General features: G+C 37.0%; 3 protein-coding genes across 3 annotated transcripts; 2 read left to right on the plus strand and 1 right to left on the minus strand.

Moving 5' to 3' along the window:
* The first annotated feature begins 9,984 nt into the window (after positions 1-9,984).
* Positions 9,985-11,280, plus strand: LOC138872167 (uncharacterized). Its single transcript, XM_070150277.1, has 2 exons — positions 9,985-10,370; positions 10,963-11,280. Exons 1-2 carry the CDS (start codon positions 10,043-10,045, stop codon positions 11,037-11,039), a joined length of 405 nt encoding a protein of 134 aa, XP_070006378.1. The 5' UTR covers positions 9,985-10,042; the 3' UTR covers positions 11,040-11,280.
* A 22,841-nt stretch (positions 11,281-34,121) lies between these two features.
* On the plus strand, positions 34,122-40,051 carry LOC104221002 (agamous-like MADS-box protein AGL11). Its single transcript, XM_070150278.1, has 9 exons — positions 34,122-34,270; positions 36,011-36,192; positions 38,041-38,122; positions 38,237-38,298; positions 38,394-38,493; positions 38,852-38,893; positions 39,004-39,045; positions 39,137-39,341; positions 39,756-40,051. Exons 2-8 carry the CDS (start codon positions 36,011-36,013, stop codon positions 39,311-39,313), a joined length of 687 nt encoding a protein of 228 aa, XP_070006379.1. The 5' UTR covers positions 34,122-34,270; the 3' UTR covers positions 39,314-39,341; positions 39,756-40,051.
* Positions 40,052-45,994: 5,943 nt separating this feature from the next.
* Positions 45,995-53,481, minus strand: LOC104246414 (immune-associated nucleotide-binding protein 9-like). The gene is made up of 6 exons (XM_070150279.1): positions 53,245-53,481; positions 52,712-52,983; positions 52,262-52,426; positions 52,015-52,146; positions 51,696-51,840; positions 45,995-46,076 (listed from the first exon to the last, which is right to left on the minus strand). The coding sequence occupies exons 1-6, from the start codon at positions 53,468-53,470 to the stop codon at positions 46,069-46,071; spliced, it is 948 nt and encodes a 315-aa protein (XP_070006380.1). The 5' UTR covers positions 53,471-53,481; the 3' UTR covers positions 45,995-46,068.
* Positions 53,482-72,089: the final 18,608 nt, after the last annotated feature.

Raw genomic sequence — 72,089 nt, forward strand, 5'->3', positions numbered from 1 at the left:
GTAGAAACCTTAGTCAGAATCATGTTCAAAAAAACGTCCAGCCCTTATATCCATATATATAGCTGCGTTTTTTAGGTCAAAACCGTTTTCAAAACCTGTTAGGTTTCCTTCTCCCACTAAGGGGCGGTTTCCACGTTTTCTTTCTCACCAAGTAACAGTTTCCACTATTTTCTATTATTTAGGCACAGTAGGGGCCACAGAATTTAATTAACAAGGCTTCCTATTATGATATTAATTTCGAAATTCTGAAACTAATTTCCATCATAATAAATTATGAATTATTTCACTAAAAATTCGTAATTGCACTCCTTAGTTCAATTTCGAAATTCTTCCATAAAACCTTATTTAACTCCCCATGTTAAGATTCAGATACTAATCAATCAAATTAAATTACTGACTATTTAATTTATTGATTACTTCCTTTAGACTTACACTTAACTTATTTCATGTGTCGGATACAAAATCCACCGGCCGGGTTTACACATGAAAACTTATAAGCTTTCATAAAGGAGTATCATCAATCTCAAAATCGAGACATGGATTCCATCAACTAATTATTACTTCGCCAATGTATATCATTGTTATCCAATTTACCAGGCTTATTGACTCGCGAAAGAATCTCGCCTTTTAATAAATCAAAACAACAAGTGACATACACAACTAATAATAATTATATCAGGATTAAGAGTATAAGTACATTAAATGGATTAGAGAAATTATTTTATAAAGTCAGTATAAAATACTCATCTCTACTTGATCCGTTCAATACATACAAAATGTACTAGCATATGAAGTTGGAATTAAACCATTCCCATAATCAAGATAAATTATATTTAATCTTGTGCTACAATCATTCCGATGATTTGTCCAATTCCATCATTAGATTGTGAACATTAACTTTTATGTCTTACAAGAACCGATGATTTAATCTTCCGTGTATAAGCTAAACTCTATACACTAAATCATCTACTATGTAAGCAATGGACGCACAAACCAACACATGATCTATTTAAAATGAAACTTTATTGAATTTAAACAAGTAAATAAATAATTATTCATAAAGAATACTATAACAATACGCATGACTTATAGTATATTCTAACACTTTACACATGATTGGGGTCCCCTTTATCCAGGAGGGGAAAACTCTAATATGGTACATTTACTATTATGGTAAAGAATTCTATTGGTACAACTGTATAACAACCTAGTACGGACTCGTACTATTTCGTACAAATCTTATACCATAATTTATGCCCTGATCCACGTATTCTTGAGAAATTTCTGCCCTTTCTTGAGTGTCATCAAAATTGTACTTCCCTCGAGGGAGATCATGACGAGTCTCCAATTTGCTTCTCAAGGTGCGCACATCTCGGTCAGGCTCGATTCTTAATTCGAGCTTCTTGAACTCGAGCTCGGGGTATGATCAAGTCTTTGATATCGAGCTCTCCAATTTCGACCGTATACAAATTTCAGAAAATCATTTCTGAATTTGTTGTTTTTTCCTCCTGGTTTTCAGTAAAATGTTACCAAATCATATAGTAGGAGTATCAATAATTTCATCATCAGATTGAATATATGCTTTAGAGTACCCAAAATACACTTTGAACCTGGTGTTTGCTAATCTATTACCACCACACGTACACACACATGTAGTTCTTTGTACACATAATTCTCTGAGGGACATTCGGGACATTCGTTACAATTAAAGATGCGTAGAAATTAGATTGGTACTTGAGCAAGAAATTAAAGACACATCGTATATACCTACTCTTAGGATGTTTATATCATACTGACTTCTTATTTTTAAATGCCGAGACACAATATTAAGGTTGTGTTTGGTATAAAGGAAAATATTTTTCAAAAAAATATTTTCTCGGAAAACAAGTAGTAATCTTGTTTATTTTCCGGTGTTTGGTACGCAAATTAAGGAAAATAACTTCCAAACACATAAACCTCCGAACTCATAACTTTTGAACTTGTAAAATTTCGAACCTGTAAATCGACAGATGAAAAAACTAAAATTGAAAATATATAAAAAAATATTTTTTTCCCGGGGAAGGGGAGGGGGAGTGATGGGGTTTGGCGGGGTGGGGTGGGTGGTGCAGAAAATTTAAAAAAATAGCAATTTGAAATTACAAAAAAAAAGTAAAAAAGAAATAATTTTCTTGCCTGGGGAAGGGGTAGCAGGGTGGGTGGTGACGGAAAAAACATTGAAATTTGAAAAAAAAAAAAAAACCTTTTTGGAGAGAGGGATGGGGTGGAAAGGCGTGGGATAGGGGGTGTGAGGTGGGTTGGTGAAAAAAACCTCTTTCATTCCAGTATTTTTGTGACGTAGAAAAATATTGTTTTTCATTTTAACAAAATGAGTATTTTCTTTTCACGATATAAAAAAAATATTTTCTTTCATTTCTTTTATGATGTAAAACAAGTATTTTCTTTTATTTCGCAAAAATTTTAACATTATTTTTGTGTAAAAAAAAAAGTAAAGAAGCATGTTAGTTTATTAAAGAATAATTAAATTCTTCGAGAAAATAAAATTCTGAAAATATTGGACATTTGGGTGGGGATGAGGGAGCACAGAAAACATGAAAACTTGAAACAAAAGGTGAGGAGAATAACATTAAAAATTATTTTTCTAAAATATATTTTCTACTCTATAATCAAATACTAAAAAATATTTGGAAAACATCAAAAATATTTTTCATCGTACCAAACACCCAAAGAAACGAGAAGAATGGGAAAAGAACAAAGAAAGCAAGAAAGGAAAATTTAAGTGGATCCCATTTACCTCTTTTTCTCCTCCATTTTTCATATTTTAGTATTTCTTTAAAACTGTTTTTCCTTCTTTAAGCAATAGAATGTTGCCATTTCATCCCTTCTATAATATTTAATTACCGCGAGGCCGCGACCTAATAAATAATAAAGCTGTCGGTGAAGACATAACTTTACATGGTATGACCATTTCAAAGAAACATGGTTTGTTGAAATTAAATTCCGTTGTTTTCTAGTAATAGTTATAACATTAAACTTATATTCCATCCACGAACAGGCATCTGGCTTAAGCTCTTTGGCGTTTGAAGCAGTTGGAGAACAGCCTTGAACGTGACATTACTAGAATTAAGTCAAAAAAGGTAAACGTGTTATAAAATAAAAGCAATGCAGTAAAATGTAAATAAGAAGAGATACAGAGAATGTAGAAGTGTTTTCTTCTTTCACTTTGGTGTAATTTTTCGTTGCAATTACATGGCCTTTTATAGGTATAAAAAGTAAAGATGATGGACATAAAATAGGAAATTTAATCTTTAAGTTATTCACAACATGGACATCCAATGTAGCATCCAATGTAGTATCCAAAGTAGTATCCAATGTACAAACTATTCATAACACTCCCCCTTGGATGTCCATGTAAGATAATGTGTCTCATTAAAAACTTACAAAAAAAATATTGGGATGTACATAGTTATTTATAATATGCATTGCTTGCTGCCTCATTAAAAACCTTACCAGGAAAACCCAGTGGGACAAAACCTTGGTTAAGGAAAAGAGTGCAGCGTGTAGTTACTCCCCCTGATGAAAAATCACTTAATGTCTCGAAGACGACGCATTCCAATCTTATATATCAGCTTTTCAAATATTGAGGTTGGTAATGCCTTAGTGAACAGATCAGCCAAATTATCACTTGAACGAACTTGTTGTACATCTATTTCACCATTCTTCTGAAGATCATGAGTGAAAAAGAATTTCGGTGAAATGTGTTTTGTTCTATCTCCTTTGATATATCCTCCTTTCAATTGAGCTATGCATGCAGCATTGTCTTCATACAATATTGTTGGAATATTCTCTTTCGAAGAAAGACCACATGTTTGCTGAATGTGTTGAGTTATAGATCTTAACCAAACGCATTCTCGACTTGCTTCGTGAATGGCTATTATCTCTGCATGATTTGAAGAAGTAGCAACCATAGTTTGTTTTGTCGAACGCCATGATATGGTTGTACCTCCACTTGTAAATAAATAGCCTGTCTGAGATCGACCTTTGTGTGGATCAGACAAATATCCTGCATCTGCATAACCAATCAATGATGGCTTGGATTCATTTGAATAAAATAAACCCATATCAATGGTCCCTTGGAGGTATCTGAATATATGTTTAATACCATTCCAGTGTCTTTGTGTTGGCGAAGTACTAAATCTTGCCAATAAGCTTACTGAGAAAGCTATATCTGGTCGGAAATTATTGGCAAGATACATTAATGCCCCAATTGCACTAAGATATGGTACTTCGGCACCAAGAAGCTCTTCATCATTTTCATGAGGTCGGAATGGATCTTTCTTTATATCAAGTGATCTCACAACCATCGGGGTACTCAATGGATGTGCTTTATCCATATAGAATCGCTTTAAAATCTTTTCGGTGTATGTCGATTGATGGACAAATATTCCATCTTTCATATACTCAATTTGTAGACCAAGACAAAATTTTGTCTTTCCAAGATCTTTCATTTCAAATTCTTTCTTCAAACAGTCTACTGTTTTTGGAAGCTCCCCAGGAGTTCCAATGATATTTAAATCATCAACATACACGGCGATTATAACAAATTCAGATCCAGACCTTTTTATAAAGACACAAGGACAAATTGGATCATTCTTGTACCCTTCTTTCAACAGGTATTCACTCAGGCGATTGTACCACATACGACCTGATTGTTTCAATCCGTATAAAGATTTCTGAAGCTTTATTGAACAAGTTTCTCGAAAACTTTTATATGCTTCTGGCACTTTAAATCCCTCAGGTACTTTCATAAAAATTTCGTTGTCTAATGATCCATACAAATAGGCTGTAACAACATCCATTAGATGCATATCAAGTTTTTCTTGTACTACCATATTTATGAGATACCTAAAGGTGATAGCATCCACTACAGGAGAATATGTCTCCATATAATCAATTCCAGGCCTTTGGGAAAACCCTTGTGCCACAAGTCGTGCTTTATATCTAACGACTTCATTTTTATCATTTCGTTTTCGCACAAAAACCCATTTATACCCTACTGGCTTTATGCCTTCAGGTGTTCGAACTATGGGTCCGAAGACTTCACGTTTTCCAAGTGAAGTTAACTCTGCCTGGATAACGTCTTTCCATTTTGGCCAATCATTTCTCTGTCTACATTCATTGACAGATTTTGGTTCAAGATCCTCATCTTGTTGCATTATTTCAACAGCAACATTATAAGCAAAAATGTTATCGATAACAATATTATTTCGGTTCCATCTTTTCCCGGTTGAGACGTAACTTATTGATATCTCTTCATTTTCATTATTTTTAGGTACCTGGACCTCCCCTAAGGTCTTATCATTTGTTACGTCTTGGGGCTCTTCTTGAGCCACTACCTCTGTGTTATGTTCACTTTGATCACTTGCTCCTTTTCTTCTTCGAGGATTTTTATCTTTAGAACCGATTGGTCTACCACGTTTCAAGCATGGCTTAGAGTCAATTGCTTTAATTAATTGTTCTGTCGGGATATCAACTCGAATTGGAGCATTAGCAGCTGGAATACATGACTTAGTCACCCTTGGTAGGTTAGTGAGTACATCTGGCAATTGATTTGCAATATTTTGTAAATGAATAATCTTTTGAACCTCTTGTTCACATTGATTTGTTCGAGGATCTAAATGAGACAGTGATAATGCATTCCAATATATCTTCTTTTTCAGCTACTTATTTTCTCCCCCTAATGTTGGATATACTGATTCATTAAAATGGCAATCAGAAAATCTTGCCGTAAATAAATCTCCAATCATCGACTCTAGATATTTTATAATAGAAGGAGATTCATATCCAACATATATCCCCAACCTTCTTTGAGGACCCATCTTTGTGCGTTGTGGTGGAGCAATTGGAACATATATCGCACAACCAAAGATCCTAAGATGGGAAATATTTGGCTCCTGACCAAAAGCCAATTGCAATGGGGAGACTTTATGATAACTTGTGGGCCTTATCCGCACAAGTGCTGCTGCGTGCAAAATAGCATGACCCCATACTGAAATGGGAAGTTTTGTTCTCATAAGCATTGGTCTAGCAATTAATTGGAGGCGTTTGATCAATGATTCTGCTAGACCATTTTGTGTATGAACATGAGCAACCGGATGCTCAATTGTTATCCCAGTTGAAATACAATAATCATTAAAGGCTTGGGATGTAAACTCACCGGCATTATCAAGACGAATTGTCTTAATTGCATAATCTGGAAATTGTGCTCTTAGCTTTATTATTTGAGCCAACAATCTCGCAAATGCCATATTGCGAGTTGATAGTAAGCACACATGTGACCATCTTGTAGATGCATCTACCAAAACCATATAATATTTGAATGGTCCACATGGAGGGTGAATGGGCCCACATATATCACCCTGTATACGTTATAGAAATGCAGAGGATTCCATCCTAACTTTAATAGTTGATGGTCTAATAATTAATTTTCCTTGAGAACACGCAGCATAAGAGAATTCCTTAAATTGAAGAATCTTCTGATTCTTCATTGCATGTCCATGTGAATTCTCAATTATTTTACGCATCATATTAGAACCAGGATGGCCCAACCGGTCATGCCAAATAATAAAATTATCTTGATTAGTAAACTTCTCGTTTACTACGGCATGTGTTTCAATCCTGCTAATACTTGTGTAGTATAAGCCGGAGGAAAGAGCAGGTAACATTTCAAGCACATATTTCTTACCGGACATTATTGTAGTAATATAAAGATATTCAATCTTTTCATCATTTGTAGTCTCAATATGATAGCCATTTTGGCGAATATCTTTGAAACTTAATAAGTTTCTTTGAGATTTACTACAATATAGTGCTTCATCAATAGCCAAATTTGTTCCTCCTGGTAGTAATAAATTGGCTCTTCCAGAACCTTCAATTAATCTTGTACTACCGGATATTGTATTAACATTCGCTTCTTTCATTACCAAATAAGAGAAATATCTCTTATCTTGTTGTACATCTATTTCACCATTCTTCTGAAGATCATGAGTGAAAAAGAATTTCGGTGAAATGTGTTTTGTTCTATCTCCTTTGATATATCCTCCTTTCAATTGAGCTATGCATGCAGCATTGTCTTCATACAATATTGTTGGAATATTCTCTTTCGAAGAAAGACCACATGTTTGCTGAATGTGTTGAGTTATAGATCTTAACCAAACGCATTCTCGACTTGCTTTGTGAATGGCTATTATCTCTGCATGATTTGAAGAAGTAGCAACCATAGTTTGTTTTATCGAACGCCATGATATGGTTATACCTCCACTTGTAAATAAATAGCCTGTCTGAGATCGACCTTTGTGTGGATCAGACAAATATCCTGCATCTGCATAACCAATCAATGATGCTTGGATTCATTTGAATAAAATAAACCCATATCAATGGTCCCTTAGAGGTATCTGAATATATGTTTAATACCATCCATTGGAGGTATCCATTAAGAAATACATTAGAAATGTAGAAACTAGCAACACATGATGCATTAGGAAAATACACTCAAGAAAAATAAACTAGTTGCAAACATAAACATAACAACTTTTATAGCTTCATTCCCCAGTAAGATGATTAGTTCTTCAGTCAATATCCTCAAAGAAGTCCCCAACTTCTAAATGAGTAATATTTGTTAGGCCTTCAAAATCATCATCTTTATATGCAAGATGTGCCTTAGAATCATATTTATTTGAGGGACCTGCTTCATCATCATTATTTTGAAAGGTCAAGTGTGCCTCCACATTATTTTCTTTTTTCTTGAGGGAGGCTTGATAAAGTTTGACAAAATGTTCTGGCGTACGACAAATGCGTGCCCAATGACCTCTCATACCACATCGGTGACACATACTAGCTTTACCTTTTGAATGATTAATTTGAGAACCCTTATTGTTCTCCAATTTATTTCCACCATAATGACGATAATTGTTTCGCCCCCTGCCACATCCACGTTTACGACCATGTCCACGACCACGGTTAATATTTTGTTTTCTTTCAAACTTATCATATGTTGCTACAACATTCACTTCCGGAAATGGAGCTGACCCAGTGGGACGGGCTTCATGATTTTTCATTAATAGAGTATTATTCTGCTCAGCCACAAGTAGGCATGTGATTAACTCAGAATATTTCTTAAAACCTTTTTCACGGTATTGTTGTTGTAGCACCACATTTGAAGCGTGAAAAGTAGAAAATATTTTTTCCAATAAGTCCTCATCTGTGATAGTGTCTCCACATAATTTTAATAGAGAACTTACTTTAAAGATAGGCAGAATTATACTCACTTACGATTTTAAAGTCTTGCAACCTTAAATGTATCCACTCATACCGAGCTTTCGGTAATACCGTAAGTTTTAGGTGGTCATATCGATCCTTCAAATTAATCCATAATTCAAGTGGATCTTTTACGATTAAATATTTAGTTTTTAACCCTTCATGTAGATGATGACGAAGGAAAATCATGGCCTTCGCTTTATCCTGATTTGATGCTTCATTTCCTTGTATAATAGTATTTCCAAGACCTTTAGCGTCAAGGTGAATTTCAGCATCAAGAACCCATGATAAATAGTTCCTCCCGGTGATGTCAAGTGCCACAAATTCAAGTTTTGATAAATTTGACATAGTGAAAACTATCATAAAAGATGAATAAGTTAGAGAAATAATTATAATAATAAACAATTAATGAAAACAAAACGATTAAGGTAAAAGAAATGAAAATAGAGCTATATCATGTTAACAATCTACTATTTCATTTTATTCTTGCCATAAAGTAGAAATTACATACTTGTTTCATTTCACTTTATATTATTGATATATATGTGTTAATAGAACTGAACGTGACTAACATTATTTATATGTTCCAATAAATATAAAGTAATTAAACTATAAAATTATTGCTTGTCAATTTATTTCTCACAGTTCTTCAAAATGCCTTAAAGATATGTTTTGATCTAGGGAGTCCATGAATATTATAAGTATGACATTAGTGCATAGCTAGTTTGATGACTTTGAGGTCCTCTAAGAGTTGAGCACGGAAGGAAATAGTTATTTTATCACTGCAATGTACTTAAACTATTTAAGATGCCCAAGCGCACAAGTAATCTGCAAACAATGAGCATATGATATATACTGCCATAAATAAAATGATTATAATGATACATACCTTAATAAAATATGGCTCAACTTAGCGGGAGTTAAGAATAAAATTAGAGCTTCGTGCTGATAACGTGTTATAAAATAAAAGCAATGCAGTAAAATGTAAACAAGAAGAGATAGAGAGAATGGAGAAGTGTTTTCTTCTTTCACTTTGGTGTAATTTTTCATTGCAATTACATGGCCTTTTATAGGCATAAAAAGTAAAGATGATGGACATAAAATAGGAAATTTAATCTTTAAGTTATTCACAACATGGGCATCCAATGTAGCATCCAATGTAGTATCCAATGTAGTATCCAAAGTAGTATCCAATGTACAAACTATTCATAACACTCCCCCTTGGATGTCCATGTAAGATAATGTGCCTCATTTTTATTGTTCATAATATATAACCTCTTAATAAATGACTTTGAGATTTCTTATGTGGTTGAACAGCATGAGATGATACTAGCTGAACCTAAGAATTTAATAACCGCGACCTAATATTTCTTAGTGGAGAAGAGATGAAGGCACGTGATGGGGAGAAATGTGCGAAAGGGGTGCCTGTTTGAAAGAAAACGAAATTATATCCAAGATTTATATATAGTCTGCTATAATATGTCATAATTGAAGTTTACGTGATCTTAAATTTGTTGGCATGAGGTCATGATTGCTTACGTGGTGTTTCATGACGTTTGCAAATAGCTAGTGCAGAAGGGATGGAGGCACGTGATGGGGAGAAATGTGTGACTTCCCCTTTCTTATGCTAAGAGGTCCACTATAAATAGCTCCTAAGAGGTCCTCGTTTTTGCATCAACAAATAAGAAAACACAATATAACTAATTAAAACCTTGAGATAAGCATATCAATGGCAGGGAAGGTTGAGAAAGTGCTTGCAGTAGTGATGCTTGCAATGCTTCTGTTTTCGGAGCATTTAATGGCTGCTAATCATGAAATTAAAACAACTGAAGATAACTCTACTATTAGCCCTTTCTGCTTAGTAAAATGTTTATTTGGATGTAGGGGGTTGCCACCTGTACAAGCATCCATTTGTGCTGCTCAATGTTATTTAAAGTGCCGTGACCAAGATGCGGCCAATATTGCTGAAACTAAGGGCATAATTGGTGAGACTGCATACAACCAGTATGATGTTGGATGTGCCCTTGGCTACTGCTCTGAGTTCCTGTTGAATTATGGTATATATATATCTCTCTCTCTCTCCCTCTCATAAATTGTGTTACCAATCATGTTTATAACACTTTAAACTGTTATAGAAATCAATTATTTAATTGTGTCTTTAGCTTGCTTCCTCATGTGCGTGTCTTATTCCTTTTCATGGGTCAAACACAGATCATGGATGGCAGTGAACTCGAGCCTAGCTAGTTTATATATGTCTTTGGTATCATATTGAAGTATTGCCTTACCATCTCATTTAAAAGATTAATATAATTAAGGTGTTAGAAAGAATACAGTTTTATGTTGGGCTAAAACGGCCCGCGAATACTATTAACATGATGTTATATTGTCTGCTTTGGATCAAGCCTGCACGATATTTTGCAAAAGGTCCCACATCATTAAAAGATCCATCTCTCAATCTTTTCAGCTACCGATGTGAGATTTTGTTCGCACACCCAACATTTTACTTAATTTTGTTCTCACCAGGTTCTCTGTAGAATTTTATAGGCTTTATATCTTTGTTATTCAATATTAATAGTAGCATAAAAGGTCAAATGATCTTTCTCTAATATGCCTCTCTTCACCTGTTTTATTTATCTGTTGATGATGCAGATGAGAAGAGGTTCAAGTGCTGCATGGAATACTGCCGCGAGGACAAAATGATTTGTCCTGTTGAGGCTGCAGCTTGAAGAAATGGTTGCCCTAAAATTATGTAAAAACTATCGCCTCCTCAAATGGAAGTACACTACTGTTTCTACTTCCAGTATTGTTTAGTAGTAGTAGTAAATAAGTGAGGCATGTTATGTACTCTTATGTTTTGTAATCTTTATGCTTTTTAATAATGTAATCTGTTTGTGTGCTGTGTGCATGCATGCATACGAAGCTAGCTACCACTTTTTATGTACTAAAAGTGAAGAGTAACTTATTTTCTGATCGCTGAATACTTATATGCTCGATCGGGAAGCCATCTTTCTCAAGCTAGAAAATTAGTTCGGGTGGGCAATATATAGGGATGGCAAATGGGCGGGTTGGGCTGAATTTGGGCGGGTCAAGATGAGTTAGGTCAATAAATGGGTCATTGCCCAACCCAGCCCAAAGTGGACTTGGGCTAAGATGGGTTGGGTCAAGATGTGCTAAACAATGGGTCATAACTCAACCCGCTCAACTTGACCCATGTTTTAAGGGAGAGGGTGGGTGGTGCAAAAAAAAAAACAGAAAATTGAAAATACAAAAAAAAAAGTTAAATTTTTTTTGAGGGGGGGGGGGGAGGTGGGGGTGGATGGTGCAGAAAAACAAAATAACATAAAATTAAAAATACAAAAAAAAGTAAAATTGGGGCAGCTAAATAAATTTATATATAAGTTGGGTTGAGATATCTTTTGTCTTGGGTGAGTTTCATGAGTTGTATTTGGGCTGCTTAATGGGTCAGAATGGGCTATAAGATATAATGGATTAACTTAGACTCAACCCAAATTGACGCATGAGCTAAAATGTTTGTAACCCAACCTATTAATCTTTGGACGAGTTGGGCTGGTTAGATGAGTTTGGGCTCAAATTGCCACCCCTAGCAATATATGTATCCTTAATATCTAATTTGTTCTATATATTTAGCCTCATTTCTATAAATTCTCGAACTTTAAAAGTTCTCTGCACATTTTATCTGTTGACATTATAAATTTGCCGCCAATATTAATATGATCATTTCTAGCAAATTTTGGACGACTGTGAACGTAACTAATTAACATAACTGTTATAAATATATTATATTATGGATGTTCATTTAGTACTCCGTTGTAAATAAGCTTCCTGAAGAAGCTTATCCATATGGGATTCCACCGTAAATATGTTTATCTATTTAGTACTATATTGGAAATAAGCTTCCTGAAGAAGCTTATCACTTCGGTACCCGGTTATGGATAAACATTACCCACAGTAGAAGTTTATCCATACCGGGTATAATAAGCTTATCTTTTCAGTACCCAGTTATGGATAAACATTACCCCCCGTAGAAGATTATCCATACCGGGTATAATAAGCTTATCTTTTCAGTACTCCGTTATGGATAAATATTGCTCTCAGTAGAAGATTATCCATATCTGGTACAGCAGTAGCTTACACAGCAGCTTGTAGTAGCAGCTTACACTGCAGCTTGTTGTAGCAGCTTACACAACAGCTTATAGTAGCAGCTTACAGAGCAGCTTCCTTTCTTCTATAAATAGAAGAGATTTTAGTTCATTATGTACATCAGTTTGAGTTCGAATAATATATCAGTTTCTCTCTATACTTGTCTTTACTTTACAGTCTTTGTTTTATAACACGTTATCAGCACGAAGCTCTACCATCTCGAGCAAATATTTTGAAAGTATCTAAGGTAAGAACTTTCTTTTCCTAAATAATGTCAAATCTTTCTAAACTTGAATTTGTAGCCCTGGATATATCAGGCAAAAGCTACATGTCTTGGGTGTTTGATGCTGAAATTCATCTTGATGCGATGGGTCTGGCAGACACCATCATGGATAATAATCAGGCATCGAACCAAGACCGTGCCAAAGCAATGATATTCCTACGCCATCACCTTGATGAGGGCCTGAAAATGGAATATCTCACTATTAAAGATCCAGTCATATTGTGGAATAATTTGAAAGATAGATATGACCACCTGAAGATGGTCGTTCTTCCACAGGCACGTTATGATTGGACTCATCTAAGGCTACAAGATTTTAAATCTATCAGTGAGTATAATTCTGCTATGTTCAGAATTATTTCCCAATTAAAATTATGTGGTGATAATATTACTGATCATGATATGTTGGAGAAAACTTTCACCACTTTTCATGCCTCGAATATGCTCCTGCAGCAGCAATATCGAGAGATGGGATTTAAAAAGTATTCTGAACTTATCTCACATCTTCTTATAGCAGAGCAACATAATGGGCTATTAATGAAAAATCATGAAAGCCGACCTATTGGTTCTTGTCCATTCCCTGAAGTGAATGAGACGAACTTCCACCAAGCTAAACGTGGAAGAGGTCGTGGCCCCAGTAGTGGTCATGGCCGTGGTCGGGGAAGGAACCCCAATCATGGTAATAATAATGCACCAAAGGAGCCTCCTCACCACCAGCAGTGGAAAAGGAAGGAACAAAAGCATGAAGCGGTGCAAGCGCCAAATGTAGAAAATGCATGCTATAGATGTGGAGGAAAAGGGCACTGGTCACATACTTGTCGTACGCCAAAGCACCTGGTTGAGCTTTATCAAGCCTCCCTGAAGAAGACAGAGAAAAATGCTGAAGCAAATTTTATTTCTGAAGATAATTTAGACTTCATGCATTTGGATGTAGCTGATTACTTTGCACTCCCAGAAGGAGAAATAAGTCATGTAATCGGTAGTGAATCTGTAGAAATGTAAATATTTTAATTTTTGTTGTTTGTAATAGATAGTATGGTTATGTAATTGTTGTACATAAATAAAAGTTATGCTTTGATAATGATGTTTACTATAATATATTTTATTTATGTTATTTTGAAGAATATGGATAACCCTCAAATTATGTTTGGATCAAAGACAAATCATGAAGATATGTGTGTTATTGATAGTGGAACAACTCATGCCATATTCAACGATCAGAAATACTTTTCTTATTTGCATAAGGAAAAAGCAAATGTTTCAACAATTTCTGGTAATATAAGTTTGATTGAAGGCTCCGGAAGAGCCATAATATTTCTGTCTAAGGGAACAAAACTTATTATAGACAATGCATTGTTCTCCTCCAAGTCCCGAAGAAACTTGTTGAGTTTTATAGATATCCGCCGAAATGGGTATCATGTAGAGACAATAGATGAAATGAACAGGGAATATCTTTGTATTACAAAGAATATTTCTGGCCAGAAATGCATTGTAGAAAAGTTACCAACTTTATCTTCTGGCTTATACTATTCAAAAATTAGTACAATTGAAGCACACTCTATCGTAAACCAGAAGTTTACGGATTCAAATACTTTTGTGCTTTGGCATGGCCGTTTGGGCCATCCCGGATCAATAATGATGAGACGAATTACTGAAAATTCGAGTGGGCATCCATTAAAGAACTTGAAGATTCTTACAAATGACGAATTTTCTTGTGATGCTTGTTATCAAGGAAAAATGATCACTAGACCATCACCGATGAAGGTTGGTATTGAATCCCCTGCCTTTTTAGAGCGTATACATGGGGATATATGTGGACCTATTCACCCACCAAGTGGGTTGTTTAGATATTTTATGGTCCTAATAGATGCATCTTCAAGATGGTCTCATGTGTGCCTACTATCATCTCGCAACCTGGCGTTTGCAAAGCTATTAGCCCAAATAATTCGATTAAGGGCACAATTCTCAGATTATCCTATAAAGGCCATTCGCCTTGATAATGCTGGAGAATTCTCATCTCAAGCTTTTGATGATTATTGTCTATCAGTTGGGATAAAAGTTGAACATCCTGTAGCTTATGTTCATACTCAAAATGGCCTTGCAGAGTCATTTATTAAACGCCTGCAATTGATAGCAAGACCACTACTTATGAAAACAAAATTGCCCACTACTGTTTGGGGCCATGCTATCTTGCATGCAACATCACTTATCCGTCTCAGACCGACACATTATAATAAATATTCTCCGTCACAATTAGTTTTTGGTCATGAACCAAATATTTCCCATCTACGAATTTTCGGATGTGCTGTATATGTGCCAGTAGCACCATCACAACGTAGTAAGATGGGACCACAGAGAAGGATAGGAATATATGTTGGGTTTGAATCACCCTCTATTATTCGCTATCTTGAACCATTGACAGGAGATTTATTTACTGCTCGATTTGCAGATTGTCGGTTTGATGAAACAAATTTCCCACAATTAGGGGGAGAGAAAAAGGAAATCAAAAGAGAAATTGTGTGGAAAGTTTCATCATTATCTCACTTTGATCCCCGTACCCCTATATGTAATCAGGAGGTCCAGAAGATCATCCATTTACAGAATATAGCAAATCAAATGCCAGACGCATTTACTGATTTGAAAAGGATAACTAAGTCACATATCCCAGCAGAGAATGTGCCTATCCGAATTGATGTCCCAATGGGACCATCTACTAGCATGAGAGCTAGTGAACCTAAAGCACGCCTGAAGCGTGGTAGGCCTTTGGGTTCTAAGGATCGAAATCCGTTAAAAAGAAAATCGACAAATGATCAAAACGATACTATGAAGGGATCCCCTGAAGAGACCCAAAATCTGATTAGTTCTGAGATTCCTGAAGAAATCAATGAACCTGAAGCTCATGTGAGTGAGGAACTTTTAATAAGTTCGAACGGTGATGGGATTAATTTAAATCGATTTGAAATAGTGGTGGATAATATTTTTGCATATAATGTTGCACTTAATATTATGCAAGATAGTGAGGATCTTGAACCTCGATCTGTCGAAGAATGTCGACAAAGATCTGATTGGCCAAAATGGCAAGAGGCAATTCAATCGGAATTGAAGTCACTTGCTAAAAGAGAGGTCTTTGGACCAGTAGTCCAAACACCTGCTGGTATAAAACCAGTTGGTCATAAATGGGTTTTTGTGCGAAAAAGGAATGATAAAAATGAAGTTGAAAGATACAAAGCTCGCCTTGTTGCACAAGGATTCTCACAACGACCTGGAGTCGATTTTGATGAAACATATTCACCTGTTATGGATGCCATAACATTTCGATATCTCATCAGTTTAGCACTACATGAAAAGCTTGAAATACATCTAATGGATGTAGTTACAGCTTATCTGTACGGTTCACTTGATAATGAAATTTATATGAAAATTCCTGAAGGATTTAAAATGCCTGAAGCAAAATCTCAGGAAATGTATTCAATCAGATTACAAAGATCTTTGTACGGTTTAAAGCAATCTGGGCGCATGTGGTATAATCGCCTTAGTGAATATTTGCTGAAAGAAGGTTACATAAATGATGTTATTTGTCCATGTATTTTTATAAAGAAAATGGCATCAGAATTTGTTATACTTGCTGTTTATGTTGATGACATAAATCTTGTTGGAACTCCAGAAGAGCTCCAAAAGGCAATTGAATATCTTAAGAAAGAATTTGAGATGAAAGATCTTGGAAAGACAAAACTTTGTCTTGGTCTGCAAATTGAACATTTAGCAGACGAGATCTTTATCCATCAATCTGCCTATACAGAAAGGGTCTTAAAACGCTTTTACATGGACAAAGCGCACCCATTGAGTACACCAATGGTTGTTCGATCACTTGAAGTGAATAAGGATTTGTTTCGACCTCCAGAAGAGGACGAGGAACTCCTTGGTCCCGAAGTACCCTATCTCAGTGCAATTGGTGCACTAATGTATCTTGCTAATGCTACAAGGCCTGACATAGCATTTTCTGTTAATTTACTAGCAAGATATAGTTCTTCTCCTACACGGAGACATTGGAACGGGATTAAGCATATATTGCGATATTTAAAGGGAACTCTTGATATGGGTTTGTTTTATGCTAACAAAGATAGTGCAGACCTTGTTGGTTATGCAGATGCAGGTTATTTATCTGATCCCCATAAAGCTCGATCTCAAACCGGCTACGTATTTACATATGGAGGTACTATCATATCATGGCGCTCCACAAAGCAATCTATTGTTGCTACTTCTTCAAATCACGCTGAGATAATAGCTATTCATGAAGAAAGTAGAGAATGCGTATGGTTGAGATCAATAATTCATTTTATTCGAGAAAAATGTGGTTTGGAATGTGAGAAAAGACCTACAATTTTATACGAAGACAATGCTGCATGCATAGCTCAATTGAAGGGAGGATTTATAAAAGGAGATAGAACGAAGCACATTTCACCAAAATTATTCTACACACACGATCTTCAGAAAAGTGGTGACATTGATGTGCAACAAATCCGTTCAAGTAATAATCCAGCAGATTTATTCACTAAATCTTTGCCAACTTCAACTTTTGAGAAGATGGTATACAAGATTGGAATGCGGAGACTCAAATATTTGAAACAAGGTTTTCATCAGGGGGAGTAAAATACGCGATGCACTCTTTTTCCCTTACTAAGGTTTTTTCCCATGGGGTTTTCCTTATAAGGTTTTTAATGAGGCACCTAACAATGCGTATTACTAAATATGTGTACTCTTTTTCCTTCACTAGAATTTTTTTCCCACGTGGTTTTTCCTAGTAAGGTTTTAATGAGACACATTATCTTTTAATGAACATCCAAGGGGGAGTGTTATAAATATATTATATTATGGATGTTCATTTAGTACTCCGTTGTAAATAAGCTTCCTGAAGAAGCTTATCCATATGGGACTCCACCGTAAATATGTTTATCTATTTAGTACTATATTGGAAATAAGCTTCCTGAAGAAGCTTATCACTTCGGTACCCGGTTATGGATAAACATTACCCCCAGTAGAAGTTTATCCATACCGGGTATAATAAGCTTATCTTTTCAGTACCCAGTTATGGATAAACATTACCCCCGGTAGAAGATTATCCATACTGGGTATAATAAAATTATCTTTTCAGTACTCCGTTATGGATAAATATTGCTCTCAGTAGAAGATTATCCATATCTGGTACAGCAGCAGCTTACACAGCAGCTTGTAGTAGCAGCTTACACAACAGCTTATAGTAGCTTACACTGCAGCTTGTAGTAGAAGCTTACACAGCAGCTTATAGTAGCAGCTTACAGAGCAGCTTCCTTTCTTCTATAAATAGAAGAGATTTCAGTTCATTATGTACATCAGCTTGATGTAGATTCTTCTTGTTTATTGTCTCCCATCTTTGACACAAATATTATTTAATAGCTGACGACACAAATCAAGATTATTTCCTTTCTGGTGTGGAAGATCAGACTAAGCTGCAACCACAGAGCATACTCAGACAGAACCTTGACTCAGTTACCAAGATAAATCTTTTCTGATGTGGAAGATCAGACTATGCTGCAACCACAGAGCATACTTAGACAGTACCTTGGCTCTGATACCAATTGTTGCGGAAGCCAAATGTATATAGTGTGAATAAGTCACAACTACTATACCAAAAATTATGACAGCCACCAAATAATAAATAAGACAATAAAGCAACAATAAAGGGAACACCAGAATTTACGAGGTTCGGCTAATTTTGCCTACTCCTCGGACACAACCAATATTTTATTCCACTCCAAAAATACAAGTGAAATAATACTAAAGAGAGAAGATACAAATGCCTTAAACAGATGAGAAGGCAAATGAGAGGTGTGTTTCAATCCTAAACATTAGGCCTTCTTTTATAGGGGAAAAATCCCCCCCAAACTTAACTCCCAACCAATGTGGGACTTTGGCATTTTGCCAAACTTCAACAAATCTCCACCTTGGCAAAATTCCACATTTTCAATTCTCTCTCAATAACAAATTTTGGTTGTGTCTTCATCTTCAATCTTCAGTGTTCAACAATGTTGATCAAATCCAAACAATGTTGAAACTTGACCGCAGTCACCACCTTTGTCAGCATATCAGCAGGATTCTCTGTAGTATGAATTTTCTTCACCGTGACTCCACCTTCTTCTATGATTTCTCGTACGAAATGATACCGAACATCAATGTGCTTCGTCCTTGCATGATAAACTTGGTTCTTCGCTAATTGAATAGCACTTTGACTATCACAAAAAATTGTGATACCTTTTTGTTCAACACCAAGCTCCTTTAGCAATCCTTGAAGCCAAATTGCCTCCTTCACAGCCTCTGTAATAGCCATGTACTCTGCCTCTGTTGTAGACAAAGCAACTGTTGACTGCAAAGTAGACTTCCAACTAACTGGTGCCTTTGCAAAAGTAAACACATAACCAGTAGTTGATCTTCGTTTGTCCATATCACCCGCAAAATCTGAGTCACAATATCCAACTACAGACTGATTGTCTTCCTGCTCAAAAACTAACCCGACATCTACAGTATTATGAATATACCGTAGAATCCACTTCACAGCTTGCCAATGCTCCTTCCCTGGATTGTGCATATATCTGCTAATAACTCCAACAGCTTGTGAAATGTCAGGCCTTGTGCAAACCATTGCATACATCAAGCTACCAACAACATTTGCGTATGGTACCTTTGACATATACTCTCGTTCAGCTTCATCCATTGGCGACATAGTAGTACTTAGCTTAAAATGGGAAGCAAGTGGAGTACTAACTGGCTTAGTCTTGTCATCTATGCCAAAACGTTGAAGTACTCTCTTCAAATATTCCTTTTGAGATAAACAGAGTTTCTTTGAACGTCTATCTCTAATTATCTTCATGCCAAGAATTTTCTTTGCCTCACCCAAATCCTTCATCTCGAACTCCTTCTTCAGTTGAATCTTCAACTTATCAATTTCTTCTGAATTCTTGGAAGCTATCAACATATCATCAACATATAGGAGAAGATATACAAAGGAACCATCTTTAAGCTTGCGCAAATACACACAATGATCGTATTTGCTTCTCTTGTACCCTTGCCGCAACATAAACTCGTCAAATCGCTTGTACCATTGTCTAGAAGATTGTTTCAATCCGTACAACGATTTTTCAAGTTTGCACACCATATTTTCTTTTCCAGCAACTTTGAATCCTTCTGGCTGAGTCATGTAGATTTCCTCCTCCAAGTTTCCATGTAAAAACGCAGTTTTTACATCCATCTGAACTAGTTCCAAATCCAATTGTGCTACCAAAGCCAACATAATTCTAATGGAGGAATGTTTTACAACTGGAGAAAACACTTCATTGTAATCAATTCCCTCCTTTTGAGCATATCCTTTGGCCACCAATCTTGCTTTGTAGCGAACATCTACTTGGTTAGGAAATCCTTCCTTCTTTGCAAATACTCATTTGCACCCAATTGCTTTCTTTCCCTTCGGGAGATTGGCCAATCTCCATGTATGATTCTGATGAAGGGACTGTATTTCATCATTCATGGCAATCCTCCACTTATCTTCTTTTGAACTTTGGACAGCGTCTTTATAAGTAGTAGGAACATCAGCAGCTACAATTGAGGTTGCACAAGCAACCGTCTCTATGAGACGAACAAGTTTCGTTATTGTTCTTTTTGGCCTGCTGGTTGCTATTGATTCAAGTTGTTGTTGAGGTTCCTGAGTTGGAATCTCCTCTACTGGCTCTCCTTCCAGAGGGTAATCTTCATTTGTTTCCTCCTCTGCTTCTTGTGTAGGAAAAATAAATTTTCCCTCAAACTCCACCTGCTTAGAAGCACCTTTATTTTGTTTGGTATCTTCTGTTACCTTATTTACCATAGCAGATTCATCAAAGGTAACATCCCTGCTGAATATTACTTTCTTTGTCATAGGACACCATAAGCGATATCCTTTGACTCCAGAAGTAATTCCCATAAAAATAGCCTTCTTTGCCCTTGGATCCAATTTTGACTCTGTCACATGATAATATGCAGTTGAGCCAAACACGTGCAAAGAGTCATAATCTACAGCAGGCTTTCCATACCATTTTTCAAATGGTGTCTTGCCATCAATAGCAGCAGATGGTAGACGATTAATGAGGTGGCATGCATATGTAATTGCCTCAGCCCAAAATTCTTTGCCCAAGCCAGCATTGGACAACATACACCGTACCTTCTCCAGCAAGGTCCGGTTCATACGTTCTGCCACTCCATTCTGTTGTGGTGTATGTCTAACAGTGAAGTGTCGGACGATGCCATCATTTTCACAGACCTTATTGAAATGATCATTTTTGTATTCACCTCCATTGTCTGTGCGAATACACTTGATCCTCCTGCCTGTTTGATTCTCCACCATCGTCTTCCATTTGAGAAAAATTCCCAGCACTTCATCTTTGTTTTTCATTGTATACACCCATACTCTTCGGGAAAAATCATCAACAAAGGTTACAAAATAGTGCTTCCCACCCAATGAAGGTGTTTTGGAAGGACCCCAAACATCAGAGTGTACATAATCCAAAATGCCTTTAGTATTATGGATCGCTGTACCAAATTTAACCCTTGTCTGTTTCCCTTTGACACAATGCTCACAAAACTCCAAGTTGCAAGCCTTTACTCCTTTTAACAATCCTTGATCTGATAGAGTTTTCAAGGATTTTCCTCCAGCATGTCCCAAGCGCATGTGCCATAGCTTGGTTGCTTCTGCCTCTTTGTCGTCACTGGATGTCACTGTCGCTGTCCCAATAACTGTACTGCCACGATAGCGGTACATATTATTATTCTTCCGATTAGCCTTCATTACCACTAGTGCACCGGAGCATACTCTCATCACTCCATTTTCTGCAATGATTTTGAACCCTTTTGATTCTAGGGCTCCTACAGAGATGAGATTCTTCTTCAAATCCGGTACAAATCGAACATCTGTTAATGTTCTGATCATTCCATCATGGTTCCTTAATCGTATTGAACCAATGCCATATGAGGTAAGAGGGCTGTTATCCGCTGTGTGGATGACTCCATATTCTCCTTCTTGAAATTCCACAAACCAGTCCCTGTTGGGACACATATGATAGCTACAAGCCGAGTCCATCAACCATATGTCTGATGATGTTGATGACTCTGTTGTAACTAATGAGAAGTCTGAATCATCACAATCAGCTACATTTGAATCCATAATGGCCTTTCCATTGTTATGTTTGGCCTTATTCTTCAACTTCGGACAGTCTTTCTTCCAGTGCCCTTTTTCTCGACAAAAGGCACATTCATCTTTGCTGGGTCTGGATCTTGACTTGGATCTTCCCTTCTTTGTCCTCGTTTGATTTTGAGGATGACCCCTCACAAATACTGTTTCTCCTTCTCTGCCCTTCTGTTTAAAAGAAAAAAAATGATGAAAAAGAATGAAGAAAAAAAAAGAAAAAAAATAAATGAAAAAAAAATCAAAAAAAAGAAAAATGAAAAAAATAGAAAAAATAAAGATGTTGTTAATAATGGGGACCGACTGAGTCCATTCTAACCTGTTTTGTTTTGAATCGCAAAGAAAGAAGGTGGTTGGTTTGTGGTTAGCCGGAAATACAAGACCTAGAAGCACACTTTGCGGGGATCAGGCCTGATAGCAGAAGCACTCAAATCCTATTGGGGAATTGGTGACTAAGGTTGATGATATCGAAGTTGGCAATGGGCTGGACAATACTGATGCGAAGCTTAGTGGCTAAGATGTCAATTTTTGATAAAGTGGGAGGACGCTCCATTCCTTGGTTAGCAAGAGAGAAGCTTGTGGTGGCTTATTTTGTTGTCATTTCTGTTGTCCGGATTATTCTTAGGGTTGTAATCCGAATATTGTCTTGTGTCAAACCTTCTTATCTTTCCATTTTGTCATAGCGGTCAGTTTAAGTTTTGTCCATGCTATTTTAGGATTTTATTCTGGTTTGTTTCGTTTGTTTTGTCATTCAAACCATTTCACCGGTAGTCTAATGCAAAATCCGGTCTTTTATTATTTCCAGTCATCTTTTTGTTTAGTCCTTTTATCATTTTTGTTCAATGCCGATTCTAGGGACATGACATGCGCACACAGTTTGGGCCTAAAGGCGTTTTTAAAAGTTGTTGAAATCTCGCCAACCTAAAGAAAGGAATGGCATTTTTTTTAAAAAAAAGTTGTTGAAATCTCGCCAACCTAAAGAAAGGAATGGCATTTTATTAAAAAAGTTGTTTGTTTGAAGTCAGGAGCCCACCTGAAGAGAGGAAAGGCGTTTATTTTAAAAGTTGTTTATTTGAAGTCAGGAGCCCGCCTGAAGAGAGGAATGACGTTTATTTTCAAAGTTGTTGTTGAAATCAAGAGCCCGCCTGAAGAGAGGAAAGGCGTTTTATTTTTCAAAATTGTTGTTGAAATCAGGAGCCCACCTGGAGAATAAGGGAATACAATTCAAATTTCAAGGTCAGAGCCCCCCTGAAGAACAGAATGGCGACTTATTTTTGACATTATTGGTTGAAGTCAGGAGCCCCCTGAAGAACAGAATGGCGATTTATTTTTGACATTATTGGTTGAAGTCAGGAGCCCGCCTGAAGAAAGGAAAGACGTTTTATTTTTAAAAGTTGTTAAAATCTCGCCAGCCAAAGAAAGGAATGGCATTTTATTTTTAAAAGTTGTTAAAATCTCGCCAGCCAAAGAAAGGAATGACATTTTATTTTGAAAAGTTGTTGAAATCAGGAGCCCGCCTGAAGAGAGGAATGGCGTGTATTTTTAAAGTTGTTGTTGAAGTCAGGAGCCCGCCTGAAGAGAGGAATGACGTTTTATTTTTAAAGTTGTTGTTGAAGTCAGGAGCCCGCCTGAAGAGAGGAAAGGCGTTTTATTTTTCAAAATTGTTGTTGAAGTCAGGAGCCCGCCTAAAGAAAGGAAAGGCGTTTTATTTTTAAAAGTTGTTGAAATCTCGCCAACCTAAAGAAAGGAATGACATTTTGTTTTTAAAGTTGTTGTTGAAGTTGGGAGCCCGCCCATATAACAGAGGAATACATTCAGTATTACATTTCAAGTGTTGAAGTTGGGAGCCCGCCCATAAAACAGAGGAATACATTTCAGTATTACATTTCAAGTGTTGAAGTTGGGAGCCCGCCCATAGAACAGAGGAATACATTTCAGTCTTTTCATTTCAAGTGTTGAAGTTGGGAGCCCGCCCATAGAACAGAGGAATACATTTCAGTCTTTACATTTCAAGTGTTGAAGTTGGGAGCCCGCCCATATAACAGAGGAATACATTTCAGTATTAGTTTTCAAGTATTGAAGTTGGGAGCCCGCCCATACAACAGAGGAATACATTTCAAGATCAAGTACCTAAATTACAACCACTGAAATTGAAGAAAAAGTGGTTGATGCAGTACATGGTACTCCATTAGTACCTGAGAGAATTAGGACCAAGAAATTCATACTTGAGGTGAGGAGGAAGTAGTTTCAACTCCAACACCGGTGGCTCCTCAATAGATGGCTTGGTGGGTGGAGTTTTGCGATTTTCAAGATCAAGAGATAACTTCCTCGGTTCATAATAATACGAGCCCATGCCATGTAATGCGTTCTAGACTGCAATTTGTTCTTGTTGCCTTGCTTTCTTGTCTGCTTGCGTTTCTTCCGGTGCTTTTCTTCCGAGGCTTCTGGCCCTTTGCTTTTCTGAATACCAGTTTTCATCATTTTGTTCGGTCCGATGGGGACATGGCTTTCTTCATTAAGCTTTTCGGCGGTTCTTCTGGGGATACGGCTTTCTTTATCAGATTTGTTATGCTGGGTACATATCGAACATCTATCAATGTTCTGATCATTCCATCATGGTTCCTTAATCGTATTGAACCAATGCCATATGAGGTAAGAGGGCTGTTATCCGCTGTGTGGATGACTCCATATTCTCCTTCTTGAAATTCCATGAACCAGTCCCTGTTGGGACACATATGATAGCTACAAGCCGAGTCCATCAACCATATGTCTGATGATGTTGATGACTCTGTTGTAACTAATGAGAAGTCTGAATCATCACAATCAGCTACATTTGAATCCATAATAGCCTTTCCATTGTTATGTTTGGCCTTATTCTTCAACTTCGGACAGTCTTTCTTCCAGTGCCCTTTTTCTCGACAAAAGGCACATTCATCTTTGCTGGGTCTGGATCTTGACTTGGATCTTCCCTTCTTTGTCCTCGTTTGACTTTGAGGACGACCCCTCACAAATAGTGCTTCTCCTTCTCCGCCCTTCTGTTTTTCTCGCTTTCTTTGTTCATAGCTGTACAAAGCCGAACAAACTTCTCTGAGAGAAACTTCGTCATTTCCATGGAGTAGAGTAGTTTCAAGGTGCTCGTACTCATCAGGAAGTGACGCCAACAACATCAAGGCCAAGTCACCATCATCATAAGTTGTATCCATATTTTGCAAATCTGTGACCAACTTATTGAAACTGGTGATATGTTCATTCATCGTGGTACCAGGAACATAGGTGAAGTGAAACAGTCTCTTCTTCATGTACAATTTATTTTGACTATTTTTCTTCAAAAATTTATCCTCCAGTGCTTTCCATAATTTACTTGCAGAAGTTTCCTTTGTGTATGGATATTTCTGCTCTCTAGCAAGGTAGGATCGAATGGTACCGCAAGCAACACGGTTGATAATTCTCCAATCTTCTTCTCCAATAACATCTGGTTTCTTTTCTTCAATGGCCAGATCTAGCCCTTGTTGAAAAAGGACATCTAGAACCTCGCCTTGCCACATCCCAAAATGCCCGGACCCGTCAAAAATTTCTACCGCAAATTTCGCATTTGACACAATTCTTGTCATAAGCGAAGATGCCAATGATGACGTATTGTTGACACTTGATGTAGATTCTTCTTGTTTATTGTCTCCCATATTTGACACAAATATTATTTAATAGCTGACGACACAAATCAAGATTATTTCCTTTCTGATGTAGAAGATCAGACTAAGCTGCAACCACAGAGCATACTCAGACAGAACCTTGACTCAGTTACCAAGATAAATCTTTTCTGATGTGGAAGATCAGACTATGCTGCAACCACAGAGCATACTTAGACAGTACCTTGGCTCTGATACCAATTGTTGCGGAAGCCAAATGTATATAGTGTGAATAAGTCACAACTACTATACCAAAAATTATGACAACCACCAAATAATAAATAAGACAATAAAGCAACAATAAAGGGAACACCAGAATTTACGAGGTTCGGCTAATTTTGCCTACTCCTCGGACACAACCAATATTTTATTCCACTCCAAAAATACAAGTGAAATAATACTAAAGAGAGAAGATACAAATGTCTTAAACAGATGAGAAGGCAAATGAGAGGTGTGTTTAAATCCTAAACATTAGGCTTTCTTTTATAGGGGGAAACCCCCCCCCCAAACTCAAGAGCCCACCGATGTGGGACAAAGAATTTGCCAAACTTCAACAATATGTACCTAGAGGTTTATGTAAGGATAATTGACTAAACCATCTCAAATTAGCAAGTATGACTAGGTCTTGGTCAAAGATGGACCAATTTCCGACCGAAAGTGGTCGGAATTTTTATATTTTTGTTCTGGAACCACTATTTCCGTTGCGGGAAATATTTTCTTTGACTTTTGCGACCAATTTACTTATTTTCTGACCGATTTCGATCGGTATTCTGTGGACGGGTTTTGCCAGTTTTCTAGTAGTGATCCTTTGAATGTGTTACTGCACTATTCTTTCAAATGGGTTTTGGTTGGTTCTTTTTTCCATTTCATTAAATGGTTAAATCACCTATGATCAGAACACTAGCAAGAAATGTTGGCCTGTTTTATCCAGTCATTGGCTTCGGATTATTTCTTGTTTTCTCTATTTATCATTCGGGGACTTGTGGGTCAATTATACAACAGAGAATTTAATCTAAATTTTGTGTAGAGAGATTAATGGACTTTGTTAATGGTAAAACTTTCTACATAAATGGGTTCAATTCTTACAGTTTAATGAACCATGATCTGGATTAGAGGAATGCTACAAGCTGTGCATTTTTTTGGGTCTCACTTTATGTCGAACTTGGTCTTTTAATGATGGTGGATACAAATGCTATGCAGATTTACCCTGCCACATAGATTATGAAAGAGTAGAGTAAATACAACTTGTTGCTAATACCATTATTTCTATAATTGCGAATTTCCAAATCTGTCTGTGAATTGAAATAATTGGACAAAGTAAGTAGAATGAAGATAATACCAAGTCATGTTAGTCCATAAGAGATGGAAAAGAGTGTATAGAGTATGGACAACCTGTTTGTCAATACCATTTTTGACAGATTTAGAATAAGTGACACATGAGAGATTTATTTTTACACATAAAAAATCTATCTTTTACACGTAAAAGATCTAAAAAAGACACCTTCTTGATTTCAATATTTTAGTGAACCATTAAATAACATAGTTAATAAAGATAGTACTAATGTCATTCCGTCATGACTTACAAATAATTTAACAAGACAGATAAACTAATTTAATATCACAATATGACAATCCTGTGATTTGTAAATAATTTAATAAGATTGGTAAAATAAAGATAGTACCAGATCATTTTAATCCATCAAGTGAATAGGAAACTAGTACATAGCTATTGCATATAGAATTTTTTTTAACATCAAAATGAGTGTCATTTAATCTAGGAGTCACTTGGATCTATGATCAAGTCCAGAACTATGAAAATTCAAAGAAAGAGATGGTTTACCTAAAAATTGAAGATGTGGTCCAAATTGTATATTGGACATTAAATGGTAAGTGACTACATTCAAAAAATTTGTCTTTCTAAGAAATAAATTAAACTCTCAGTTCACCCGTCAAATACGAACTCTTTCTTTCTATTCACACAATGAAATAACAGCTTTTATTGTTTTCTTTTAATTTGTTGATTGTTCTACAAATTGAACCCACTAATGTAGAAGCATCATCGTTAATACCATATAGCGGGATGGATGATATCTTTCACGTTTAATTGTTTTAAATTTGTGTGATCAAGATTCAAGTTTTCAGCTATGAAAATGTTAAACCACGAGTGATTCAATAATTACTTAGTTCAACGTAAAAAATTGTAGTACAATATTAGTTTCTTTTATTATAATCATACCACTAAGTTTGAGTTGTCCTGACTTTTGTTTCTTGAATAAAACCATATAAAGTACCATGATTTGATCATTCCCATATTAAGCTAAACTGGTCATGCAGTTTGTTGGCTTTTGCCTCTTTAAGCAACAATTTGAATAATTCACCCCCAGTTTTTTGCTTATTCTGGGTAAGAGATTCATAGATAATTAGTATTTTTTCTTAGCTCCCACAAAGAAATACTAGAGATTGCATTCCTGTCATGTTATTAAATATTAATATTGGTTATTAATAATTTTTTATTTTCACTCATCTTTTACATTTATGCGATGATCATGAGATATTTCTAGCTATAAGCCTCACTTGTCACCAAATTATGACTACAATAATTATGCAAAACTTAAGAAATTCTAGTGAAAGACGATAGAATTAATTAGAATGAAAATTGGATAGAGGACCATCTATAAATAAAGAAGACTTCAATCACAGAAGAGTATCATAAATATGAATATCACCATTCTATAAATGGACAAAATCCAGAATTTCTAAACCTATTATCTGACCAGCTGCTAAGTAACCAAAAAGGGAAAAATTAGTTTTTTTTATAACGTAAAATAAGACTTCAAGTGGTCCAAATTAAGTCGAGCCAAAAATGGCACGTGAATTGAATCTAGCTATAGGTTATATTTAGATTGGGTGTGAGTAACGTTTTAATTTGTTTGAGAAATTTATACTCACGTAATCCATCCTATTATTTGAATAACAGCAAAAATTTATGATACTATACTCATCATATATATTTAAGAAAGACCTAATTAAGTTGGATGAGGTCATATTATTCAGTTTCCCAATTTATATTTTAGCATTGAATAATTTATATTTTAAATTTACAATTTATAAATATCAATAACAGAATAAATGATGCATATAATTAACGTACTAATGATCTGTCTGCGCGTTTGATATGTTCAATTTTCTATGAAAATTAGAAAGATCAACATTCTTCATTTGGGTTATAAAAGTGGACTTGCGAATATCGACAATGAAAAAAAAAAAAAAAGAGAAGAGGATAATGTAAATTAAAACCTTGTAAGTATGCAAGTTTTGGAAGCTCTCGAATAAAATATATGTTAAAAATGCATCAGAATTTACAAAAAAAAAAATAAAAGCAATATTTGGAAAGTTTGTTATAAATTAAAATTGGATACAAAAATCAGAAAATAGATCATGTTTTGATCATCCAATTGGTTTACCTCTCTATTAACTTTGAAACAAATATTACTATTATTAAGTGCGTTTGGGTCAACCACTATTACAACAACAACAACGACCCAGTATATTCCCACAACTGGGGTCTGGGGAGGGTAATATGTACGCAGACCTTATCTCTACCCCGAAGGGTAGAGAGACTATTTCCAGGAGACCCTCGGCTCAAAAAAGCAATAGGAGATGATATATTAGTACCATAAAAATGCGTAATAAAAATAACAACAATATATAAGAGATATGAAATATGAAATACGAAATACGAAATAGATGGCTGGTATAGTACAACTAGAAGGTAAAGCCCTGCATCAATAGACGACCAATGACATTCCTAGTCTAACTCCTAACTGGATAGTCTCACTCTATTGTGCTGTAGAAATATTCACACTCTCCCCTAACCTACAACCTTAATGCTCGACCTCCATAATTCCCTATCAAGGGCCATGTCCTCAGTAATCCTAAGTCGCGCCATGTCCTGTCTGATCACCTCTCCCCAATACTTCTTAGGTCTTCCTCTACCTCTCCGCGTGCCCACTACAGCCAGTCGCTCACACCTCCTCACCGGTGCATCAGTGCTCCTCCTCTGAATGTGCCCGAACCATCTGAGTCTTACTTCCCGCATCTTGTCCTCCATGGGGGCCACACCCACCTTCTCTCGAATATCTTCATTCCTAATCTTATCCATCCTTGTATGCCCGCACATCCACCTCAACATCCTCATCTCTGCTACTTTCATCTTCTGGATGTGTGAGTTCTTTACCGGCCAACATTCAGTTCCATATAACATGGCAGGCCTAACCACTGCTCTATAAAACTTACCTTTTAGTAACGGTGGCACTTTCTTGTCACACAAGACTCCCGACGCTAACCTCCACTTCATCCACCCCACCCCTATACGGTGTGTGACATCCTCGTCAATTTCTCCGATCCCCTGAATAACCGATCCAAGGTACTTGAAACTACCTCTCTTGGGAATGACTTGAGAGTCAAGCCTCACTTCAACTCCCGCTTCCATCGGCTCAACTCCAAATTTGCACTCGAGGTATTCCGTCTTCGTCCTACTCAACTTGAAACCTTTAGACTCAAGAGCATGTCTCCAAATCTCTAGCCTCTCGTTGACGCCGCCTCTTGTCTCGTCAATTAGAATAATGTCATCAGCAAATAGCATGCACCATGGAACCTCCCCTTGAATATGATGAGTCAGTGCATCCATCACCAGGGCAAATAGGAATGGGCTGAGCGCAGACCCTTGGTGCAACCCCGTAATAACTGGAAAGTGTTCAGAGTCGCCTCCTACTGTCCTAACCCGAGTCTTAGCTCCATCATACATGTCTTTAATCACCCTAATATAGTTACTCGGGACCCCTTTATCCTCTAAGCAGCTCCATAAGACCTTCCTAGGAACCTTATCGTACGCTTTCTCCAGATCAATAAACACCATGTGGAGATCCTTCTTCTTATCTCTGTACTGTTCCACCATCCTCCTAATAAGGTGGATAGCTTCTGTGGTAGATCGTCCCGGCATGAACCCGAACTGGTTGTCTGAAATAGACACCGTCCTTCGCACTCTCATTTCTACCACTCTCTCCCAAACTTTCATGGTATGACTTAGTAATTTGATGCCCCTATAGTTGTTACAGCTCTGGACATCACCTTTGTTCTTATACAACGGGACCATTGTACTCCACCTCCACTCTTCAGGCATTCTATTAGTCTTGAATATAACACTAAACAATGCAGTAAGCCATTCCAAGCCTGCTCTACCCACACACCTCCACAGTTCAACCGGAATTTCGTCTGGCCCGGTAGCTCTGCCCCTTCTCATCTTACGCATTGCCTCCATGACTTCATCGATCTCAATGTCCCTACAATTACTTACTTCATGGTGACTGTCGGCATTCCTCGATTCCCCAAGTATAATATCCTGATCCCCTTCTTCACTTAGAAGTTTATGAAAGTAGGTCTGCCACCTCCTCTTAATCTGGTCATCTCCCATCAAAACTTTGCCGTCATCATCTTTTATGCACCTCACTTGGTCCAGATCCCGAGTTGTCCTCTCTCTCTCGCCTTAGCGAGTGGGAATAACTTCTTCTCCCCACCTTTGTTCCTTAGTTCCTCATACAGACGAGCAAAAGCCCGTCACTGCCATCTTCGCCTCCTTCCTAGCTACCTTATACCTTGGGTCAACCACTATTGTTTTTTTATTTTTTATTTTTTGTTTTTTTTTATCTAAAAGGACATGTACGGAAAAAGAAGCATTACGCGGTTAGATGCCTATGAATATGTTTTGTTCTATGATCCCTCCCTTTGTCTTTAATGTTTTTGTACAAAACTTATAACAAAGGGGCTAAGTTCACTAGACTTGTCCTTTTTACTATGTGCAATGTGTGTATATTATTAGCATTAATAATATTATCTTTAATTTGAATAAGAAGAAAGGTAAATGCATATAAGTATTCTCATTTTTATTATAAATTTAGTAAAGTTTGATTTGGTACAAATTATTAATTTTCATCTTTTTTTTCTTTGGTTAAAAAAATATGAGGAATGAGGTATGGACAAGATAGAAACATGCTCAATATGATGTTATTTCTCTTTATTTTATTTTTGTTCAACGTCCTAAAACGTGGTGAGAGTCCATGAAATAAATGACCAACAAGGGTTGTGGTAGAGTGATACTCCTTCATCTTTAATCAGATGTCTCGGGTTTTAACTTTGGGTATGATATTGCCTTTATTAATGAGTGTTTTATCCCCAAATGTGGAACTGACGCGAATCTGAATTAGTTGAATCCGTTGCGAGTACCAACCAGCGGATGGAAAACCAAAAGAATGAAATAATGAGAGAAAATCCATGAAAAGATCTTTCTTTCAGTTCCGTAGGCTTCATACAAGACAATTAGTCACTCTTTTTTTTTCTTTCCTTTTTTGTTGCAAGAAGCGTGTCTATCTCACCTCAAGCCTTCCTCTCCATTGCTTGCTCTAAAATAGTATATAAAATTTAAATTCAATTTCTTTTGCCTTCTGTCTATATTGGTATTTATCTTTTTCAACATTTAAACTTACCTTTACTTCAAAGTTCTAAGCACACATCTTTTCATTCTCATTTGACCAGCAGATACACTTCTTTGAATAAATATTTCACAATTCTGTAGTATAACTTACTGGGTTTGTTATTGTTGTTATTTGTCTGTAGTATAACTTATGAATTAATCGGCTAGCTTTAACATTTTATTTTTAATTTTTATTTTTGAGAGAAGTGACGTCCTTTTTTTGTGTGTGTGTTGTTAATTAGTTCGTCAATTAGATAAGTCTTTCTCGTTAAACAAATCGAGGGAACCAACAAGGGTTTTGGTGGAGTGGTAAGTACTCCTTTATTCTTAACCAAATCGGTCTCGAGTTTGAACCCCTGAGTATAGAGTCGCCTTTGTTAGGGAGCGCTTTACCCCCAATGTGGGACTTTCCGGCACGAATCTGGATTTAGTCGGGCCCCAATATGGGTACCGGACACCGGGTGGGAAACAAAAAAACCAAATCGAGGGACGATGAACTATTAAAATCATTTGAGGGCAATATATATCTTGTTGAATTTTGATAAAAGTGGGAATGAGAATTCTTGAATGGGGAACAACGAATAGTTAAGGAAAGTTGAACCCTAACTTTGTTTTGTTAAAGATTAGTTTATTACATAGGAAATTTTCTTACGATAAAAAAGAAACCAAGGTTTACATTCGCGAGAATTAAATTGCGTAAATATTTTTACTGTAAAAGGGAGAGTAAATTTAGATTAGATAGTGAAAAAATTTCACATTAGATACATCAGTTTAGTAAGAGGTATACTCCTTCCATTCCAATTTATTTGCAGTTTGATTGGGCATAAAGTTTAAGAATTTCTTTTTTATAATTTGTGATCTAAACAAGCTATAAATATTTGTGTGGCAATAAATTATTTCAGGATAAGAAAGCCTAAAAGTATATTATTTGTAAATATTAAAAAGTATTTAATTTTGGACAAACTAAAAATAAAAGTATCACATAAATTGAGAGGAAATATTAAATTGCTCATTTTGCCCCTATCATAAAAGTTATATTTATTCATATATTTAGTGTGACAAAGTTTTGTGATTAATAAGGACAACTATGAAATCAAATATGCCCTATGTTTATTATTATTTATTCATTATTTTATTTTTCGTTTATATGTCAACCATTTGATTGGGAAAGCGCACTAAACTATGATTCTCCCTAAAACTCACGAAAGAATATATATAAAAAAATGGGGGATTTTTGCACAAAACAAAACTAATTCCTCCCAAAATGATGTTGTAAGAGAGAATGCTTCATGCTGGCTTAAGCATAGACTTGCAGACTTGTACATGGAGCATAAGAAAAACCCTAATTTTCACTTCTATAGTATAAGTTTTTTATACCAATAGGTTAAATTACAACAAGAGCGAATAATTATGTCGCAGTCTCGAATTATAAGTTATAGTCGGTTATATGAATTTTCACTTATCATAATTTTCATTAAATTAAATTAAATTCAGACCAACATTAATACATTATGCAGAATTAAAATAAAAATAAAGAATACTTGTAGTTCTCGATTTTTCTAGCTACCAGCAGAAAGTTTCTAATACCAATATATATATCAGGTAAATTACTCTACGATATTTAATTTGAATCAGCTGAGTGTTGTTTGTTTAATTAAAAAAAGAAACTAATTAGGAGATGTAAATTAAAAAGAAAAAGGGGTATATTAGTAAAGTTGAAACCAAGTAACACGCTTTGCAATTTTTGGTGAAATTTTGGTCTGCAATAAACCAAAACCACAACACCACGTCTGGTTTATATCTGGAAAAAAGCCATTTCAATGTCATTTTCTTGGCCAGCTATTTCTTCACTTTAATTTTAAGTGATAGTTAAAACATAGGGTAGGCATATACAAAGAAAGAAAGGCATATAAATATTAGGGTTTTTTTTTCTGAGTATTACTAGTGTTGTAATTCCAAGACTATAACAAAGTCTTAATTATTGGAATTTGTGAGAGCTTTCCGAAAGGTTTTGAAGTCGCCGGAAAATAGCAATATTTTCCATTGAAGCCAATCAGGTCTGTTTATGTTGGTTTTTTACATAGCATAAAAGAGAGGAATATTTAGTAAGAAAAATAATGAAAATTTCCTTTAGTTTCACTTTCTTCCATGCATTATTTTTTGCAGTGCGTGAAATGTTTTTCTCTCTGTTCATTATGGCAAATTAATTTGAGTTACGTATGGAAATGATTCAAGCTTTAGATCTCTGCAAACTTAGCTCAAAGAATAATTGTTTTTTCTTATTTTAAAGATCTCATTTTTTCATTCTTTCAATTCTCACTCCTTTTTATCGATCAAGAGCTTAATTTCTCCATACCATTTTGCTTATTTCTTGTCCTTGAGACATGCATATCTTGTGTACCTATGTTGACACAAGATTATTCTTGTATGCATCTTTTCTTGTATAAGGAGTGTCATCTGGAGAAAAAGAATGAAAAAACATTTTATATATACTCCAATTATATTTGGAGCTTCTCCAAGAAATATATATATATATATATATATATATATATATATATATATATATATATATATATATATTTCAACACTAATGGCTGATATTTCTTACTACTACATCCAACACGGAGGTAATTGGTATGTGCAGTGGCAAATCCAGGATTTTAACTCTATGGATTCAGCTTTGGGGTTTTTATTATCGAACCCATTATATTTTTAAAGTTATGGATTCATATCTATTGTTTCTTATAATTTTAGTTAATTTTTACACATAAATTTATAATATGCATCAAAAATACTGGGTTGAGATGAACATGATATTCCTATGCTACATCTGCCCTTGGTTGTATGATCTAACGGTTTTAATTTTTTAGTGCTTAGATACTTGAATGGTGCTTTATGTTTACTGCCTAAAGCTTCTCGGTGCTGAGAGAGATGTATAGAGAAAAAAAAAATAGGCATGTGCACGAAGTTCCCGCTATGCGTGAGATTCGGGGAAAAGTCGGACCATAAGGTTCTATTGTATGCAGTCTTACCCTACATTTCTGCAAGAGGCTATTTCTACTGCTCGAACTCGTGACCTTTGCACTCGCACTAAAATAATTTCAGTTCAGTGATTTTAGAATATTCATTTATGAAGTTCACTGATTGTACTCGCACTAAAATAATTTCCTTTGCACTCTTGAACAAGATCTTGCTATCGTGATTTCTAAATATTTCATATTAATCCTCAAACCCCTCTACCCTTGCCCCCTCTCAACTAAGATGAGAAAAGAATTTTTTTATAAAAAAAACTGAGGCTTTTGAATGGCACTGCTCAATTATCGAGCAAAGGAAATTGTAGTTCCTTAGGTGAATCCAGTTATTGTTTGTATGATAAAAGTGAAATTCTTTTCTTTTTCTCTCTTCTCAATTCACCATTTGAACTACAGTATAATTTATTAAGTATGCTAGGGGAATATAAAAGAGTGGAAATTATTCTTGTTCTAAAATTCCTTCTTTTTTTTTTCCTTTTCTCTTGTTATTATTAATTCTCAAAATTAAACATAGGTGTTAATTATATCATATCTCTTGCTAATTAGTTCTCAGATCCGTCTAAGATAGGAAGAAAACTTGACCAATATTATACGCAATATAATTATGATGACAACTAACAGACCCTTGTGGTCCAAGTCTTTTCCCGAACTCCGTGTATAGCGGTAGCTTAGTGTACCGTCTTTTTTAATTATGACGACAATAATATTGTTACATTTGGTTGGGTAACTAATACTAATCAGGATAAATATATTGTGATCAAACAGATGGGGAGAGGAAAGATAGAGATAAAGAGAATAGAGAACAACACAAATAGGCAGGTGACATTTTGCAAGAGAAGAAATGGACTCCTCAAAAAGGCCTATGAACTCTCAGTACTTTGTGAAGCTGAGATTGCTCTTATTGTTTTCTCCAGCCGTGGCCGCGTCTACGAGTACTCTAACAACAAGTAATTCTTCATTCCTTACTCATTGTTTATGTGTTAAGGCGACTTCAACTTATTTGGGACTAAGGCATATATGTAAATTGTTATTTGTGTCTGAATCTGCTAGCTTTGTCATCTCATATATATGGTCATACGCAGAGGCGGAGCGAGGATTTCAAGTTTATGGGTTCAGATCCTAATTTTTTTAATTCTAAATTAATTTATACATATTTAATGAGAATTTTAGGATAAATACATGATTTGAACTAAAGCTACTGGGTTCGGCCGAATCCATAACCTGACGGCTCCGCCTCTGGACATACATTGTTTCATTATTTTGTCGTTCATTTCCTTGATATCAGTGTAATCATTCGACCATCTCTTGCTGTCTGATCTTCAAGGAAGTCAACTGATCAAGAAGTGCTTAATCATTATAACACATTGTAGAGGATATATAATTATGTATAAGACAAGCACTATATTAAGTTTACTCCCGAAATTAAAGGCTTTAAAGAATGGAGTAAAATTTAGTTTTTTAATATTTGTGTTTATAATGATGCTCAATAAGTCATGTATGATTAGTGAGTTTTAGCTATAAGGACTAAGAAAATGAAAACATGTCAAATTAGCCAGAAAGTTTAAATTTAAAAGTAGATATCCTCCCTTATTTGTAATTCTTGATATTCTTTTTGAAAATACAAGAAAACAATGTATAACTAATTATCACAAATTAAAAAGATTGGTTTATATATACATGAAAAAACAATAGAGTAAGCACTAAAGAACTACTCTCAGTGACTTGTGATTCCTTTCCATTTTCATTGTTTGTGAGCTTCTGTTTCCAGGAGTTTTTTTAGTTTCCACTCCTAGCTTATACACTGTTAAGTTCTCCTGCTTTGGCCTGTATTTTTCTAGTGAAAGTAAATTTATACTACTAATGTTGAATATTCTCTGGAGTTTCTCTGTTCACTTTTACGTTAACACATATACTGGAATTAAAAGATCAAGTTCATGCATGGTAATTAATTCTCCAGGATTTCCCTTTTGCATGGATATGGCAAATGCATGCTGCTACGTGGGTAATTGATGCCTTTTGTATAAAATAAGTACGTAATAACACCCTATTATAAGTGAAAAATGAAAATATTTTCATGAAAATATCAAAGATAGTGCATTAAAAAGGGAGGAGAAAAGGAGGGAAGAGAACAAGTCTTGGCAGTCCTTCATCATACATTATTATAGTAATTAAAATATGAAACAACTTATTTTCCTCTTTTCAAGACGAAATCTTATGCTTTACGTTCACCAGAAATCCACCATTTAAATTTCATTTCTTTTTTAATGCTTTTTTCTGCACTTTGATAAATTCCTCTCTTTCACTTATCGTTTCTATTTTTAGCATTTGGTCTTATTAAAATCTTTTTATGCACAAAAAATGTAATTGCTTCCCAGATTCTTTTTCCCATCTAGCAAGATATAAATTTACACCATCTGCTGACGTTCCTTGTTCATTTATTTCACGAGATAAATTATATCTGCTGAAAAGAATTTATTGCATTTATCTTACTCCTCGTTAACAAGTTTAATTTCTTTATTTTTTATTTTCTAAATATCTTATACTCCGTATTTTATTATTATAAACTGTTGACAGGGCAAATGCAGGGTGTTAATGATGAGTTCAATTGAACCCATAACTTTCGATGCGGAGCAAAACTTTATGTGTAAAAAATTATAAAAATTAGAAAAATAGTAGATATGAACCCATAACTATAGTAATATAATGAGTTTAATGCTAAAAATATTAAAAGTTGAACCCATAAAGTTGAAATTCTAAATCAGCATCCGACTATTAAAACTTTTTGCTATACACAGCATTAAGGCAACTATTGATCGGTACAAGAAGGCAACTTCAGAAACCTCTAATGCTTGCACCACTCAAGAGCTCAATGCTCAGGTAATTAATTAAACAAAACATTTTTATATTTCCACATATACAGAAACATCAAAAATATTTTTTAATTAATTGTTGCCTCATTAAAATTAATTCTTTTGGGTATCATGGACGTAGTTTTACCAACAAGAATCGAAAAAGCTGCGCCAACAGATACAGATGATCCAGAATTCAAACAGGTAATAATATCATAATTATTGCATAAGATTTAAGATGAACTTAAAACTAATATCATTGTTTTCTAAAAGTTATTACATTAACTTTATATCCACAGGCATTTGGTTGGTGAAGGCTTAAGCTCTTTGAACGTAAGGGAGCTGAAGCAGTTGGAGAATAGACTTGAACGAGGCATTACTAGAATTAGGTCAAAAAAGGTACACTAATATTGTTAAGAATACTAGTAAAAATCGTACATACTGTGTTTCAAATTGTAACTGTAACACCCCAGCCCGCTAGTGATATTGTTCGCTCGGGGCCTAGGCCCTCACGGGTTTAAAACGTGTCACTAGGATCTAAGGCTTATTAACTTATATACCCAGCATCCCTCTTGTATTTTGCTGATGTGAGACTCTGTCTAAAGTCTGGGGTATTACAGTAACCTCATAGCCTTTTATTATAGTATCCTATAGTGACGATATTTAGCCAACGTGGCAAAGTATTTTTATTGTCCGTACTATCCTCTTAATTAATAAATGGCTTTGATCGATGTTTCTTATATATGTGGTTGAACAGCATGAGATGATACTAGCTGAAACTGAGAATTTGCAGAAGAGGGTAATTTCTTGAAACTTGTTCTATCCTACTTATTCGATCTGTTTTGGGTCTAGAGCCGCAGATATAACTATGATTAGCACATTTTAATCTTCAACCTGCTGTCTTAATAGGAAATTCAACTTGAACAAGAAAATGCATTCCTCAGATCAAAGGTACATTTAGCATTAATAATGAAGAGACAAACCTAAATTTTTCCTTCACTTATTTTCAAACAATTAATCATGTCTTTTATCTTCTTTCCAGATAGCTGAAAATGAGAGGCTTCAGGAACTAAGCATGATGCCTACTGGTGGGCAAGATTACAGTGCAATTCAGCAATATTTAGCAAGAAATATGCTTCAACTTAATATGATGGAAGGAGGAATTCCTTCCTATCATCAATTGCCTACTGACAAGAAGTCCCTTGAGCTTCATGAGTAGACCGACCTACCGTCTTTTGGCTTCCCAAGTATGTCTCCAGTTCCTCATGAAACATACATCTCTATCACTCTAGTTAGCAGCCTGCGTCTAATTGACATAATTTGTCTTCACTTCAAGTGTTTAATAGATAGTACTTACTATATATTCTTGGTTTACGTGAGAAATATTGTCTAGTTTTGGAGGCCGATCGACTATGTATTCTGCCTTAATTAATAGAGTAGTGCTAATTGACAAATGAAATGAGCATGTGCTACCAAATTTTGAGGTCTGAGGATATGCTGGTGTTTAGGGTTTAAGGGATCGACTAGATAGTCTTTCAACATAGCAAGTTGACACAAAGGAAAACTTTGAAAGACCAAAAAGCTGAAGTCGAAGAATATAGATAGCCAAAAAAGTAAAATTACCTGTTGTCTACTGATCATTCTTGTTTCTTTTGATGCAGGTAAATTCCCACTAAAGCGCTTTCAGAAAATATTGAGGAAATTTGGTGGTTGGAACTTATGAAGTGTTCTCCAATGATTGTGTGTTGCTTAAATTATTACCTTATTGGTGTATTTGAATTGTTTGCCATTATTGTGGGACTTGTAAGAATTTGAACTGGTGGATGCATCAGCTTTGTTGCATTAGACTTTGCAAACAACAAGCAATTTTTGGCAAAACTTTTTAGGCAACGTCCCTCTTGAATCTTGATATATTATATGTCTCGATATTTCGAATGCAAGATTCAATTCTAGTTTAGCAATGGTCTACAAAGTTTAGCAAATCAATTCAAAGCATTGGACGCCCTCAGTACCAAAATCTTGAATATATATATACTTTTCATTCTTGAATTTCAAGCTAGATACTGTTGGAAATAAATCTCGTAAAAATAATATTCACGGTATTAGTGATAAATGCGGACCACTAAGTTATGGTTAAATCAGCAAGAATAAAAATGCAGCAAAAATAACACTAAGATTTTACGTGGAAACCCTTCTGAATAAGGGAAAAACCACGACCAAGAAGAACGACTGATATCACTATAGCAAGGAAATTTACACTGTGTAGTAACGAGTAAAATACTCCTAAGACCACTACACCCTCAAAAGAAAAAAAATACTTTTTTGCTTTTTCCACCTTACTATAATATCTCTCTCACTCTATTTTTCTTCACAGACTATTTTCTTATAGTCTATGGAATACCTTGCGCGCTCTCTCTCTCTCTCACTCAGATGTATTGTCTGATGTTTATGGTGTATGGAAATGAGAGTCAAAGCTCTCCTTTTATAGACAGAGTCTCACCTACTACACTTGACATTTTTCTTCTGTAGCCTACCCTTTTTGACAATGCACAAGAAAAAATTGCTGTAAACTTTGAAAAACCAACAAAGGAAGAAAAGTCTTCCTAAATTTATAGGATGGACCCCACAAATCTCCCCCTCTAGTCTCATTCACCTGAAGGAGGTAACACCGGAGATTCAAGATTGAGCGCATGCCGACAAGTTCTTTGCAAAGCTCGAACTTGTCTCTTGGTACTACCTTGGTCAACATATCTGCAGGATTTTCACTCGTGTGAATCTTTTTGACTTGAAGTGATTCGTTCTCCACTTGCTCATGAATCCAATGATATCTGACGTCGATGTGTTTTGTTCTCGCATCGTACATGGAGTTTTTGCTCAGGTCTATTGCACTCTGATTGTCGCAATAGACAACATACTCCATCTGTCGCAATCCAAGTTCTTGAAGAAATCTCTTGAGCCATATCATCTCTTTGCCAACTTCAGTAGTCGCAATATACTCCGCTTCAGTTTTAGATAATGCGACACACTTCTGCAACTTCGACTGCCATGATATAGCTCCTCTTGAAAAAGTAAACAAATATCAAGTAGTGAATTTTCTGTTATCAAGGTCACCTATCATATCAGAATCTGTATAGCCCTTCAGAATTGGATTTGATCCTCCAAAACATAAGTATTCATGTGAACTTCCTCTTAGATACCTGAGTATCCACTTTACAGCTTCCCAATGCTCTTTTCCTGGATTTTCGAGAAATCTGCTAACAACACCGACTGCATGAGCAATATCTGGTCGAGTGCATATCATTGAATACATCAAACTTCCGACATTAGAGGAGTAAGGAATCTTGGCCATTCTCTCTTTTTCCTCCGTTGTTGTAGGACACATCTTCTTACTCAACTTCAGATGACCAGGAAGTGGTGTGCGAACCAACTTAGCACTTTTCATATTAAAGCGCTCCAGTACACGTTCTATGTACTTCTCTTGTGACAAGTAAAGCTTTCTTTCGTTTCTCGAAGGAGTAATTCTCATGCCCAAAATTTGCTTAGCATGACCCAAGTCTTTCATTACAAAATACTTATTCAACTGTTTCTTTAACTCGTCAATCTTGTAAGCATTCCTGCCCACAATCAACATATCATAGGATGATAAAATCATCATCAGAAAAACTTTGTGCAAACACACAATGATCTGAAGAAGTCTTCTTGTAGCCTTGCTCCCCCATAATAGACTCAAACTTCTTGTACCACTATCTAGGAGCCTGCTTCAATCCATATAGACTCTTTTTAAGTTTGCATACAAGATTTTCTTAACCTTTTGCCTTGAAGCCTTCAGGTTGTTCCATATAAATCTCCTCTTCTAAGCCACCGTGAAGAAAAGCAGTCTTCACGCCCATCTGCTCAATCTCCAAATCAAGACTGGCAGTCAAACCAAGAACTGTCCGAATGGAGGACATTTTCACGACAGGAGAAAATATTTCGTTAAAGTCAATACCTTTCCTTTGACCAAATCCCTTGACAACCAATCTAGCTTTGTATCTGGCTTCAAACTATGTTCTTCAGCTTTAACTTTGAACACCCACTTGTTCTTCAAAGCTCTCATGCCCTTAGGCAATTTCACCAACTCATAAGTATGGTTCTCATGCAGAGATTTCATCTCATCTTGCATGGCTTCAATCCATTGATCTGTGTGCTCATCTTCTATGGTCTTCGCATAACATTCAAGTTCTCCCCCATCAGTGAGTAATACATACTCATTGGGTGAATAACGGGAGGAAGGAGTACGAGGTCTAGAAGACCTCCTGAGCAGAATATCTAACTCGTCCACAGCTTCATGAGTAAGAGCATTTACCTCATCAGCATTAGCATTGTTATCACCATCACCATCACCATCAATATGCTGATCTGGAATATGGTTCTAGGCATTACCCTCATCATTGAGACCACATCCGTATTTGCATGAGGATTTTGATCAAGATTAACTAAACCTTTAGAACTTGGAGATTTTAGCTTCTCCGCTTTATTAATATCTTCAATGGTTTGATCCTTCACGAAGATAACATCACGGCTTCTCGCGGCCTTCTTCTCAATTAGATCATATAGCCTGTAACCAAACTCATCAAGGCCATAACCAATGAAGATGCACCGCCTTGTCTTGGCAGTTAATTTTGACCTTTCATCTTTAGGTATATGTACAAAAGCTTTACAACCAAACACTTTTAAGTAGTCATAGGAAACATCCTTGCCATATCAAACTCTGTTTGGAACATCACTTTGCAAAGCAAACGCAAGGGATAGATTAATAACATGTGCGGCGGTCAACAAAGCCTTACCCCAAAAGAAATTCGGCAACTTTGCTACAGAAAGCAAACGGCTGACTCTTTCTATCAAGGTCATGTTCATCCTTTCTGCTAAACCATTAAGCTGAGGAGTCTTAGGAGGAGTCTTCTGGTGTCTGATACCCTATTGCTTGCAGTATTCGTCAAACGGTCCACAATATTCACCACCGTTATCAGTACAAAATACACTTCAGCTTCTTTCCAGTTTCTGTTTCAACTGAAGCCTGGAACTGCTTAAAGACACCCAACACTTGGTCTTTGGTCTTCAAGATATAGACCCAAAGTTTCCTTGAGAAGTCATCAATAAAGGTAGCAAAATAAAGTGCACCACTCAAAGTCCTTGTCTTCATTGGGCCATATAAATCCGAATGCACCAACTCAAGCAACTGTGTCTTTCTTGAAGAAGGATGAGACTCGAAAGAAACTCTTTTTTTGTTTTCCAGCCAAGCAGTGCTCACATTTTTCTAATTTTTCACTTTTAAAATTTGACAACAATTTCTTCTTAGCCAGAACATTTAGTCCTTTCTCGTTAATATGGCTAAGCCTCTTATGCCATAACGTTGAAGAGTTATTGCTCTCAAGGGCATTCACCATATCAATACAGGTAGAGGCCGTAATCCAGTATAGACCACGACACTTTTCCCCACGAGCCACAATCATGGAACCCTTGGTGAGCTTCCACTTTCCAGCACCATTGGTACTGACATATCCCTCATCATCCAAAACACCAACAGATATCAAGTGCAAACGAACATCAGGTGCATGCTTTACATTGTTTAAAACAAGTTTAGTTCCAATACTAGTTTCCAAACAAATCGTTCCAACACCAGCCACCCTAGATACAATCTCATTACCCATACTCAAAGTTCCAAAGTCACCTTGAGTATAGGATGAGAAAAATTCCTTCATTTATGTCACATGAGATGCGGCACCACTATCCACAACCCAGCTTGACTCATCACAAGCAATATTTATCAGATCTGCATCAAGGACAGTAACAAGATCTTCTGTAGTGACGGTGGCCACACGATTGACATCTTCTTTCTGTTCTTCCTTGTCTCTATTCTCCTTTTTCAAAATCCGGCAGAACTTCTTTGTATGCTCTTTCTGCCCCCAATGATAGCACTCAATATCTTTAAGTCTGCTTCTGGATTTGCTTCTATTATGTTCTCTATTTTGAGAACCCCGATTCTTGCTTCTCCCCCTAGAGTCAGTCACCAAGACATCTGATGAGGAGGAACCCTGAGATTTTCTTCTCATCTCTTCATTTAAAAGACTGCTCTTGACAAGATCCATAGAGAACACACCATCCGGAGCAGAATTTGATAATGAACTTCTAAGAATTTCCTAAGAATCTGATAAGGAACCAAGTAGAAACAGGCCTTGAATTTCTTCATCAAATTTAATGCCCATAGCAGATAGCTGGTTCATAATCCCCTGAAAATTATTCAGATGATCTGTCATTGCGGAACCATCATGGTATTTTAAACCCAACATCTGCTTTATTAGAAACATCTTATTGTTTCCAGTTTTCCGAGCATACATACTTTCAAGGTGCTCCCATAGGGTTCGAGCATGTGTATCCCCGGAAATATGGTTCAAAACATTATCGTCAACCCATTGTCTAATAAAGCCGCAAACTTGCCCGTGTAACAAATTCCACTCTTCATCTGATTTATTATCAGGCTTTATAGTAGCGAATGCAGGTTGATGAAAATTCTTGACATAGAGCAAATCTTCCATTTTACCCTTCCAAATGGCATAATTTGTGCCACTCAAAGTAGTCATTATATTAGTATTGGCTTCCATCGTTTATCACAAATACAAATACTATTTATTAAGAGACCAAAGTAATTCTTTTCTGATGTGGAAGTTCAAACTGTGCTGCAACGACAGAGCATACTAAGACAGAACCTTGGCTCTGATACCACTTGGGAATAAATCTCGTAAAAATAATATTTACGGTATTAGTGATAAACGTGGACCACTATGTTATGGTTAAATCAGCAAGAATAAAAATGCAGCAAAAATGACACCAAAATTTTACGTGGAAACCCTTCTGAATAAGGGAAAAACCACGGCCAAGAAGAGCGATTGATATCACTATAGCAATGAATTTTATACTGTGTAGTAACGAGTACAATACTTCTAAGACCACTACACCCTCAAAAGAAAAAAAATACTCTTTTTGCTTTTTTCACCTCACTATAATATCTCTCACACTCTATTTTTTTTTTTACTAACTATTTTCTTATAGTTTATGGAATACCTTGCTCTCTCACTCAGATGTATTGTCTGATGTTTGTGGTGTATGGAAATGTGAGCCGAAGCTCTCCTTTTATAGGCAGAGTCTCGCCTACTACACTTGACATTTTTCTTCTGCAACCTACCCTTTTTGACAATACAGATGAAAAAATTGCTGCCAACTTTGAAAAACCAACAAAGGAAGAAAAGTCTTCCTAAATTTATGGGATGGACCCCACAGATACAATTAGTAGGACCTATAGTATGTGAAGATGTGATGGATTATATATATTATCTTTGTATCATGAACATAAACAAGTCACAAAGAGATTAGAAAGTCTAGTGTTGAACTCCAGTATTTACCAGCATTTGAGTTATCTTTGATCCCAAATCCATCAAAACAGGCACTGATAAACAATGCGAGAAACTATGGAGAAACTATCACATAGTAACCAAAAAATAACTGAAGATAGAAGATCACGCAAACATAACCTCCTACTTGTACGTCTGAAGATAATTGTGAATGCAGATATTACGTGAAAAGATAGTAACGAAACGGATATGATAATTCCGTTGGGAAGTTCAGTAGACTACTGAAAGGTGATAGACAGGATAGAAAAACTTACATAGAGTACTGAGATATAAAATCAAGGATGACTTTGGTTATGGGCTTTCATTTTTATATATTACTTCAACAATTTTGGACCGCTCGAGTAAGAATTTCCCTTCCTTGTACTTCTGTGCTGGTTCAAAAGCTCGTTCGTACTTCCAACCTAATACCTCATTGCATTTCTCACAGTGAATGTCAGCAACTGTGTGAAGACCAGTAATAAGTTGTCTATCTTCTTTGTTTCCAAGAACAATATTCTTCACCAGAGAAAAAAGGAAAGCTTTGCCACTACTTGCCTGTAAAACAATACAATTATATTATCTTTTCTATAGTTAATGCTCATAAACCATATGATCGCAGATAAAGTGCATGACAATAGCGATCAAATAAGTATGAATGGACTAATGAAATCGTTCACCAGAAACATCTTAGAGATAATATCTGTTGCGGAAGCCAAATGTATATAGTGTGAATAAGTCACAACTACTATACCAAAAATTATGACAGCCACCAAATAATAAATAAGACAATAAAACAACAATAAAGGGAACACCAGAATTTACGAGGTTCGGCTAATTTTGCCTACTCCTCGGACACAACCAATATTTTATTCCACTCCAAAAATACAAGTGAAATAATACTAAAGAGAGAAGATACAAATGCCTTAAACAGATGAGAAGGCAAATGAGAGGTGTGTTTAAATCCTAAACATTAAGCCTTCTTTTATAGGGGGAAAATCCCCCCAACTTTTGTTTTCCCACCGATGTGGGACAAACATTTTGTCAAATTCAACAAATCTCCACCTTGGCAAAATTCCACATCTTCAATTTTCTCTCAATAACAAATTTTGGTTGTGTCTTCATCTTCAATCTTCAGTGTTCAACAATGTTGATCAAATCCAAACAATGTTGAAACTTGATCGCAGTCACCACCTTTGTCAGCATATCAGCAGGATTCTCCGTAGTATGAATTTTCTTCACTGTGACTCCACCTTCTTCTATGATTTCTCGTACAAAATGATACCGAACATCAATGTGCTTCGTCCTTGCATGATAAACTTGGTTCTTCGCTAATTGAATAGCACTTTGACTATCACAAAAAATTGTGATACCTTTTTGTTCAACACCAAGCTCCTTTAGCAATCCTTGAAGCCAAATTGCCTCTTTCACAGCCTCTGTAATAGCCATGTACTCTGCCTCTGTTGTAGACAAAGCAACTGTTGACTGCAAAGTAGACTTCCAACTAACTGATGCCTTTGCAAAAGTAAACACATAACCAGTAGTTGATCTTCGTTTGTCCATATCACCCGCAAAATCTGAGTCACAATATCCAACTACAGACTGATTGTCTTCCTGCTCAAAAACTAACCCGACATCTACAGTATTATGAATATACCGTAGAATCCACTTCACAGCTTGCCAATGCTCCTTCCCTGGATTGTGCATATATCTGCTAATAACTCCAACAGCTTGTGAAATGTCAGGCCTTGTGCAAACCATTGCATACATCAAGCTACCAACAACATTTGCGTATGGTACCTTTGACATATACTTTCGTTCAACTTCATCCATTGGCGACATAGTAGTACTTAGCTTAAAATGGGAAGCAAGTGGAGTACTAACTGGCTTAGTCTTGTCATCTATGCCAAAACGTTGAAGTACTCTCTTCAAATATTCCTTTTGAGATAAACAGAGTTTCTTTGAACGTCTATCTCTAATTATCTCCATGCCAAGAATTTTCTTTGCCTCACCCAAATCCTTCATCTCGAACTCCTTCTTCAGTTGAATCTTCAACTTATCAATTTCTTCCAAATTCTTGGAAGCTATCAACATATCATCAACATATAGGAGAAGATATACAAAGGAACCATCTTTAAGCTTGTGCAAATACACACAATGATCGTATTTGCTTCTCTTGTACCCTTGCCGCAACATAAACTCGTCAAATCGCTTGTACCATTGTCTAGAAGATTGTTTCAATCCGTACAATGATTTTTCAAGTTTGCACACCATATTTTCTTTTCCAGCAACTTTGAATCCTTCTGGCTGAGTCATGTAGATTTCCTCCTCCAAGTTTCCATGTAAAAACGCAGTTTTTACATCCATCTGAACTAGTTCCAAATCCAATTGTGCTACCAAAGCCAACATAATTCTAATGGAGGAATGTTTTACAACTGGAGAAAACACTTCATTGTAATCAATTCCCTCCTTTTGAGCATATCCTTTGGCCACCAATCTTGCTTTGTAGCGAACATCTACTTGGTTAGGAAATCCTTCCTTCTTTGCAAATACCCATTTGCACCCAATTGCTTTCTTTCCCTTCGGGAGATTGGCCAATCTCCATGTATGATTCTGATGAAGGGACTGTATTTCATCATTCATGGCAATCCTCCACTTATCTTCTTCTGAACTTTGGACAGCGTCTTTATAAGTAGTAGGAACATCATCAGCTACAATTGAGGTTGCACAAGCAACCGTCTCTATGAGACGAACAGGTTTCGTTATTGTTCTTTTTGGCCTGCTGGTTGCTATTGATTCAAGTTGTTGTTGAGGTTCCTGAGTTGGAATCTCCTCTACTGGCTCTCCTTCCAGAGGGTAATCTTCATTTGTTTCCTCCTCTGCTTCTTGTGTAGGAAAAATAAATTTTCCCTCAAACTCCACCTGCTTAGAAGCACCTTTATTTTGTTTGGTATCTTCTGTTACCTTATTTACCATAGCAGATTCATCAAAGGTAACATCCCTGCTGAATATTACTTTCTTTGTCATAGGACACCATAAGCGATATCCTTTGACTCCAGAAGTAATTCCCATAAAAATAGCCTTCTTTGCCCTTGGATCCAATTTTGACTCCGTCACATGATAATATGCAGTTGAGCCAAACACGTGCAAAGAGTTATAATCTACAGCAGGTTTTCCATACCATTTTTCAAATGGTGTCTTGCCATCAATAGCAGCAGATGGTAGACGATTAATGAGGTGGCATGCATATGTAATTGCCTCAGCCCAAAATTCTTTGCCCAAGCCAGCATTGGACAACATACACCGTACCTTCTCCAGCAAGGTCCGGTTCATACGTTCTGCCACTCCATTCTGTTGTGGTGTATGTCTAACAGTGAAGTGTCGGACGATGCCATCATTTTCACAGACCTTATTGAAATGATCATTTTTGTATTCACCTCCATTGTCTGTGCGAATACACTTGATCCTCTTGCCTGTTTGATTCTCCACCATCGTCTTCCATTTGAGAAAAATTCCCAACACTTCATCTTTGCTCTTCATTGTATACACCCATACTCTTCGGGAAAAATCATCAACAAAGGTTACAAAATAGTGCTTCCCACCCAATGAAGGTGTTTTGGAAGGACCCCAAACATCTGAGTGTACATAATCCAAAATGCCTTTAGTATTATGGATCGCTGTACCAAATTTAACCCTTGTCTGTTTCCCTTTAACACAATGCTCACAAAACTCCAAGTTGCAAGCCTTTACTCCTTTTAACAATCCTTGATCTGATAGAGTTTTCAAGGATTTTCCTCCAGCATGTCCCAAGCGCATGTGCCATAGCTTGGTTGCTTCTGCCTCTTTGTCGTCACTGGATGTCACTGTCGCTGTCCCAATAACTGTACTGCCACGATAGCGGTACATATTATTATTCTTCCGATTAGCCTTCATTACCACTAGTGCACCGGAGCATACTCTCATCACTCCATTTTCTGCAATGATTTTGAACCCTTTTGATTCTAGGGCTCCCACAGAGATGAGATTCTTCTTCAAATCCGGTACATATCGAACATCTATCAATGTTCTGATCATTCCATCATGGTTCCTTAATCGTATTGAACCAATGCCATATGAGGTAAGAGGGCTGTTATCCGCTGTGTGGACGACTCCATATTCTCCTTCTTGAAATTCCACGAACCAGTCCCTGTTGGGACACATATGATAGCTACAAGCCGAGTCCATCAACCATATGTCTGATGATGTTGATGACTCTGTTGTAACTAATGAGAAGTCTGAATCATCACAATCAGCTACATTTGAATCCATAATAGCCTTTCCATTGTTATGTTTGGCCTTATTCTTCAACTTCGGACAGTCTTTCTTCCAGTGCCCTTTTTCTCGACAAAAGGCACATTCATCTTTGCTGGGTCTGGATCTTGACTTGGATCTTCCCTTCTTTGTCCTCGTTTGATTTTGAGGACGACCCCTCACAAATAGTGCTTCTCCTTCTCCGCCCTTCTGTTTTTCTCGCTTTCTTTGTTCATAGCTGTACAAAGCCGAACAAACTTCTCTGAGAGAAACTTCGTCATTTCCATGGAGTAGAGTAGTTTCAAGGTGCTCGTACTCATCAGGAAGTGACGCCAACAACATCAAGGCCAAGTCACCATCATCATAAGTTGTATCCATATTTTGCAAATCTGTAACCAACTTATTGAAACTGGTGATATGTTCATTCATCGTGGTACCAGGAACATAGGTGAAGTGAAACAGTCTCTTCTTCATGTACAATTTATTTTGACTGTTTTTCTTCAAAAATTTATCCTCCAGTGCTTTCCATAATTTACTTGCAGAAGTTTCCTTTGTGTATGGATATTTCTGCTCTCTAGCAAGGTAGGATCGAATGGTACCGCAAGCAACACGGTTGAGAATCTTCCAATCTTCTTCTCCAATAACATCTGGTTTCTTTTCTTCAATGGCCAGATCTAGCCCTTGTTGAAAAAGGACATCTAGAACCTCGCCTTGCCACATCCCAAAATGCCCGGACCCGTCAAAAATTTCTACCGCAAATTTCGCATTTGACACAATTCTTGTCATAAGCGAAGATGCCAATGATGACGTATTGTTGACACTTGATGTAGATTCTTCTTGTTTATTATCTCCCATATTTGACACAAATATTATTTAATAGCTGACGACACAAATCAAGATTATTTCCTTTCTGATGTAGAAGATCAGACTAAGCTGCAACTACAGAGCATACTCAGACAGAACCTTGACACAGTTACCAAGATAAATCTTTTCTGATGTGGAAGATCAGACTTTGCTGCAACCACAGAGGATACTTAGACAGTACCTTGGCTCTGATACCAATTGTTGCGGAAGCCAAATGTATATAGTGTGAATAAGTCACAACTACTATACCAAAAATTATGACAGCCACCAAATAATAAATAAGACAATAAAGCAACAATAAAGGGAACACCAGAATTTACGAGGTTCGGCTAATTTTGCCTACTCCTCGGACACAACCAATATTTTATTCCACTCCAAAAATACAAGTGAAATAATACTAAAGAGAGAAGATACAAATGCCTTAAACAGATGAGAAGGCAAATGAGAGGTGTTTTCAATCCTAAACATTAAGCCTTCTTTTATAGGGGGAAAATCCCCCCAACTTTTGTTTTCCCACCGATGTGGGACAAATATTTTGTTAAAATTCAACAATATCATCATCAAATGAGAGATGACTTCGACATTTGCAGCAGCTGTATGAACGACGTCCCCCTAACTCATCCATCAAACAAAACCAGAAGACAAAAGTCAGAATTTTACGCAACGCCAACAAGAAACAAAACATGAGACAAACAGTGGAAGAACCATAATTTTCTATACCTTCAAAGGAAATGAGAACAACTTAGAATTCTGTACTAAATATTAATACTAACGGATAGTTTTAACTTACAGGGCATGCAGTACAAAACTCTGTAAAAGACTGGAAAAATTAAGCTACTTTGCAAAGATCAATTACGTCAATGAATTAGCAACATGTACAAGTTTAAATTAAAAATAGTAGTGAAAGAAAATAATGACATGAATGATATTACAAATATGCAATTATATATGTTTGAATAATACTTGAAGTTGAAGCTGACAAAAGAAGAAAAAAAGACAATAACTTATAAAATAGACACCAACCTTTGAGGCTGATCAGCGCCTTACTCTCCCTTTGAGCTTTCTTCTCCAAGATATCTCTAAATAATTGATTGTTGCTCTCCACATTTTTTTCCACCCCCAAATGCTTTTCAAGACTATGCATGATCTCCTTCAACTTAGTTTCGACCTATCAAATATGTAAAGATAGGTCGATAAAATGCTCAAGGGGCACCATTAACAAATAAGAAAATATAACATTCGTGCTTGACGATAATTTTGTTTTAACGTAATTTATATGTCATTGACAACGGATATTTTCAAATGATAATGGAAGCAAAAGTGCATCAATAGTGGTACCTACCATTTCAGATAGTTGCCTATGTTGCTCCTCGCAAGACCACCTCTGCAGTTGTTCCTTCAACTCAGTTACCTCTTGCTTTATATTTCCCGGCGAAGAGTTAGCCTCCAACTTGTCATTATGAAGTTCCATCTTCTATAAATGAGAATCGATATTTACAAAATAGGTTATTAATTACCTCCCTCCCTTCACAAGAACTAACGAATAATGCGAAACGAATCCAATCAATTACTGAATGCTGTATGCATACCTTTACTTCCTTGAACAAGTTATTCGTATATGGTTTTCCACCAGTCTTTTGTGCAACGATATTCACATGGAAAAGAAGTTCCCTCAATTGGTCAGCTTTCTTCATTGGATTTTTAGTCTCATTGTCGAATAGCACATGTCTGTTTTCACACAGCTTAAGAACTTCCTGTAACGGTAGGACAAACTAATTTAAGGAACAGACACTCTTGAGCAATATACCATAAAATTATGAAAACTTTTCTCGCTTTAGTCATAGTTAATGCAGAAAAAACATTGGCACGACAATCCAATGAAAATTCTTCTTCTCATTCAAAGTTGAAACAAAATGAAGAAACCTCTTAAATAGATGAAAGCTAAAATGCCCGTATATTAGCTAGTAGAATCAGTCAGCTTATACCAAGCCGCACTATTGCAAATACATCCGACTATACATCTCTGCACATCATTTTACCTTTAAAGGCTCAGGGCAGGAACTATCTAAGTGATCATTCAGCGTCTCATTGTCTTCAAGCTCATCCCCTCCAGTGAAGACGACAATCATATAATCACTAATTTTGTCCCCGAACAACTCCCTAAAGTACTGGATAGCAGCTTGTTCTTCTTTTGAAAAGCGAGTTCGTACAGACAAAACCAAAAGAACAGCATGGATGCCATCATCGGCCAAATCAATGCCTTTGATTATTTCATTTCCAACTGATTCAGACTTAGCTGTTAAGTCAAATCCTGCAATTCCCACAATGTAAGCTATCAGTAACTTTACAGATTACCTGAAGAATTCAAGAACTAGAGAAGCATAGGTTGTTTTTACGGTACTAGTCATATAATAGGAAGTGTCAATCATACAAAGATTAAAGAATAGATATCTTAAGCTTTTCTTTATTAATTGACTTTACATTTCTCTAAGAATTATACTAATTGATTACAAGGTTTTAGTTAACATATAACAGTGCAAAGCGATTAATTAAAGAAAAAAATTGACTGTACCAGGGGTATCAATCACATCAAGAATCTGTCCATCTTCTAATTCAGTCCTCTGGATTTCACAAGTTCTTGTAACACCACTAAAGCTAGGCATTGATCTGAATGCCTTTCTTCCAAGAATGCTATTGCCCGTGGCACTTCTCCCGTCACCTGTACGCCCAATCAGAAGTAGTGTCCGAGCTCCATTTCCAATAAATTCCCAATCATCACTGACTGAACTTCCAACCATCTTATCTTATCGGATCAACTCACCTAAGCAACTGGTCACGGTCAGGTTAAGCGATGAAAGAACAGAGTTAAAGATCCTTCTTTCGAAGGAATACAACATCAATGGTGAATCAATAAAATAAAATCAACAATAATCAAAATCTTTCTGATGCTTAAGTAAATCTTTAGAGTGGTAACCCCTTCACATAAAGGACTCAAACCATGGAAGATAAGTGGAAACAAGAAGGTCTTGAGGCCGAAGCTCACGTGCCTCTACTATGGGAACAGAACAAATAGCCACTTACTAAGAAGGAATTCAAATGCATGATGGCAGTGGCAGATGCAGCTCTTCAGATGCGGGTTCATCTGAATCCAATATTTCCAGTGCGGAGTGTTACATTTTTTTTTGTGTGTGTGTGAAAACCCACTAAATTCCAACACATAATTAGATTTGAACCAAAAGTACAATAAGTTCGTGCTAAGAATTTTAAAGGTCGAACCCATACCTGATTAACTTTTTCATGGTGGATTTCAAGTACTACTAAGTCTAAGAGAAATGATCAGGTAACTAGAAGCAGGTTTTCAATTATAATCAGTATATTGGAAGGTTGCAAAAGGACAATGCAACAGAAGAGAAAAAGCTCTTTTAAGAATTAAGCAGAATATACATGCATGCAACACAATCTTTTGACAATCCAACATTATGATCGCTCATAGTGTCTGTATTACAAGTTAATTATTTGATTAAAAAAGAACTAACATAAAGAAATCCTGACACTATTATGTTATATGCCCAAAAAAACAGCAGGATGATAGTAGAAATTCCTCCACATTATACAAGATAAGAAATGAATAACATAAACTCAGATCATAGTCCTGATAAAATATATCATATATATAAACACGAAATGAACTAATTAAGCACAGAGCTAAGAAATGGAGTAAATTTTTGCTGACCTTGAGAGAGAGACTGCAGTTAGGAGTACAGGGGAGATTGACTTATGACAGCTAATAATCCCTTTCTTGAGAAACGAGTATTGGGCCTTTAGATTTTTTTTTTTTTTTTGGATTTTTATAAAAAGAAGAAGAATTAACCGCTCACCTATTCTTTTAAACTAAAAATAAGCAGTAAATGTATACTATATATAACTGTATTTAATCAATATCTAATACACTAACTAAAAAAATTAAACTGTGAATTTGACGTGCTATTTGTGGGCGAACGGCACAAATAGCCGCTAAGAGCAGTGACTTTTATTTTAAAGTCACTGTTTTCAATGTATTTAGACTTTAGTCACTCCTTAAAAAACTTGTACCTGACTGGACGAAAATACCTTTCTGGTATAACTTATACCTACGCTATCAACACAAGCAGCAATTACACAAAGAGAAGAAGCGAGCAGCAGCAGCAGTTACCCAGCGACGATCAACTGAGGATTGATGAAGTTATAGACATCGCCTCCTATGATAATTCTGTATTCCGGACATAGTGTCTTCATTTTAGAAATTGAATTCAAAAAAATAAGAACACTATGTCCTTAACTTTGATTCTACTAGCCTCATTTTGCAAATTGAATAAAAAAACTTAAGGACAAAATATCCTTCACTTTGTTGCTGTTCTTCTGTATACAAAGTCCTGTAGCTTGAGTTTCAAATTGTATGTTTTAATTTCTGGTTCAAATGTTAAGGACTAACAGTCCTTAACTTTTAAATACATGTTTAAATGTTAAGGACTAACAGTCCTTAACTATTAATTCCATGTTTAAATGTTAAATGACAGACAGTCCTTAGCTTTTAATTTCTTGTTCAAAAGTTAAGGACTGACAGTCCTTAACTTTTATCCATGTTTAAATGTCAAGGACTGATAGTCCTTAACTTTAATTACATGTTTAAATGTTAAAGGACGGGCAGTCCTTAGCTTTTAATTTCTGGTTCAGAAGTTAAGGACTGGCAGTCCTTAACTTTTAATTCCATGTTTAAATGTTAAGGACTGACAGTCCTTAACTTTAATTACATGTTTAAATGTTAAAGGACAGGCAGTCCTTAGCTTTTAATTTCTGGTTCAGAAGTTAAGGACTGACAGTCCTTAACTTTTAATTCCATATTTAAATGTTAAGGACTGACAGTCCTTAACTTTAATTATATGTTTAAATGTTAAAGGACAGGCAGTCCTTAGCTTTTAATTTCTGGTTCAAAAGTTAAGGACATGTAGTCCTTAAGTTTTAATTTTTGGTTCAAAAGTTAAGGACCGACAGTCCTTAAGTTTTAATTTCTTGTTCAAAATTTAAGGACTCGAAGTCCTTAACTTTTAATTCCATGTTTAAATGTTAAGGACAGGCAGTCCTTATCTTGGTCTTGCACTTACGGTACACCTGTTCTTAATTCTACAAGGATTGCTTTATAACGTATGTCATTTGTTTCCTGTTCTCTTGACTTGTAGGATGGAAACAATATGCATAATAGTTATTTTTAATGGTAGATGAACTGAAGACTATAAATATCTTGAAACAGAACATAAATCATGAACTAGCAAATGAAAAAGTACCCAATGCCTCGAGTGCCACCAGTTACAAGAGCATTCATGCCATAAAGGGACCATTTATTCACTTTTTCACTACACTTAGTGGCAGTGGCAGTAGTTGTGAGTCGAACTGAACTGCAATTCATCCATGGGTTTATTATAAAGTGTCTGGGTTTTGGAAGTTGAAGTTTGTGCTTGAGAGAAGCAGCAACAGTGTGTGAAATGAAGAGGGGTTCCAACATTTTCTTTTGGAGAGAGAGAGAGAGAGAAGGGATTGAGGGATTGATGTGCACAGATAAGGGATTGAGGGATTGATGCTGTTGACCAAGCATGGAGGAGGCCGACCATGAAATCACCTTGGGTATTCCAGATGAAAATGAAACGCGAAAGAGAGGAAGAAAGGGTAAAATTGTCTTTTTTCTATTAGTAGTGGCTATTTTTGCTGAGCATTATAATTAGTGGATAAAAATTAAAGACACACTTAATTAGTAGCTACTACACACCATTTTTACGTTATTTGTGTAACAATCTTCCTTCTTCTTTCATGGCAATAATAGTGTCATTTCTTTATTTAATTCAAATATTAATTCTTCCTTAAATCTACTTCTATTTTGCTGCTCTATATTTTATTATTATACTTTATATCATCTAGATTTATATTCAATACGAGATCTTGATTGCCCTTTATAACTTTCATCGGGGTGGCTCAATAAAATCGGAGGCCTAAAGCCAAAACTTAAGAAGATGTGAGAAAATAACACTAGTAATGTGATAACAGTCGGACAAATAGACATGATTAATTTAGATAACCAAGAAAAAATTGTATGGTCTTAACAAATTTTCTTTCAAGGTTTTAAGTTTTCTTTAAGTATTCCACAGTATAACATTGTCTAATATTTTAAAATTTTGAGTTAAATTAATCAATATTTATATCTGCTAATAACATATTTAATAACTAGAACCAATGTAGTGAATTGAAACAAAATATTAATGTTTTATTAACTTAAAAAAAAACCTTACTATTATAAATAATTATAACTAATAGAAAAAATTTTGGGAGGCCTTTGACTTTTGGGGCCTAAAGCACAAGCTTTAATGGCTTTACCCTAGAGCCACCCATGCTTTCATGAGTACATTTCATATGAGATAAACTTATTGTTCAATTAACTTTTAATAAATACTTGAATTTTGAAAAGATATGAAAAGGCTAAATATAAGGATGCGAGTTTTAGAATAGAAGGACTTAAAAGATATAGTAATACAAAAGGAAAGATTTGAAAAGAACCGATGGAGCTAAATCTAGGAAACGGAAAAGCTAAAAATAAGAAAAAGAATCCGAATAGTTATGGAAAGATATTTATCCATTTGAACGCAAATATTTAAGAAATATGGTCTTATTGAAAATTCAAAGTACTATTATTAGATTCAGCCAAAAAATATTTAGGATAGAAAATACACTTTATCTTTTATTTACATGAATAAAGTTTAAAGAAATTTGATTCCTTCCTGAAATGTATTTACCCTTTTATTTACGTTAGTAATCTTACAAATATTTTCTTTTACTTCTTTATTTACATTAGGAACAATTTTTTTTAACTTAGAACAAATCTATTTCCCTCTTGAAAGTTGTAATGTTAACACTGATATTACAGATCAGGCCCAACAACATAAGTTGAAGATGAACAACCCACTAACACAGACCCATTAGTACATTAGTCCACCAAGTCCAACACTTTTGTATCTCTATTTTTCAGTTGTACATTTTATATCAATATATGTGTGTAATTGTATATAAACTAAGTAGTGAAATAATAATACACAAGTTAGTTGATTGTTCTAGAGACTAACCGACCTCCTTTCTCTATTTTAGAAACCTTAGAGTTTTCTTCAATTTCTTTCGTTCATCAATAGAATCTGGTGATGCTAACATTGTATCAGAGCAGGGATTCAGTTTCATCTTGGCCTGAGCTTCACTTCAGTGTTACCCCTGACCAGAGTTTTCGTCTCTTCAGTTTGGTTTAGTGATTTGGGGTTTTCATCTGGAGCGTGATTTTCTTGCCGAAGAAATTGGGGATTTCTTCGATTTTGTGCTGGAATCGACTCCCATGGTCATGTGCTACTGAAATCCAAAGGTTATCGGCATCTTTTACCTCATGCGTGTCACGATCCAAAAACTTATGATGATCCAAAAGGTCATCACTTGCTTTAAAATAAAATTTCCTTATTCTGAATCCTTGAAAACCTCATTTGAGTCACCTCGATTTGCGTGCATAGTCCGGGCGCGTAGCCGGAAAGCTTAAATATGATAATCTGTGAAAATTGATAAGTTTTGATCATAAAATGAGCTAATTTGACTTCGGTCAACGTTTTGGGTAAACGGACCCGGACCCGTGTTTGAAGGTCTGGGAGGGTCCGTAGGAAAATATGGGACTTGGGCGTATGCCCGGAATAGAATTCCGAGGTCCCAAGCTCGAGAAATGAATTTTTTAAAAGAAATTATTTTCTGAAATTGTTTAAAGAAATTTGAAATGAAATCTGATTAGAATATGATGGTATCGGGCCCGTATTTTGGTTCCGGCGTTGTCGCGCCCCTTTTTTTTCTCGCGAAATAGGGTTTATGACATTGACAACTCTTTTAACGGGTATTTAAAAGAGAAGAGTCGTCACCTAATGATTAAAGTGCATTAGGACACTAAGAAGAGTTTGATTTAGGAAAACCAGAGATCGAGTAAGTGTTTGAAATTATCCCAAAGGGAAAGTGTTAGGCACCCCTCAAGATCCACTAGTGTGATTCCCGGCCATACTATAATTGTAACATTAAGTAAGCAAATAAGAGTTTCAAATATGAGGGGGTTTTCACATAAGGGTTGCAAATAGATAAAATTAAAAGAAGTGAAAGGCAAGCTGAAATTTGAGAAAAACGGTTTAAAATTTGGAAAGGTAAACAACGAAATAAACAAGTAAAGGCGGGTTCTAAGTTTATAAATAATATGGATCACCCCACACAATGTCCGGTAATCGCTCCTCGACGAGGGGTTACACGTGACATTATCGCGTGGTCATCACACCCATATCTACCCTTTCCCACCCCGTTAAGGTGTTAAAGCGCGGAATAATCTCGTTTACTTATCGTATGCTATTACCCACCCCAATTCTATTAGCCGCGGAGGTGCTTGGGACTACTAATCCTATAATGGTGGAAAAGTTGGCTTATTTGTGGTTTCAAAAAGTAAAAATATTAAGGCGACAAACAAAACATGTAAAGCAAGTATTGGGAAAACACATAAACAGGTATGGCTCAAATAAACCTTCTCAAATCAAAGAAAAGCATCTAGTTTAGCATATCTTGCATGTACTGATTAGGTTCTGATTAAAACTTAAAAGGGGAAAGCAGGCTGATTTATCACATATTTTCAGATAAGAAGTCTGAATTAGACATGCCCGCTGGTCGTAATTAACAAAGAAAACTGGTACAGTCATAACTTTTATCCTAAGGCTTGCCTAAGTGTTAGACGAAACCTATAGGCATGATATCTATTGGTTTCAGAAAAAATGAAGTGTACTGATTTTAGAAGAGGTCGTCAGTTATTCAGGGAAGACGAGTTTCGATAAAAAAATCTGCAGATGTTGGACAATGATATTGTCGATTTTAGACTTATATGTGAACGAAAACGTTTCATATTAAGTTGTTAATTCCTATAGGCATATTATCTATATGATATGCAGAATTTCAGAAATGACTTATGGACATGGTTTCTATATAATACAGAAGTTCAGAAACCTATAGACATGGTCTCTATATAATGCAGAAGTGCAGAAACCTATAGACCTAGTATTTATATGAAATGCAGAAGTGCAGAAGTATAACAATTCCCCATGAACATGATGTCTATATGAAATGAAGAAGTGCAGAAGTATAATGATTCCCTATGAACATGATACCTATATGAAATACAGAAGTGCAGAAGTATAATGATTCCCTATGAACATGATATCTACATGAAATGCAGAAGTGCAGAAGTATAATAATTCCCTATGAACATGATATCTATATGAAATGCAGAAGTGCAGAAGTATAATGATTCCCTATGAACATGATATCTACCCCTTTGCAGGCATGATTCTCTCCCTTTTCACTAGCCATCCCTAATAGTTATTACAAGTTATTACAGCCCGGAATGAAATAAGAAAAGCAAAATTAAAAGTACAACCAAGTGGAGCCTAATTCAGACTCCATGTCTGAAATATGAGATGAACCAACTCTAAATATCATGATCCAAAGCCTTTCTCTCATCTTTGGATGTGTCATAGTTATCTAAGAGCCTCATATGGACTCCGGGCAGTGCTCACACCCAAATATTACCAGATTAAGAACATAGTATAGTGTGGAAGGGCCAACCCTTAAGTGTCCAAGTTCAGAGGGAATTCAAGGTCCCAAGGCAAGGCTCACAAGAGGGGGCAGAACCTAGAAGCTAGGAGAAAGTGCAAGTGCAGAAGTTAAATTCTGAAAGGGGAAAGGGGGGAAAAGGGAAAAACTTAAAAATCAGTGCATATAGGGCTGTAAAGGAGTAGGGAATTTGCAAGAACACAACAGAAGTAGGCTGATGGGCATACTCGGCAATGGGATATGCTGGCACACCCTCCAACCTGTTAGAGGTTGGGACCTCACTTGTTCAGAACTCAAGTCATGGGCAACAACTCATGTTGCCATGCCCTAAGCCACCACTTACAAACACATAGGGGTAATGGGGTAGGGAGCAAAGATTTATAGTAGAAACAGGCAGTAGAACATAGGCATATTAAGTTAAATATTGAACTCTACATAAGCAGTAAGGTAGCCATGGATATAAAAACTTTAAGTAAACACATTGGGTGATGCTGAAACTAAAATTAGGACAGTTTCAGAGAAAACAAACAAAGAGAAAGCAGTAATCTTGTAAAACCAAAGTGCAAACGAGCAATCAGAATGCTATGAGTTTAGAAGAGAATTGTGAAGTGTAGAAGTATTGAATTGAAGGTGTCCTAAAGTGCATAAGGGTCATGCCCTTTTATAGTGCAGAAAGCAAGTAGAAATAGGTAAGAAAAATAGTTTGGCAATCAATTACACAAGGTTTCCCTTTAATTAAGGGATTCTGATTTCAAACGAGAAAAATAATTAAGGAAATGGGTCAATCAAACACTTTTCCAGAGTAGTACAAGAGGGGTAAATACATAGAGGTTTATTTAAGGATAAAGTCTTGATAGTACCCGGTTTGTGCAAATAAGGAAAGGAAATCAGTTAACAGCTAGTAAATCAAAAATTGAGGATTTCGTATGAATGAACCAGGTTAGAAAGATGGGAAGGATTTCGACTTAAGGAAAATCAGTACCAATCAATTAAACTTATTAAAAGGAATTTTGAATCAATCACAAGTTGGAAAACCATTTTGAAGAAAGATTCCTCATATATAAAAGCACACAGACACGTTAAACAGAGTTCAGTAGAAGGCAAACAAAACTTAAGAACTCAGTAGGAAATACATACAGTAGAAGAACACAAAAATACCGGAAAAGCATAGCAAAAGATCATATAAGAAAATATAGCAAGATAAACATGCGAGCATGGTACAAAACACAGTAGAAAAACAAAGCACAAAAGAACATGAATGATAAAGGAAAACATAAGAACACAGTAGAAGACATACGTGGTTGAAAAGAAAACATAAGAACATTATATAGACAAATACACACAAAGAAAAGAAAAAGAAAAGTCAGAGAAACATTTTAAGTTTTTCAGAAAAACCAAAATCGGAAAGAAGTAATTTTTGAAAGAAAAATTAGGGAAAACGTTTAAAAGCTCAAGTAGAGCACAAATATATAACATATTTAAGAAAACAATCAGAGAAAACCTCGAATAGCAAGGGTTTCATAGGAACCCTAAAGCGAGAAAGGCTTGGAAAAGGTCCGATCTGAGTCGGATAAGTCAGAAATAGGCTCATAATGCTTAGATATGTCAGAGCAAGGACAGAGAGGCCATAGAACCTTGAATCGGAGAGGATCTGAATGGACACCATTGAGGTCAGACCTCAAAAATTCGAACACCAAGTGTTTAAGAGCAGAGGGAGATGAGTTTAAGCCATCCATGGCCTGAGAGGCCATGGATTCCAGTGAGTTGAAGGTAGAAGACAATAGGAGATGATTAGGGTTTCAAGAACCTTCGAGAGAGTTTGAGAGAGGGGGGTATTCAGAGGCGGTTGATAGAATGAAATGATTTAGGGTTAGGGGTGTGGAAGGATTAAAAAGGAAAGGGGAAATCGTGGCCGTTGATCAGATTGATCAATGGCCAGGATTAAAAGGAGTTTGGATCGGGTAGTTTTAAATGGGTTAAGGGTTGGGTTAAATGGAATTGGGCTGGTCCAAAATTGGGTTTGAAATTGGGTCAATTAGGGGAACCAATTTTGGCTATAATTGAAACAAAATGGGCTAGATTTTAAATAGCCACTTTTCCCTTTTTATTTTTATAAAAATAGTAAAATGACTTCTGAAAATAAATTAAAGGTACTGAGTCACTTAATGATATATAAATATTAATTTAAAAATATTGAAACCAATTTCATAATTATAAAATGCTATTAATCTTAAAATAGGCTAAAATTGCAATTATATGCAATTTAGCTTTTAAACTACCAAATAAATTTGTAAAAAATGTATAAAAATTACTGTAGTTATATGTTGGTATAAATATGAGAATAAAGTAAGTTATTCACCAAAATTATAATTTTGGAAATAATTATAGGTTTTTGTACTGCTAAAATGGGCAATAAATCAGTTTAAAAATCTTTTAGAAATTAGGAAAATTATTGAAACACTTGGACATACTTATATATGCATATATATGCTATTTTGAAAGTATTTTCATGTAAAAATACATAGTAAAAAATTGGGTATCAACAGCTGCCCCTCTTTACCCGGGAAGGATGAAAGAGTTGTCGGGTAAAGATATGATGGCCAATTTGACCGAACGAAACGGTTTGAAGAACTTGACCGTGCTCTAGTTTCCGAGCTGCCTACATATCCCTGGTCTTATAGGAATCATGCTATATGTAGTTCAGGATCCGTCGACGGAATATGTCGATGGAGATTTCTTTAAAGACGGACGCGATATTTAGGTTGGGATGGATGGTTAAAGTCTAACAGGGCTGCGGGAACTGGAGCGAGATCGCTCCTGCTAAGACGGTTGTTGCTAGCCAGTTTACCTGCAAATAAGCAATACAAGTGTATGTTGTGCGAAAAATTAAACATGATGCAAATTCCCATCGGACCATGAATGTTGTCTTTGGACGGTTAGGATGACGTCCTCAGACCATGACTTCCTGGGCTATGAAGCGTATGATAAGAATTCGCAGTCCATGAAATGATGTTCTCGGGCTATGAGAATGATGCCTCCGAACCTTGATGCCTTTGAATAATGATATGCAAAAGATAAAAGGGGTCCTTAGGCCATGAAATGGCGTTCTCGGGCTATGAAAATGGTGCCTCTAAACAATGACGCCTTTGGACAATTTGGCGATCTTTTAGCCCATGAGATGCAATAGGTGGCGATCTTTCAGCCAATGAAATGCAATAAGTGGCGATCTTTCAGCATATGCAAGGTATAAATGAAGCGGCGATATTTCAGCCATGCAGATGTAAATAAAGCGCCGATCTTTCAGCTGATACAAGGTATAAATGAAGAGGCGATATTTCAGCCATGCAGATGTAAATAAAGCGGCAATCTTTCAGCCGATGCAAGGTATAAATGAAGCGACGATATTTCAGCCATGCAGATGTAAATGAAGTGGCGATATTTCAGCCATACAAGGTGTAAATAAAGTGGCGATATTTCAGCCATGCAGATGGAGGTAGAGCTTAACCTCGGAAGGCAGAATGGTAGCCTTATGCGATGCAGAGAATGCAGATGGAGGTAGAACTTAACCTCCGAAGGCAGAATGGTAGCCTTATGCATTGCAGAGAATGCAGATGGAGACAGAGCTTAGTCTCGGAAGGCAGAATGGTAGCCTTATGCAATGCAGAGAATGCATATGGAGGTAGAGCTTAACCTCGGAAGGCAGAATGGTAGCCTTATGCAATGCAGAGAATGCAGATGGAGACAGAGCTTAGTCTCGGAAGGCAGAATGGTAGCCTTATGCAATGCAGAGAATGCAGATGGAGACAAACTTAGTCTCGGAAGGCAAAATGATAGCCTTGTGCAATGCAGAGAATGCAGATGGAGACAAAGCTTAGTCTCGGAAGGCAGAATGGTAGCCTTATGCAATACAGAGAATGCAGATGGAGGTAGAGCTTAACCTCGGAAGGAAGAATGGTAGCCTTATGCAGGAAGTGAAATGGCAAATGGCAATAGAGTTTTCTTAGCTGATAGCTGATTGCGATATTGCGACTGCTGGGGATACTGTGTTTGCTAGGGACACTGCGTGTGGATAGCATCTGTGAGTAAGTGCAATGATTCTGAGAGTAGTATTCCGAGTAATGTGAGTCTTGTGAGTGCATAGTATATTTGATGATTTTGCAACTCAAGTGCCTGCATCCAAAGAAAATCGTGAGTTTTATAAAAGGGGGAGGTTAGTTCGTATTCTCGCTGGCTCTGCTTGACTTGCTCGACTCTGTTCTGGTGATACTGTGCATATCATTGGGGTAGCATTTCTAAACAAAGCAACTTTGGTAACAGGCATGCATGATTTAGTAAGAAAAATATAACATAAATACATAATTGAGAATAGTTTTCCTTAGATGAACCTACGACTGCGCCGTGGTTCAAGACATTACAACTTCTCGTGCTCCGGAATTTTGAGGGTCCTCCTCAAAATTCTACCCCAATTTACTGGGCTGCTGCTTCTGACGGCTGTTAATGATAAATGGCTGGAATCGGCTTTGGAATTTTGAGGGTCCTCCTCAAAATTCTACCCCAATTTCTAATAGTGGGGAAATGGAAATTTTATTGCATTGTGACTGAACCCATAGGGTTGCCTACGTATCCCCTATTAAACGAGAATCGGTCAGGCATAGTTCAAGTTACATCATAAAGGAAAGCATAAAGGTTACATATAGTATCGCTTCACTGCATCTGAATTGATCGGCTTCGGCCAAACTTCTCCGTCCATTTCTGCAAGTATGAGGGCTCCTCCTGTTAGAACACGGTGGACCATGTACGGACCCTTCCAGTTGGAGAGAACTTCCCTTTGGCCTTGTCCTGATGCGGGAAAATCTTCCTTAACACTAGCTGCCCCAGTGTGAACTGTCTCGGCTTGACTCTTTTGTTGAAGGCTCTGGACATTCTGTTCTGATAAAGGTGACCATGACAAACAACGTTCATTCTTTTTCCATCCATAAGAGCTAGCTGCTCATAACGACTCTTCACCCATTCTGCATTGTCGAGTTCTACTTCCTGTATGATCCTCAAGGAAGGAATTTCTACCTCGACAGGAATGACCGCCTCTATACCATAAACCAGCATATAGGGCGTCACCCCGATTGATGCGCAGACTGTGGTGCGATACCCCAATAAAGCAAATGATAACTTCTCGTGCCACTGCTTATGCTTCTCTATTATTTTCCTTAGTATCTTCTTGATATTCTTATTGGCGGCCTCTACGGCTCCGTTCATCTGAGGTCCGCATGTTGTAGAATTCTTATGTTTGATCCTGAAGGTTTCACATATGGCTTTCATCAAATCACTGTTGAGATTGGAACCATTATCAGTAATGATTGATTTTGGAATTCTGAATTGACAAACGATACGGTCGCGGATAAAGTCTACCACAACTTTCTTAGTCACTGCCTTGTACGATGCTGCTTCAACCCATTTGGTGAAATAATCAATTGCCACTATGATGAACATGTGCACATTTGATTCGGCAGGTTTGATTGGTCTGATAACATCCATTCCCCAAGCGGCGAACGGCCATGGTGAGCATGTTGTATTAAGCTCGTTTGGAGGAACCTTTATCATATTTGCATGTATCTGACAGCGGTGGAACTTCCGGACATACTGGATGCAGTCCGTTTTCATAGTCATCCAAAAATAACCAGCTCGGAGTATCTTCTTGGCTAAGACAAAGCCATTCATATGTGGCCCGCAGGTCCCAACATGGATTTCTTCTAGTAATTTAGATTCTTCCTTTGCGTCGACACACCTTAGTAATCCCAAATCAGGAGTCCTCCTGTACAGGATTCCTCCGCTGTGAAAGAAATTATTGGATAACCTCCGAAGTGTGCGCTTCTGAGTAGCGTTTGCGAGCTCTGGGTATTCCCCTTTTGCCAAGTATTCCTTGATATCATGAAACCAAGGCTTTCCGTCTGCTTTTTCTTTGACATGAGCACAGTAAGTTGGTTGATCATGGATCTTTACCGGGATCAATAAAGTTCTTATCTGGATGCTGTATCATGGATGATAGGGTAGCCAATGCATCGGCAAATTCATTCTGGACCCTAGGGACATGCTGGAATTCTGTTTTTGTAAGTCTGTTTCTCAACTCCTGCACATGATGTAGATAAGGGAGTATCTTTGAGTTCTTGGTCGCCCATTCTTCTCGGACATGATGTATAAGCAAGTCTGAATCCCCGATCACTAGCAACTCTTGGACGTTCATGTCAATAGCCATCTTGAGTCCCAAGATGCAGGCCTCGTACTCAGCCATGTTGTTGGTGCTAGGGAATCTGAGTTTGGCAGACACCGGATAATGTTGGCCGGTTTCTGACACTAAGACTGCTCCTATGCCAACTCTTTTAAAATTTGTTGCTCTATCAAAAAACATTCTCCAACCGTCATAAGATTCTGCAATGTCTTCTCCTATGAATGATATCTCTTCATCAGGAAAATACGTCTTTAAGGGTTTGTATTCTCCGTCCACGAGATTCTCGACAAGATGATCTGCCAAAGCCTGTCCCTTGCTAGTGGCATGGGCTTCTGAAAGAGGTACTTCAACGGATCCATCCTTGATAGGAGATACGTGGTACAAGCACAAAAATAGTGCCTCAACTTCTGAGCTACCCAAGTTAGAGCACAACAGGTGCATTCTAACAAAGAATACCGGGCCTCGTAAGGGGTGAACTTCTTGCTAAGATAGTAGATGGCCTGCTCCTTCCTCCCTGTTTCATCATGTTGCCCAAGAACACAACCGAATGCTCCATCTAGCACTGCAAGGTAGAGTAATAGGGGTCTACTCGGTTCGGGTGGGACCAAAACGGGCGGTGTTGACAGGTACTCTTTGATTCTGTCGAAGGCCCTTTGGCAGTCATTAGTCCATCTGGTAGCGGCGTCCTTCTTCAACATCTTAAACATTGGCTGACAGGTGACAGTAGATTGAGCTATGAACCGACTGATGTAGTTGAGTCTTCCCAGGAAACTCATCACGTCCTTTTTGTTCTTTGGCGGTGACAATTCTTGAATGGCTTTAACCTTTGATGTATCTAGTTCTATTCATCGGCGACTTACAATGAACGCAAGTAGTTTTCCGATAGTAACCCCAGATGCACATTTCGCATGATTCAGTTTCAGGTTGTACCTTCTTAGTCTATTGAAGAACTTCCTCAAATCTTCCATGTGATTAGTGGCTTTCTTGGTTTTGATGATGACATCATCTACATACACCTCGATCTCCTTATGTATCATATCATGGAAAATGGTAGTCACGGCCCTCATGTAGGTGGCCCCTACATTTTTCAGGCCGAACGACATCATCTTGTTACAATACATTCCCTACGGCGTAATGAAAGCTATTTTCTTAGCATCTTCTTCATCCATCCAGATCTAATGATATCCAGCGAAGCAATCTACAAATGATTGCAACTCATGCTTGGCATTATCGATCATGATGTGTATGTTTGGCAAGGGGAAGTCGTCTTTCGGACTGGCCCGGTTGAGATCCCAGTAGTCGACAAAGACTCCGACATTCCCGTCCTTCTTTGGTACTGGCACAATGTTGGCTAATCATGTTGGGTATTCTACTACCCTGAGAACCTTGGCTTTGACTTGCTTAGTAACTTCTTCCTTGATTTTCAGACTCATGTTAGGCTTAAACTTTCTGAGCTTTTGCTTTACCGGCGGACATGTTGGATCGGTTGGTAGTTTGTGAGCCACAATAGATATACTCAGACCAGTCATGTCATCATACGACCAAGCGAATATGTCTTCATATTCCCTTAGAAATTCTATGTATTCCTTCTTTTCTGATGGCGATAAGTGGATACTGATTCTCGTTTCTTTGACGTTCTCTGCATCTCCCAGGTTAACAATCTAGGTCTCATCCATGCTGGACTTAGGTCTGTTCTCAAAATTTTCAACCTCTTTAACAATCTCTTCTGGTATGTCATCTTCCTCTCTATGTCCGTTTGTTGCATTGTCTCGTTGCATGTCGCAGTCATTGGTTCATCAAGATAAGTAATAGTAATGTTGTATGAGTAAAGTAATGAGAGAAAAATAATAAGATTAAGATTTATAGAGAAAATGTTTTGCTAAATTCCATAACTGGTTTGAATATTGAAGATCTCATTGCAAAAAATTCAAAAATGTGAACGAAAAATCAACTAGTAAAAATGAAAGCTAGTGCATGATGCTTTGTTCAGCCTTGCTACCCCGAGGCTTTTCGGGCTCTGGTGGTTCTGATACTCCAATTGTTGAGGCATGCTCCTCGGCTTACAGCCTGTATGGAAGGGCCTTCATCCCCCTCCTCCTTGAAAATGACACAACAATTCATGTCATCATCTTCCACAAATAAATTCCTCATTGCTGTCAGTGCTTCCTCTTCTTCCGACCCATATATAACATCGACTGACTAGAAAGCTTGTTCCAAATGAGGTATCGGTTGCTCCAGTGGGTAGTAAGGGTTGCGCCATGGTGGCGACCAGTTGTTGAACTCTTCTCAAGTGTACTCGTATCCCAAACCGAAAGTGATGCCATGCTTCTTCAGCTTGATAGGTTTGGCGATTCCTTGGAGGTTCTTGCCAAGTCCCTTTCCAAGTTCATATCCGTTCTAGTTCAATATGCTTTTGATTTTGTTGTCTCACCATTCGTCCTTATCAACGGTGTTGACTCGCTCGATGTGGTGATAGGTCTCTCCGCATATCTTTCTTCTACCTCTGATCGCTGGGATGGTTTGGCGACTGTATATGGGATTACTAGCATCGCTGTGAATGATCATCTCTTGGTTATTCCACTCAAACTTCACTGCCTGATGTAGGGTTGATGCTACAGCCACAGCGGTATGAATCCAAGGCCATCCCAAAATCCAAGGCCATCACTACAGCCGCAACCTTGTTGTGACTCAACCGTTTTGGTGGCAACTCATCTTCATGAAAAGTTATCTTGTGACTCTCCAATACCTGACCTACTATGTTTGCCATTTCTCCTCCAGTGATGTTGCTTGGTACATATACCTCACTCAGCACCTTCAACAAGGCGTTCTTATGTACATCATAGCTTTACAACAAGGCTAGGATAAAGATCTGTGCCGGTGTTTTGTTCAACTGATCAGTGACTGAGTACTCATTTGCTTGTATTTTTCTCCAGAGATTCGGGCCCAACTTCAGTGATGGTCGGCCGTCCAGAGGCCTGCTTGCTTAATTCAGCCAAATGTTCCGGGGTGTATACTCTGCCGGTTCTTGTCATACCCTGTGCCGCGACTGCTTCTATGGATTTGGCTTTCTCTTTCTTTCTTGCCTCGGCTGTGTAGTCCCAAGGGATGGACTTTGTATGGAATGGTGTTATAGCCGACATTGCTACTGGAATGGGCGCCTTTACCCCAAACGGAGCATGTATTTTGGACAGTAAAACCGTAACTTCAAACGGCGCGGGTGTATTTGCTGGAGACCCAAACTCGACCTCAATTGGTGTTGGCATCTTTGTGGGGGAAGGCACTTCAAATTCAAGTGGTATGGACAAATTCACCTCGGTGTCCCCAGAAGGCTGGATCCGGACTACAATCAGATTAAGGGTGACTGTCGGTTTCTTTGGATCGTCACCTTCCGCGATCAAACCGATCGATCCCTTGGGGTCCCAATCATCTTCCATCTCAATCATGTGAACGCCTCCACCCTTGTGGTCGGGCATAAGGTTGCTGCAAACATTCGGAGCATACTCCTTTGCCACAATAATCTTGTTATCAACCAGTGCCTGGATCTTATCTTTCAAAGAACAGCATTCATCAATGGCATGCCCTTTCATGTCGGAATGGTATGCACAGGATTTATTTGGATTGGCCCATTGGGAAGGGTTTTCAGGGGTTATAGCAGAGATGGGGGTGACATAACCAGCAGCTTTGAGCCTTTCATACAGCTGGTCAATTAGTTCAGCAATGGCGGTATATTATTTGGGAGGTCTGCGGTTGAAATTCGGTCGGGGTCTAGAAAAGTTTTGGCGAGTAGGGGGTGATTGATAGTGAGAGGGTTGAGCATTGTAGGCTTGGTAAACATGTGCGGGTTGGGAATATCTGGGTGAAGTAGGCTGATATGTGGGAGGTGGAGGTGATTGGTAAGTAGGTGGTGGAGTTTGGTAAGAAGGGAGGGTGTTTGGTAATTTGGAGTAGGTTGATATGTGAGTGGAGGCATCGGGTAGGTTTGGTATTTGATATAGGATTTGGTTCTCTATGCAACCATTACGACACTCACGTCCCTTTTCTTGGATGTGCCACCAGACTATAGAGCCTTGTTGGTAGCCTGCAAGGCTTCAACATTTGTGACCATACCACTTTTGATGCCTTCCTCGATCCTCTCACCTAGCTTGATGATATCGGAAAATTTTTGGCTTTCAATCAGCATCAACCTTTCATAGTACTATGGGTCTTGAGCTCGGATGAAAAACCTGTTCATTTGTTCTTCTTCTAAAGTCGGTCTGGCCTTAGCAGCTTCTGATCTCCAGCGAGTAGCATACTCGCGGAATTTCTCCGCGGGTTTCTTCTTTAGGTTCTGGATGTAGAACACATCTGGCGCATTTTCTGTGTTGAACCTGAACTTGTCCATGAAATAGGACTCCATGCTTACCCAGTTCGACCATTTCTTCGGATCTGGTTAATGTACCAATACAGAGCATCTCCCTTCAGACTCCTCATGAAAAGTTTCATGCGGATCCTTTCGTCCTTTCCTACTCCAACCAGCTTGTCACAGTATGTTCTCAAATGAACTCTTGTATCTCCTATACCATCGAATATCTCGAACTTCGGAGGTTTGTACCCCTCGGGCAGTTCAAAATCGGGTTGTATGCAGAGATCTTTATAGTTTAGCCCCTCAATTCCTTTGCTTCCTTCGACGCCCTGAATTCGGCTAGTCAACTTCTTAAGCTCTTTAGCCAGACTCTTGATGAGTGAGTCTTTATCATCAGACTCGGGTGTGCTTGAAATGGGTTGGGTGGAGTGTGGCATGGTTTCCACGTAGATGGGGGTGTTATGGGTGTGCAAATGGTAATTTGTGGAGTTCACCAATGCTGGGATGAGCAGTGGAGTATTGTTGAAAGTATGACAGGTGTTGCAGTGGTGGTGAGGAGCAGGATGGTTTTGTGGTTTTGGGATGTTTTGTGGAGGTGTGGGGTTCTGAGCATTAGGAAAATTGACATCTGGGGTGGTGAGGGAAAATGATAAGCTCGCCAAGTTCCGGACCTGATAAAGTTCCTCCTGAAATTTCAACAATTTTGCTCGAGTTGGGACGCACTTTCTTTGGAGACCTGAGTATCATGAGTGACCTCTACCCGTTCAGTTGAGTTGTTTAGATCCTCCATCTTTTCTTTGTTCTTGTTTTTGACAGGACTTGGAGGAAGAGTGGGTGGAGGGCCCTTTAATCTTGTGGAATATGATGATAATGCCAGAGTGCCCGAACTAACCTTGGGGGAGGGGAATTAATAAGCAAAAATAAAAACAAAAGGGTAACAAGTCAGTGAGGATTATAAGAAAAAATGTTGCGATATTTAAATACATAGTACAAGAATGTAAATCATGTCCTAATTTGGGGAACCTCTTTGTGCCCGAGGTAGGCCTAGAGACAAGTCGATTTGGAGATCTTATAATGCTAAATGCCTCATTTTATTGATAAAAAGTAGATGAATCCCAAAACAATGCTAAATAATAGGAAATAAAATGTCACTAGTGGCCATGGGCCT

Source organism: Nicotiana sylvestris, chromosome 6 (genome assembly GCF_000393655.2).
Source record: "Nicotiana sylvestris chromosome 6, ASM39365v2, whole genome shotgun sequence".
Taxonomy (NCBI): domain Eukaryota; kingdom Viridiplantae; phylum Streptophyta; class Magnoliopsida; order Solanales; family Solanaceae; genus Nicotiana; species Nicotiana sylvestris.

Excerpts from the sequence above, each read along its gene's own strand:
- LOC138872167 (XM_070150277.1), top strand. The coding sequence starts at position 10,043 with ATGGCAGGGAAGGTTGAGAAAGTGCTTGCAGTAGTGATGCTTGCAATG. Across the intron at positions 10,371-10,962 it reads TGAGTTCCTGTTGAATTATG|ATGAGAAGAGGTTCAAGTGC; the intron begins GTATATATATAT and ends TTGATGATGCAG.
- LOC104246414 (XM_070150279.1), bottom strand. The coding sequence starts at position 53,470 with ATGGTTGGAAGTTCAGTCAGTGATGATTGGGAATTTATTGGAAATGGA. Across the intron at positions 52,984-53,244 it reads TGATGTGATTGATACCCCTG|GATTTGACTTAACAGCTAAG; the intron begins GTACAGTCAATT and ends TGGGAATTGCAG. Across the intron at positions 51,841-52,014 it reads ATAGGCAACTATCTGAAATG|GTCGAAACTAAGTTGAAGGA; the intron begins GTAGGTACCACT and ends CATATTTGATAG.
- LOC104221002 (XM_070150278.1), top strand. The coding sequence starts at position 36,011 with ATGGGGAGAGGAAAGATAGAGATAAAGAGAATAGAGAACAACACAAAT. Across the intron at positions 38,123-38,236 it reads CTCAAGAGCTCAATGCTCAG|TTTTACCAACAAGAATCGAA; the intron begins GTAATTAATTAA and ends TCATGGACGTAG. Across the intron at positions 38,894-39,003 it reads CTGAGAATTTGCAGAAGAGG|GAAATTCAACTTGAACAAGA; the intron begins GTAATTTCTTGA and ends CTGTCTTAATAG.